Raw genomic sequence first — 72,089 nt, 5'->3', positions numbered from 1 at the left:
CTCTCACTGCAACTCAGATCACTTGTTTGATTTTCTCAGCAAACCACGCCTTAGAAAAATTGAATTGACTAATCAACTTAATGTATCTGCAACTGACCCTCAAGCCTCCTCTTATACTTTTCCTGTTGACGAATCAACGACCGAGATTAAGTCCCTAATCAATGACTAAGATTAAATTAGACTTGATCTTCGTCACTTAGAAGCTTCTCACGCATATTTTCATTAATAACCATTAATATTTTTATTTTCCTAACTTTAGACTTAGGAACACGATTAAAAATATTAATTATTTTAATAAAACACAATTTAGGTGGAATTTCTCCAAACGATTTATGGGTCTTGGAGATCTCATGTGTTCTAGCCCCTCCACAAAATTTCGGAGCTAGAGAACATCTGATGCTACCCAAAATCAACACTCCCTCTTAGCGAGGAATGTGCTCTAGTAATACTTCTCAATCGAAGAATCAAATTGATCTATGGCATCGATCCTTTGTGTTGTTGATGCTTGGCCTATTGCCCTTCATCCACTACACTGCTGCCACCTATACTACTGCCTATGACACTGCCACTGCCACTGCTGCATCTGTACTACAACTCCCTCTCAATATGCTGCATCATGCTTCTCATAGCACTACCACTGCTAACTGCTGCATGGCAACTCAGTTATTGAGAAGTTAGCAACTAAAAAACTACCCAAAAGCTGACATGTTGGTCAATCTAGATACCCTGTGATGCTGAAGCTACCTTTGTTGCTAATCTGTGCTGAACTTCTGATGCTACTACGCTACTATTGTATCTGCTTCGTGCCATTGCTAATATGTGCTGACCCTCTGATGCTACTGCGCTACTGTTGTATTTTCTCCGTGCCTCCCACACTGCTCAACACTCTACTGCAAATCTTCAGACTTTGGCACTCTAGCTCTGCCACTGTTGCTCCATCATCCCTCGCACCAACTGACTCTCGTCATTCTGCTGCTGTCATTAAGGGCTCCCGTAGCCGTATGTGATCCAAGAGTTTGGGAACCTCAAGGATCCTGCCCTCTTGTAGTCCTCTTGACTACAACTCAATATCGCCCCACCTCTTCTCTAGAGGTGCATGAGCACTCATGGTGCAATCCTCATCATCGTCCTCTCTGTCAGCTTTTGCAGGAGCAACCTTTGAGTGAGACTTCTCTTCCTTACCCTTCTTCCAAGGGCACTGAGTGGCCAAATGTTCTAGGTCCCCACATTTGAAGCATCTGACTTTGGTTATGTCTATATTTTTCTACATTTGCTTCCCTTGCTGTCCCGTTGATGCGAGAGATGCATCCTCCTCTTCCTCCTTCTTGACTTTGATTCCTTTGCCACTACTTCCTGCCTTGGTTAACCACCTCCTGTCGAAGAGCTACCCACATCTCCTCCCAACTGGGGAGAGAAGCCTTGCCCAAGATGCTCCAAACAAAGGTATCCCAATCTTTAGTGACTGCATTCAGGGTCGTCCTGACCATGAACTTAGGATCTGGTGTAGACCCCATAGAAGTCAGTTAGTCTCAAATCCCTTGCAACTTGAGAAGGAAGGGATCGATTCTTCTCCCTTCTCCATCTGATATTGTCCCAGCTGGTTCTCAAGCAACATCTTTCGTTGAATGGAAGTTCCCTCATACAAAGTGGTCAAGGCCTCCCACATCTCCCTTACTGTGTCCTTTTCAGCAATATGTGGTACCACATGATCCTTGACCCTATCCAAGTTCATGAACTTCACCTTTTCTTGAGCCTCCTCGTATTTCTTGAGAGGATCAGCATCAACCGGAACAACAACCACCTTCAAGGCATAATAATTGATGCGATTTTTGTCCAAGACTGCCAGGATCATGACCTTCTAGATGAAAAAGTTGGATGCTCCATCCTATCTGCCTTGATCCCTCAGTCCATTAACTGCCATCTCTACTCAAATGAGTGTCGAACATGCTCTCTTCTCCCTCTTTCGTTGATTCCCAACAAAACTCGGATCTGGATTTCTTTGGCACTAGAAATACTCTAAGGAACAAGTTCCCTTTAGACTCCCTCTGAATCCTGATTTCTTTCACGGAAATCATTTTGCCAAATAATTTTGAATCACCCTTCTCTGATCCTCCTTTGATGCTGCTTAGCAACCCAGATCTACATTTCTTTGACAAGAAATATGTTAATGCAGTGACTCCCTCTACCTTGGTTCATTCTCTTCAGATATTGTTCTACACCAGCAACAACAATGTCCCACGAGCACCTCAGATCTAATCTGCACTGCTCCCTCTGCCCCAGCAACTAAAGAATCTGAGCTCCTCAGGATCTGCACAGTCACTGTGTGAGCTATATCAACTCCTCCTGGCCACTACGTCACTCCTTCCTGGCTCAGAAAGATGGCATGGCTGTGCGTGAGCCTGACCTGCCCCTCTCTGCTTCTGCGCTGGCCTAGATAGTTGACATAGTTATTGCGTGGGATCCTCCCAGCTACTGCGTTACACTCACCTAGCTCAAAATGCCGATGCAGGCACTGCGTGAGCCTCTGCGTCACCTCTTCTGCACTGCGTCACTCTCCCTCTGCGTCTCTGGCTCTGGAACAACGCTGTCACTTGGGACAGTTGCCTCTCTGCAGCAGATTTTCTGGATCTCCCGGCTAATGGCTTCAATATCCTATGATCTGCAATCCTCTGATACCATGTGAAATTTTCTGAATATTTACAAACATAAATCCTATTGCAGTCACTAGTTTAGCATCTCCTACTTGTTATTTCATTCAAAAAGTTATTTAATTTATAAATAGTGATGAAAAACACTACTGCAAACTACATTGACATACAAATCATAAACTGAAATGATAAATGAGATAAACACACAAGGGACACCGTTATTTTTTGACAACACGTCCCTAGAAAAACCTAATGCGGGAAAATTGGTGCAACAGACAAAGGGTTTGTATTATTAAGCAAGAAGAATCTGAGTACAACAGGTTGTCTCTCACACTGACTAACCTTTCAGAGAAATCACATTAGCAAGGAATACATACGAGGGTTTACCTTGTTCCCCAAGTCACAACTAATCCAATGAGTGATCTGACCCTCCCGACAAACACTGTGAAGTCCCTGCGCAATCACTGCGTGGGCCAACGTCTTGCCTTTAGAATACTGCATCACCCTTTCTGTTGGATCGATTTACTTGATGAAGACTATTGTTCATCCCTCCTGGCTCAGAACCTTGCTTCTCTAGCAAAGTCTCGGACTACTGACAAATACTATGCACTACCACTACAAGAGCCCCTCTGGACTGTGTCAGCTATGCGTGAGCCCCTCCCAAGCTGCGTAGACCACTACGCTGCCTCTACTGATGCTCAGGTTATGTCTCTGCTACATACTTTTTGGCTTGGAATTTCCTCTCCAATCCAAATCTCTGCTTCTTCCCCTCTCACTGTAACTCAGGTCACTTGTTCGATTTTCTTAGCAAACCATGCCCCAGAAAAATCGAACTGACTGATCAACTTGGTGTATCTCCAACTGACCCTCAAGCCTCCTCTTATACTTTTCCTATTGATGAATCAATGGTTGAGATTAAGTCCCTAATCAACGGCTAAGATTAAATTAGACTTTATCTTAATCACTTAGAAGCTTCTCACCCATATTTTCATTAATACCCATTAATATTTTCATTTTCCTAAGTTTAGACTTAGGAAGCCCATTAAAAATATTAATTATTTTAATAAAACATAATCCAGGCGGAATTTCTCCAAACGATTTATGGGTCTTGGAGATCTCATGTGTTCTAGCCCTTCCACAAAATTTCGGAGCTAGAGCACATCTGATGCTACCTAAAATCAACAAAGAATAGGTAGGAAAATGGAGCTCAATCCTCAGACTCCTCTTATCACAAAGCAAGAGAAAATGAATCACCAGTTGGATCGTCTAACTAAAACAATGGAGTATATATTGATCTTGCTCAATCGACGAAGTGAAATGGTAGCGAAGGAGAAGCATGCACATTTGTCACTATTGGAAAAAAATGTGAATTGTTGCAAAGAAAGATTGAGAAGCTCCAGGAAATAATGGAAGAAAAAATAGCAATATTAGATATGAGTGAAAAGGTTGGAACCATACATCAACCATGGAATAACAAGATCTTGTGTAGGAGTGGAATTCAACCATAATGAGATAGATGAGGACCGAAAAGAAGCAACTGATCAAGCATGTTTGGAGCAGAGTGAAGCATGTCCATCAACAAAGGATACATCTGAAGCCAATCCATCAAGCTTAGGGTAGTCATAATGTTATCTTTGGATTTATGTATTTCAAATATATTTTGATCTAGGTGTTTTTTGGAAGATTTTTAGAAGATATCAATATAGTTTTATATTTAATAGAAAGTATAGATAGAGGAAAATATTTTTTTGGATATGTAAAAATTATGAAGCATATGAAATAGATGAACATGTAAAGGTTTTGGATTAGTAACTAGATTAAATTTTAATGCAAATCCCTACCCATTTCGTTAAAAAAAGAAGAAGAAGAACTAGAATATCATAACATAATACTCAGTTCACTAAGGTGGCAAGTGAGAGAGTTTAATCATTTCACTATAGAAACACATGAGAGGAGATCAATCAATTCACTAAAGACAACAAACTAGAGAAACTCAATTATTAAGGAATTATTGGACATTCTCTTCCTATTTAATGTATTAGTCAATCACAATCCATATCATACTCGATTAAAATAATCTTATCCATGCTTACCTTTTTCTAATGACTATTCATATCATGTAGATTTTTCCCAAGCCACCTTTGTTTTCTCTACATAATCTAATTGTCTTAATTTCTCAACACATTGGGTCAACTAGCCTTTACTAGCCATATTTATAGTACCTTAGATTGGTGGTGTGTAAAAACTCTCATACAAACTACACACTATATGTTATTCTATATGACCTTAAGGGGTACTTTTTTACTATATCGACCTCTATATCTCTCCTTACTCATTACATGTGTAGGTTCTTATTCACATTGATCTCTATTACATATACGTTTACCCCATATATGACCCTATCAATTTTTTAATTAATCATATTCATAAATATTATTCAATTTAAAAACTATTATTTAAACACATAAATTATGATTATGGTTGCACACCTAGCAATGATGCAATCTCCATTGGAAGTAGCAGCATATCATAATACATTGAAGGCAATGGTAGAGACGGTCAATTAAGTTGTTTTCATTTGTTATTTTACTTGGTTTACCTACCTTAGTCATTCAAGGGCATGGTATCCACACTTACTTTACTTATGGATGCTCTTCTCATATTATTTTTTGGCAACGTCAAATAAAACTTTCTATTATCAAAGAAAACATGATTACATTTTTGTGGCAACTTTCCATTTAAGGACTTTGATAGACCATGGATTTGACAGACCCGAAGGAATAAACTACCATGGATTTGATAGACTCAAAAGAATCACTCGAGTTTGGGATGGTGAGCGAATTTTCTTTCCTCCCTTTCTCACAACCTTGGTCCAACCTACAAGAGGCAGATGAACCAAAGTAATTTGCAAATTAGTGTTGACAGCTAAAGGAGTTTCCATGTCAATGTTAGAAGATGTCAATTCATGAACTTAATTCAACATACCCAAAGAGACATCTTTACTTACCAATTTCTTGTTTGCAGGGAGAATTGAGATCCCTGCTGAATCCTCAAAAGGATGATGAGAAGCGACAGTTTTATCTTGATCCCCCATAATCATATCATCTTCAAAACTCCCATCCTCTTGATCAGAGATACAAGAGGTCTCACCCTCTATAAGGGGCAAGTCATAAGGTTTCCAACTTTTAGATTTATAATTTCTGTTGTACTGTTTCTTGTTGGAATTTAACAAAGAACAAGAATTCTGTAGATGACTAATTTGAAGACAAAAACGACACCGAAATGCAATATTATTGTAATCTAGAGATTGGGTCCGATGATAATCACTTATTTTTAAAAAAATTTCATCTGACAACCCTTTGCTAATGTAAATTTCCACACATATTCTTCCGCAGGTGTACATGCCATACTACCCTTGAGAGGCATTTGTGGTAAGATAACAACCCAAGGAATTACCTATGCCCTGAAAACTAAAAATTACCATAGATGGGCAGGAAAATTAAGAAGTCGAACCCATATAGGAAGCTTGGTAATGTCTGTTGTAGAGGGATTGAAATTTGAAAACCAGGGGGTTATGAACATGCTGACGTTACCCCAGAACCAAGGCCCACCAGTTAGGGCCTTGCAGTAATCTTATCGTTCGGCGAATGACACTATGAAGAAACCCTTGAGCAGAAGATGACCTTGCACTTCTTAGTCCAAACTGCATGAATCCACTTATGAAGATCTATTGAATGTGGCCATAAGCCATTAAGCGACAAATACAACCTGACTTAGTGTAGAGCTAAAGGTAGTCCTCCAGGTCTAGGTGCGAAATTTCAACAAAGGTGACTTTCTCAACTTTTTCCACCTGGAATGACCTAGGTGTTGCCTAGGACTATTGAGAGTTGGGTCCTATCTTGAGGGCATTCTTGAAGGATATAGGCTTTGAGGCCGAATATGCCCCATCGCCCCTAGCTCTGCCATTCATGCAAGAAACCTTAGTAATTTAAGTAAACTTGTTGTTTTCGTTTATTTACATTGTAAGCTAGAAAACAATATTGTATCCAACCATCTTCACTACTCCTTACATCAATGGTAAATATTATCCATTATGCAAGCCTTTCTTAGATCTAATAATGCGTAGAGCATTTTATAGTCACAATTCCAACCCACCCATTATAATCATGAACTATTTAAAGTGTGACTCTACAAAATGCTTAATATTTCCACTAATAAAGAGCACTTATTATAAATTAGGGTTACAATCAAACTTAGGACATTCAAAAGAGTTCCAATCAATATTTATGATTACTACATTAATTTCAATGTCAATGCAAAATATTCATTTTCTAATCTAAATAGAGACTCTTAAAGATACATTTGTGAACATTATTTTTTGTTAACTAGACTCATGGAGTTTTGATCCAACAACCTTCACAAAAGGAATGCCTTAACAATACACTCTATCGCCAATTATTCTACGCATTGTGGGAAAAATTGTGAACATTTGCAACATATATAATTACATATCTTGAGCTTTATGAACTTTTCATAATTTGAATCATTTCATTATGGTTTAGAATACTTGGCCTTGATCCCATATGGTTTTTCCTCCTCCACTACTATGTGATGTGGAGCCTTGGTAGGTAAACCTTTAACATAGTAAGATTCTTCTCTTCACAATTAACATGCAAGCATTCAATCTACTATACTCGGCCCATTACTTAAAATTGCATCAAATTCTCGTGAATTTCTTCATAATTTAGGTGACCTTAGAAATTTTTTACGTCTTTATCTTAAGCTTAAAAGAGCTAGCTTCCAAGAGTGGAGATGGGAACCCCTGTTTGCGTATGAAATTCATGAACTAGTAATAAGAGTAGAAAGGGATGTTAGTATCTCCTTTTCAAGCTTTCCCGAGTCGACCCCATAGCCTCATCCCTTTCTTTGCCACATCAAAAGCCTCACTAATACTTATAGATTCGAATTGCAAAGAGATGGGAGTGTAAAGTTCTCTAATAGAACTAGGTCATAATGGAGGCAAGTTGAATATATCTTAAACATGAATTTGCATTAAAGACAAGTTTATCACATCTAGGGTGAATGATTCATTCTACCACCCTTAGGCTGCGTAGGCCACTGCGCTGCCTCTACTGATGCTCAGGTTGCGTCTCTGCTACATACTTTTTGGCTCGGAATTTCCTCTCCAATCCAATTCTCTGCTTCTTCCCCTCTCACTACAACTCAGGTCACTTGTTCGATTTTCTCAGCAAACCACGCCCCAGAAAAATCGAACTGACTGATCAACTTGGTGTATCTCCAACTGACCCTCAAGCCTCCTCTTATACTTTTCCTATTGATGAATCAATGGTCGAGATTAAGTCCCTAATCAATGGCTAAGATTAAATTAGACTTGATCTTCATCACTTAGAAGCTTCTCACCCATATTTTCATTAATACCCATTAATATTTTTATTTTCCTAAGTTTAGACTTAGGAACGCCATTAAAAATATTAATTATTTTAATAAAACATATTCCAGGCGGAATTTCTCCAAACGATTTATGGGTCTTGGAGATCTCATGTGTTCTAGCCCCTCCACAAAATTTCGGAGCTAGAGCACATCTGATGCTACCCAAAATCAACAAAGAATAGGTAGGAAAATGGAGCTCAATCCTCAGACTCCTCTTATCACAAAGCAAGAGAAAATGAATCACTAGTTGGATCGTCTAACTAAAATAATGGAGTATATATTGATCTTGCTCAATCGATGAAGTGAAATGGTAGCGAAGGAGAAGCATGCACATTTGTCACTATTGGACAAAAAATGTGAATTGTTGGAAAGAAAGATTGAGAAGCTCCATGCAATAATGGAAGAAAAAATAGCAATATTAGATATGAGTGAAAAGGTTGGAACCATACATCAACCATGGAATAACAAGATCTTGTGTAGGAATGGAATTCAACCATAATGAGATAGATGAGGATTGAAAAGAAGAAACTGATCAAGCATGTTTGGAGCAGAGTGAAGCATGTCCATCAACAAAGGATACATCTGAAGCCAATCCATCAAGCTTAGGGTAGTCATAATGTTATCTTTGGATTTATGTATTTCAAATATATTTTGATCTAGGTGTTTTTTGGAAGGTTTTTAGAAGATATCAATATAGTTTTATATTTAATAGAAAGTATATATAGAGGAAAATATTTTTTTGGATATGTAAAAATTATGAAGCATATGAAATAGATGAACATGTAAAGGTTTTGGATTAGTAACCAGATTAAATTTTAATGCAAATCCCTACCCAATTCATTAAAAAAAGAAGAAGAAGAACTAGAATATCATAACATAATACTCAGTTCACTAGGGTGGCAAGTGAGAGAGTTTAATCATTTCACTATAGAAACACATGAGAGGAGATCAATCAATTCGCTAAAGACAACAAACTAGAGAAACTCAATTGTTAAGGAATTATTGGACATTCTCTTCCTATTTAATGTATTAGTCAATCACAATCCATATCATACTCAATTAAATTAATCTTATCCATGCTTACCTTTTTCTAATGACTATTCATCTCATGTAGATTTTTCCCAAGCCACCTTTGTTTTCTCTACATAAACGAATTGTCTTAATTTCTCAACACATTGGGTCAACTAGCCTTTACTAGCCATATTTATAGTGCCTTAGATTGGTGGTGTGTAAAAACTCTCATACAAACTACACACTATATGCTATTCTATATGACCTTAAGGGGTACTTTTTTACTATACCGACCTCTATATCTCTCCTTACTCATTACATGTGTAGGTTCTTATTCACATTGATCTCTATTACATATACGTTTACCCCATATATGACCCTATCAATTTTTTAATTAATCATATTCATAAATATTATTCAATTTAAAAACTATTATTTAAACACATAAATTATGATTATGGTTGCACACCTAGCAATGATGCAATCTCCATTGGAAGTAGCAGCATATCATAATACATTGAAGGCAATGGCAGAGACGGTCAATTAAGTTGTTTTAATTTGTTATTTTACTTGGTTTACCTACCTTATTCATTCAAGGGCATGGTATCCACACTTACTTTACTTATGGATGCTCTTCTCATATTATTTTTTGGCAATGTCAAATAAAACTTTCTATTATCAGAGAAAACACGATTACATTTTTGTGGCAACTTTCCATTTAAGGACTTTGATAGGCCATGGATTTGACAGACCTGAAGGAATAAACTACCATGGATTTGATAGACTCAAAAGAATCACTCGACTTTGGGATGGTGAGTGAATTTTCTTTCCTCCCTTTCTCACAACCTTGGTCCAACCTACAAGAGGCAGATGAACCAAAGTAATTTGCAAATTAATGTTGAGAGCTAAAGGAGTTTCCTTGTCAATGTTAGAAGATGTCAATTCATGAGCATAATTCAACATACCCAAAGAGACATCTTTACTTACCAATTTCCTATTTGCAGGGGGAATTGAGATCCTTGCTGAATCCTCAAAAGGATGATGAGAAGTGACAATTTTATCATGATCCCCCATAATCATATCATCTTCAAAACTCCCATCCTCTTGATCAGAGATACAAGAGGTGTCGCCCTCTATAAGGGGCAAGTCACAAGGTTTCCAACTTTTAGATTTATAATTTCTGTTGTACTGTTTCTTTTTGGAATTTAACAAAGAACAAGAATTCTGTAGATGACTAATTTGAAGACAAACACGACACCGAAATGCAATATTATTGTAATCTAAAGATTGGGTCCAATGATAATCACTTATTTAAAAAAAAAGAATTGATCTGACAACCCTTTGCTAATGTAAATTTCCACACATATTCTTCCGCAGGTGTACATGCCATACTACCCTTGAGAGGTATCTGTGGTAAGATAACAACCCAAGGAATTACCTATGCCTCGAAAACTAAAAATTACCATAGATGGGCAGGAAAATTAAGAAGTCGAACCCATATAGGAAGCTTGGTAATGTCTGTTGTAGAGGGATTGAAATTTGAAAACCAGGGGGTTATGAACATACCGAAATTATGTTATGAAACCAGCTCACAAAAAGATAGAAAAGAGAGATCCACGCCTTAGAATTCAGCCTCTTCGAGGGGGCAACCTCCTTTACATTACATAAATGAACAATTCTTGGATGATACAAATGAAAATACCTCCTTTCTATATATAGGAGTCTAAGTGGTCCCAATACAATCAAAGCCTACATAACAATAATATTGTAGGGCACAACAATAACAATAGTGGGCTTCTTTGTGGCACAATAGTAACAATATGGGCACTACATGGGTACATCAATATAAATAAGGGGTATAACTACAATAGTAATGGGGTAATCACTAGTATTATAGGGACCCAACATGCCCCTCTCCTTCAAAAAAGTGTTGTCCTCAACGCTTGAGTAGTTCAGGATACTTCTGCATAAAATTCTCATCCTCCCATGTGGAATCTTCAGCGGATAAGTTCTTCCACTTGATAAGGTACTCTGAAATTGATCGATTTCGTAGCTGTCGAGTTCTTGTTTCTATAACTGCTTCCGGTTCCAATATAATTTTTCCTTCTTCGTCAAGTTCTGGCAATATTGTTTGAACTGGGAGCTTGTCGCCTATAACCTTCTTTAAGCATGAAACATGGAAAACTGGGTGCAATCGAGAAGCTGCAGGAAGCTCCAATTTGTATGCCATAGTACCAATCTTTTGCAACACCTTGTACGGACCATAATACTTTGGTGATAATTTATTATCCTTCTTAGCTTGCTTGAGGGACATTTGCTTATATGGTTGTAGCTGTAGGAATACCCAATCACCTACATCAAAACTTCTTTCACTGCGATGCTGATCTGCCTGTTGTTTCATTCTATTCTGTGCCAACACAAGGTTATCCTTTAAGAGTTGGAGGACTTGTTGTTGATGTTCGATGTGATGTTCCACTACCTGAACCTTAGAATTTTCTCTTAAATATGATGTGATGGATGGTGGTTGATACCCATAAAGTGCCATAAATGGGGTCATTTTTGTTGCTGTATGAAAGGAAGTGTTATACCACCATTCAGCCAGAGGCAACCATTTGACCCATTGTGTCTGTTTATCAGATACAAAGCAACGAAGATATCCTTCCAAACATTTGTTTACTATCTCAGTTTGCCCATCAGATTGAGGATGATAAGATGAGCTATGAGCTAACTGAGTACCAAGACAAGAAAATAATTCTGTCCAAAAATTTCCAGTGAAAATGGGATCTCTGTCACTTACAATAATCTTTGGGTTTCCATGTAGCTTTTGAATTGTTTCCATAAATGCAGTAGAAACTGTACTGGCTTTAAATGGATGTGATAATGCACAAAAATGTGCATACTTGGTAAGTCTGTCAACTACCACCATGATGACACTCTTTCCCTCAGACTTGGGTAAACCTGTGATAAAATCCATTGATACCTCCTCCCAACGTTGGCTTGGAATGGGTAAAGGTTGTAATAGACCCGATGTCTTAATTGTTTCAACTTTATTTTGTTGGCAAACCAAACATTCTGCCACAAACTTTTGAATATCTGATTTAAGGCCATCCCAAAAAATTCCTTCTTAACCCTGTGGTAAGTTTTTAAAAATCCTGAGTGCCCTCCTAAGGGAGAAGTGTGCAATTCCATAAGAATCTTTTGTTTTAGCTGGGAATTCTTACAGAGGTATAAGCGATCTTTGTACCATAACGAATCATTTTTCCAGCTAAATGTATCAGACGTACTGGAATCTTGTTGTAGCTTTCGAATAAGTGCCCACACTTCTTCGTCATTCTTCCATTCCTCCCTTGCTTCATTTATCCAATCTGGTTGGATGATAGAAATAGCGCACAACAATGCTTCCACATCCTCATCCTTCTTGAGAGTGCATCTGCCACCACATTTTGCTTCCCTTTTTTGTAGATGATTTCAAAGTCATAACCCAACATCTTTGTGACCCACTTTTGTTGCTCTTCAGAGGATAATCTTTGTTCTAAAAAATATTTAAGGCTATCATGATCTGTTTTTACCTTGAAGTGTCTTCCCATTAGGTAGGGTCGCCATTTCTTAAGTGCATGGAGTATTGCCAACATTTCCTTCTCATAAATAGCTTTGCTTAGAAACTTTCCCTTGATTGGACGACTTTCAAAAGCAATGGGTCTTTCATCTTGCATTAGAACAGCACCAATTCCATTTCCTGAAGCATCACATTCCACAATAAAGGTTTTTGTGAAGTCCGGTGTAGCTAAGACCGGTGCTTGGCACATTGCCTCTTTAAGATGTTCAAAGGCCTTTGTTGCTTCCGGAGTCCATGAAAATGCATCTTTCTTCAATAATGTCGTTAGAGGTGCTGCTATTCTCCCATAATTCTTAACAAACTTGCGATAATACCCTGTCAACCCAAGAAATCCGCGCAAATGCTTTATGGATGTGGGGATTTTCCATTCCTTAATGGCTTTAATTTTGGTAGGGTCTACCTTAACTCCTTCATGAGATACAATATGACCCAAATATTCCACCTCCTGGACTCCAAAGAAACATTTGGATCTTTTGGCATATAATTGTTTCTCTTCCAATAGTTGTAGCACCCTGTCGACATGTTCAACATGATCCTTCCAAGACTTGTTGTAGATAAGTATATCATCAAAAAATACTAACACAAATTTTCTAAGGAATGGTTTGAAAATTGAATTCATCAAACCTTGAAATGTTGAAGGTGCATTGGTAAGGCCAAAAGGCATGACCAAAAATTCATAATGACCCTCATGAGTTCTAAATGCCGTTTTCGGAATGTCTTCAATCTTCATTCTGATTTGATGATATCCTGAACGAAGATCCAACTTGGTGAAGTAAATTGATCCATGCAATTCATCCAGTAATTCATCAATGACAGGAATGGGGAACTTATCTTTAATAGTGAGCTTGTTGAGCTCCCTATAATCCGGACACATGCGCCATGATCCATCCTTCTTGTGCACCAATACTACTGGAGCAGAGAAAGAACTTTGACTCGGTTGAATTATACCAGCCTCTAGCATTTCTGCAACCATACGTTCAATTTCACTTTTTTGGACATAGGGATATCTGTACGGCCTGATGTTTGGAGGAACACTTCCTGGAATCAGATGAATAGCATGATCATGATCACGCATAGGTGGGAGACCTTTGGGAGTCTCAAATACCTTGGAATGATTGTCCAGGACTTTTTGGAGATCTGGAGAAATAGATGATTCTAATGTGGAAACATCTAGCGAACATAATTGTGCAATTACACCCCTTTGCTCCTTTTTTAGAAGCTTTGTCATACCATTAGAGCTGATTATCTTTCCTGGTTTCCCTGCAATACCCCTTAATTCAACTTCCTTTCCTTCCACAGAAAATTTCATGAAAAGTTCTTGAAAATTAAAAGCTATTGTACCCAAGGATTGTAGCCATTGGACTCCTAGTACAACATCAGCACCTCCCATTGGAATGGAAAGCATTGGGCTAGTCAATACATATTCTCCCATGGATAGCTTGATATTATGGCACTTTCCAGAGCAATTTATTGTTCCTCCATTTGCAATCATCACTTGACACTCTGGTGCTGGATATAGGAAGCAATTCAATTCTTTTGCTACCCTACAATGAATAAAATTGTGGGTGCTTCCTGAATCAATCAACACTATCACCTTTTTCTTCTTGATTTGTCCTTCTATCTTGATGGTTTGAGGAGTGGTAATTCCTGCCAATGCATTACAAGATATGGTTGGATTTATTTGTTCTTCATCTAGGCTTTGTTCCTGGAGTATATCTTCTTCTTTTGACCTTTCTTGCTCCTTTTCTTCTTCCTCTTCACAATCTATGTAGAATAATTTCTTCTCACCACACTTATGACCCTTTGTGTATTTGCTATCACAATTGTAACAAAGCCCTTTTGCTCTTTTTTCTTCCAATTGTTGTGGTGTCAACCTTGTAGGTTGTGGAAGACTATGGGCAACAACACTTCCATCTTTATAGTTGTGAATGGTATGCTTCCTAGTTGCCATAATTTTGCTTTCCATTTTTCTTGCTAACCTGAATGCCTTCTCTAATGAATCAGGTTCCCAAAGGCGAACATCATGTTGGATATTATCCTTTAAAGACCCTATGAACACATCAATCCTATGCTGCTCTGGAATATCTTTTACCCTTATGTTCAATTTTTGGAACTCTTCAATGTGCTCCATTATTGAACCCTTTTGTTTGAGACTTATCAATTGGCTAAAAAAAGTGTTGTTTTTTGTATCCTCATAATGTGCTATCAATTCTTCCGTAAAAATTGCCCAAGTGATAAATTGTTTACGAGAGCAAAGCCATTGATACCATACAAATTGATTTGGTTCCAAATATAAAGTTGCCATACGTACCTTTTGTGTGTTTTGCACATTATTGAGATCAAAGAACTGCTCCATCTGTAATATCCATGTGGCGGGATCCTTCCCATCAAACTTCCTCATATCGATTTTTGGAATATGGTGGGTCTTCGATCCAACATTAGAATCTATGGAATCATGATTAACATTACTTTTGTTCACATCATGAGTTTCCTTTACAACCTTTTCACCATTAGTAAGTATCTCTTGTAGAAAATTTGTCAAATCTATCTTCAAATCTGCCATGTCTGTCTTCAAATCTGTCTTCAAACTTGCCATGTCTTTCTTCAAATCTGTCTTCAAATCAGTCTTCAAATCATCCATCTTAGCTTCCATGCCCTTTATCTTAGCATCTGTTAGCTTTTGTGAGCGTGACATTTGTTGCACTTGTTCTTGTAATTTTGATATATCATGTAGCATTTCTTCCTCTTCTTCTTGAGTCATGCTAGAGCTTTCAGGTTCCTTACTAGGCGTTTGCATTTTCTTTCCTCGGGGCATCAGTTACCGAAATAATGCTTTACTAGGCCCTTTGAATTCCTTCAAACCAAGCTTATGCAAAAATAAAAAATAAAAACTACACACCTTTTTTTTACTTTGTAGAAGCCTGATATTGAATCTGATGTACCTATGTAATTTCGAATCATCCAATTCTGAAATTGTGATCTGTAGTAGCTTTCTGTTTCCTCTTTCCAATGCCACTAGTCTGAACCAAATTGGATTCTCCAAGAAAGAGTTATGCACAATCTCCCACAGTGACCTGATTATAGACTGTTTTAGTAGAGCGAACTTGTATGAAGTGCCACGTGTCACTGTTTCAACCCTTGACTCTGAAAAATATATAAACGAAAACTACAGTTCGTCCTCTTTCTGTAACTTCTTACGAAATTTCAATCCGATGCTCAGAAAGAAAGTTATGATGATTTTCCCTAGGTCACCTGTTTTGAGTGTAATTCAGGAGTCTGCAAGAAGACCAACTTCCGCAGATCATATCTCCGAAAATGTTGCGCAAAAAGATCTGAAATTCGGACCCAAGGTTCAGCGCCAATTCTTCTCAAATGGGTTTTTTTTGCGACTTCTGAAACGTCACAGAAAAAAAGTTATAGCGAAAATTCCACGATGACCGGTTTGGAGCAGCGAAACCCTAGAATCCAAAGCTCTGATACCAAATGTTATGAAACCAGCTCACAAAAAGATAGAAAAGAGAGATCCACGCCTTAGAATTCAGCCTCTTCGAGGGGGAAACCTCCTTTACATTACATAAATGAACAATTCTTGGATGATACAAATGAAAATACCTCCTTTCTATATATAGGAGTCTAAGTGGTCCCAATACAATCAAAGCCTACATAACAATAATATTGTAGGGCACAACAATAACAATAGTGGGCTTCTTTGTGGCACAATAGTAACAATATGGGCACTACATGGGTACATCAATATAAATAAGGGGTATAACTACAATAGTAATGGGGTAATCACTAGTATTATAGGGACCCAACAAATTACCCCAGAACCAAGGCCCACCAGTTAGGGCCTTGTAGTAATCTTATGGTTCAACGAACGACACTATGAAGAAACCCTTGAGCAGAAGATGAACTTTCACTTCTTAGTCCAAACCGCATGAATCCACTTATAAAGATATGTTGAATGTGGCCATAAGCCATTAAGCGACAAATACAACCTGACTCAGTGTAGAGCTAAAGGTAGTCCTCCAAGTCTAGGTGCGAAATTTCAACAAAGGTGACTTCCTCAACTTTTTCCACCTAGAATGACCTAGGTGTTGCCTTGGACTATTGAGAGTTGGATCCTATATTGAGGGCATTCTTGAAGGATATAGGCTTTGAGGCCAAATATGCCCCATCGCCCCTAGCTCTGCCATTCATGCAAGAAACCTTAGTAATTTAAGTAAACTTGTTGTTTTCGTTTATTTACATTGTAAGCTAGAAACCAATATTGTATCCAACCATCTTCACTACTCCTTACATCAATGGTAAATATTATCCATTATGCAAGCCTTTCTTAGATACAATAATGCGTAGAGCATTTTATAGTCACAATTCCAACCCACCCATTATAATCATGAACTATTTAAAGTGTGACTCTACAAAATGCTTAATATTTCCACTAATAAAGAGAACTTATTATAAATTAGGGTTACAATCAAACTTAGGACATTCAAAAGAGTTCCAATCAATATTTATGATTACTACATTAATTTCAATGTCAATGCAAAATATTCATTTTCTAATCTAAATAGAGACTCTTAAAAATACATTTGTGAACATTCTTTTTTGTTAACTAGACTCATGGAGTTTTGATCCAACAACCTTCACAAAAGGAATGCCTAAACAATACACTCTATTGCCAATTTTTCTATGCATTGTGGGAAAAATTGTGAACATTTACAACATATATAATTACATATCTTGAGCTTTATGAACTTTTCATAATTTGAATCATTTCGTTATGGTTTAGAATACTTGGTCTTGATCCCTTATGGCTTTTCCTCCTCCACTACTATGTGATGTGGAGCCTTGGTAGGTAAACCTTTAACATAGTAAGATTCTTCTCTTCACAATAAACATGCAAGCATTCAATCTACTATACTCGGCCCATTACTTAAAATTGCATCAAAGTCTCGTGAATTTCTTCATAATTTAGGTGACCTTAGAAATTTTTTACGTCTTTATCTTAAGCTTAAAAGAGCTAGCTTCCAAGAGTGGAGATGGCAACCCATGTTTGCGTATGAAATTCATGAACTAGTAATAAGAGTAGAAAGGGATGTTAGTATCTCCTTTTCAAGCTTTCCCGGGTCGACCCCATAGCCTCATCCCTTTCTTTGCCACATCAAAAGCCTCACTAATACTTATAGATACGAATTGCAAAGAGATGGGAGTGTAAATTTCTCTAATAGAAGTAGGTCATAATGGAGGCAAGTTGAATATATCTTAAACATGAATTTACATTAAAGACAAGTTTATCACATCTAGGGTGAATGATTCATTCTACCACCCTTAACCATGATGGTTGTATGGTATATATTCTCCCATTTGGAATAATAAGTTAGAGAAAGGACTAACATAATTACATGATGAAGCCCTCTTTAACTTTGTTAATTAGGACTAATGGAATGGTGATGACACTTATCCCAAAGTTTCTAGATAGGAATCCTTTCCATTCCCCCTCTTCCCCTAGGTGGAGTCTTTTAGGTTCTTAGGAAGGGATACTTGGGATGTTTTAATCTAATTAATCAAGCACATTTCCTAAGGCTAGTTTGTACACCATGCCACATACATAGATCCATATTCCTCAACATAAATTAATGTATCTTTGATCCAACAACCTTTATTTGTCACATCTCATGAGGGTTTATGGACAATTCCATTGTGGAAATCACTTAGAACCAAAACTTTGGCTCTCCATTGAAGATGATTTTCTTATATTCATGGTTAAAGGTCTCTGCATATCTATAGTTGAAGCTTCAAATTATACGTGGTTGTTTGTTATTGAATCCAAGGAGCTTAACATCTTAGCCAATATATGACCAATTTACTTTTCGAAAAAACATAATCCCTTGGTGACTTTACTTTTTGAAAAAACCTAATCCCTTGGTGACTTTACTTTTTGAAAAAACCTAATCCCTTAGTGACTTTGAGATTTCTTTTCCTTTAGCCTCAATGAGTTTGAGATTTCCTTTCAATGACCATCAAAATTAAATCCTCTTATTCTTAACATTGTACTTATTTGCAGGTCTTCATACCTACCCTCTATTTATTAATGATGCCAAATGCCACATAAATACAACAAATATCACATCTGATGGGACACTTCTACTTCCCAAGTCTTGCAAATAGAGATTCTAAAAAAACCACTTATTAAATGAAAAATAGTACTTACCAATTATACTTATTAGATTTGATACTTTAAAAAACATGACACACTATTAGAAAATCACACAAAATAAATAAAACACCCCAGAAAAACTCTTCTCCAAAAAAAACACAACACCCCACATGAAAGGGAAAAAAAACAAATAAATTCTACCAAATTTAGTTTAAAAAATAAAATTCAATCTATAATGTCAATATTTTATAAAAAAGTCAATACAACCAAATATTATATTTCCTTTGTCAAAGCTAATATTATTATTAACCAAAGATCCTTCAGTTTCCTTATATTAAGTGCTCTATTATTCCTTCTCCAGCTGCACTCCTTGTCTCGTCTTTGCGTTCATGACAAAGTGTATATATAGATATATTGACAAAGTGTATATATAGATATATTCATGACAAAATGTATATATATTTATTAATATGCATATATACATCCAACAACAAACAAAAAAATGCATTTTCTTCCTCTCATTTTGCAACCACAACCACTAGAATTTCAAGCATCTTGCCACCCCATGTGTGGCCCTTTATGTGTCCTATGCCTTGCAATCCCTGTAGATTAATAGAATGTAAGATGCTTCTCGGTTTGTGTGTTCAATCCAATTATTTATACTACTGTCCTATATAATAGTTTCGACCAACCATGGTAGTTAGTTTCACCAAAGTGGCACTTCTTTGGGCCCTAAACTCTTTTGACTATAATAAAATAACTAAGGATGCTCTCCACTCTTCATTGAATGTGCAGTGTTGACATATAACTTGGAGGCTTTTATATGTAGTTGACACTTAATTTGGAGGCATTTATATGTTTCTAGTGTTTCTCGAATCGCGAGATAAAATATCATTAGTGGTAGCTACCACAACGAAAAATTTTGTAATCCCTCTCGATGAGACCTAGTCTTACATTAACTACATTAGGTTATAAGGGACATTCCCAAACTTCAGTTTGGCCTCTTAGCTTTTAAGATTCATACCATGGTTAATTTTTGTTTTAGTTATTTATTTGTTTACATATATAAGTTATATAAGTTAAATGGTGTGAATAGGTTTAGGATATTAATGTAAATAAGAATGGTAATTATAGCAATAAGATTAGAAGTTTATAAAGAAGTTTTTATGACTATTTTTTTTTATTAATATACAAGTAATTTAATAAATTTAATTATATTTTTTTGTCAAGTTGTTTAAATTTTTTAGAGATTATTTCAGGTTTGCTCGTAGCTTGAGAAACCACGATCCAAAGGCATCTAAGTTTTCAAAATCACCCAGGGATCGAATCTATCCTGAGCCACACCAACCTTTAGCATAAGTCGATTTTTGCCCACAGAGTTTCGAATTGGTAATCTTCACATCACAGTTAAGTCACCCCATTAGTATCTATTCTACACATGGTACACAATCACAATCTTTTATTAAATAATAAAGAAAAATATTCTTTTTTATTATATCTTAAACTTACACATAATATTTCTAATAAAAGAACTCTAAAATCTAACATTTTTTAATATTTAATAAATCTATCCCCACTCCCACATACACACACATATATATATATATATTAAATTTTTTAAAATATTAATTTATTTATACAATTTCATCAAATTAAAAATATTTACTTCCTTTCTCTATTTAAAACACAAAATTTATAATTTTTTTATTAAAAAAATTGTAAATAAATAATAAATATATATATATAATTATAGATTTTTAAAAATATTAATTTATTTGTCCCATTTCATCAAATTTAAAAGATTTACTCGCTTTCTTTATTTGAAGCACAAGATTTATGAATCCTTTTCATTTTAAAAAGGAGTTGCCATGAAAGGATACTAGCATCAAATGGCTTGACTCATGGGTCCACACCCATTACCCTTAGTGGATGCGTTAGATGCGTTAGGTGACATTGAAGCCTTTTCAATGATCCTATCTAAAAATTCAATTGAACTTTGTTTATTAAAATGATTTTTTTAAAGGATATAATTTATTTTTTATGGTTTGTTTGTTTTTTTTTTGTTTTTTTGTTTTTCTTTCCGTTTTATTTTGATCGAATTTGTTAGCGAGGAGAACCATGTAAAAATATAGAAGATATTTCTATTTCTTACATGATTTCGAAAGGCAAAATGACCATATAACCCAAAACACAAACAAAAACCAAACAACAACTTGCAATTTTTATATTAGGGGAGAGGATTCAGAGCTTGGCCACCACTCGGGGCCGCAAGAGGGCCATGCCCTTTGTGAACATGATAGTCAATATTTGTTATTCGCGCCACAATCTCGTCCATTTGCCTGCTTTTACAACATTGACTACGTTGCACAGAAGCAAGACACTTCAAAATTTCTCCCTGACTGTATTGAAGGTAATTGATGTAGGCTATAATCTCATTTCGGTCATCATACCTCTGTTGGCACATGACATCGAGGTTGGTCTAAATATCCCGCAACTGATCTGCTATCAATGCTAAAGACGGAGGATGTTCCACACGACCCAAAGACTAGGCTCAGACATGAGCCACCTCGCCCTCCACATGCACTCCCCTCTTCGCATCCTCGTTCAACACCTTCGCCCGGTTGGCCCGCTCCCCAGGCTGGCCCCAAGGGCCACCACCTCGTCGAGCACACCCATGCTGATGCAACATGTCCACCGCCGACATCGGGAAGTCCAAGCATTAGGACTTCAACACAAGGGGGTCACACCACACGTTCCAAAATTTTCAATTAGCCACCTAGCCCAAATTAACATTGTGCCCAAAGGCAACCCCTTGACAAAGGGGTCAAGTAGGGAAGGCCCACCACTGTTGTCTCCCTGGAGCCCTGGAGCGAAGCCCAGCTTCAGAGAAACACCCCCCCAAGAGAAGAAACAAACCCAAACGACAAAATATTGACATAATTCACAACAGAAAGTACAATTGAAACAAAATGCAGGCCTCTTGCTTATCGAATTATCTTCACAAGCATGACTCCTCTTTGTCCAACCCCTACCAAGGCATGCGCATTGATAAATTGAAACACGAGGCACCTTAAAAACACTAGTACATCGAACACTCTTGGTCGAAAATGATTACCCTCACAACCATGACTAACACCAAATAACCAAAGAAAACCTTCACGCCTAGGTTGCCCCCTAGAGGATCATGGGGTCGAGAATTGTTGCTCACTTTACCCAAGAATCTACACAAACAAAGCACACACAGGAATCGTTGTAATATGTTGGAGTATCTGAATTACTTAAGAGACGACTTTGTCCCCTTCATTGATGCCCACAACGTTACTATCCCTGGGTCTCGAGATTACCTTCTAGTTGGTTGAGCCCAGGTCAAAACCCTGCCTACTTGAAAGAACTAACACCTGTTCACTAGCCGACCTAGAGTCCCAGATAACTATTTAGTCTACTATTGTATGCATAATGACTTCATAGAGCTAGACTATATCCACTATCATTTTTCTCCACCAATCGAAACCCCAACTTGACTCTCCAAAAAAACCCCAAATGAACCCAAAAAAAAAGAAGAAGTAATGGCATCCACAATCCAGATTTTCATCTCCGGATTAAAACATCTGCTGCAAATGCCATGGCCAAAGAAATAATAACCCAGATTATTTCGAAAACCTTCACCTAAGCCGAGGTCTTTCGTACTCTACATGATTTACCATCATTGCCGGGTACGCTACACGATTTACCATCATTGCTGTCGTGTGGCAGGGCGGACATTGCCCGAGCCGACGTTCTTTCCCAATGGATCACCCCCAACAGGGATATTAAAAGGATTTATTGTTTTTGTATTAGTTGTTTCTTTATTTTTTAATTTAAATTCTTTGCTTGTGAATATAATTCACATTCATATATGCTTTTTTTCGAAGTAGAAAAACAATAGGTTCATATTTCAGTAATTGTGTCATAATAATTATGGTTCTTACGCTCTTTCATTATTTTGGATTTAATTAAAATTTACATAAATTTTAGTATGAAATGAATATATATATTTTTTATTTTTATCATATGAAGTGATGATAAGATGTACTATTCCACCACTTTTCATGATGTTATTGGTTCAAATCTTCAAGGTTACTCTGAGTTACCTGAAAGGACAAGTCATGTTGATATGCCTAGAAACTAAATTCTAAATGATGTTATTGGTTCAAATCTTCAAATGACTTTATGGGTTACTTTGAGTTACCTGAAAGGTCAGGTCATGTTGATATACCTAGAAAATATAAATTCTAAATGATGTTATTGGTTCAAATCTTCAACTAGCTTCATGTGTTACATGTGTTACTTGAGAGGTAGTATAATTTTAACTTTAGAATTGATTCTTAGTAATTTTTTTATTTTTATTTTTTATTATTTATAAAATCGTTTATAAATCAAATAATTTTTTAAATTTTTTATAATTGCAATATATATAATGAGTTTTTATTTTAAAGTAAGTTGTTTAAAATGATGAAAAGAAAAAATGAAGTCAAAAATTAAAATAAATTTAATTTAATTAAAAAGTTAATAAGATTAATTAAAAACATGTATAAAAATTAAAAAGAATTTTAAGTTATTTGTATTAAAAAAATAAGAAGATTCCTTACTCATTAGTACAATAATTTCCAAAATCAAAATGTTATATCAGCGAAATAAGAGGAAAGTGATTTGGTAATAAGAGATGAATTCAACTTATAAAGTGAATAGTAATCTATATTTTGCATGAGAAATATGGTGTTATTTTAATAGTAGAAAAAATATAAGGAAATTTAAAATTATAAATAAATTATTTATATATATATGAAATTTAAAATGTAAAAAAAAGTTTTTATATTTATGTAAAGTATTATAAAATATTGAAAAATTGATATTGTAAAATAAATGTTTAAATTTTATAAGATATTTTAATTATATGTTTGGAAATTTTGAATTTAATAATTTTTAATGGTTAAGTAAATATTCACAATAATTTTGTGGTTCTACGTTTTCTGATCTAGGGTTTCAATATAGCGAAGCGTAGATCTCAGCGCTCCAATGGTGAATACAAGGGATTTGCCACTCCCTTCTTTGCCAACTCCTAACATAGAGGCTTAACAATTTGGTAGTCAGTGGTCTGAAATATTAGAAGGCGAAGCCAACCTGTTTCGTAAAAAAAATGGAGGAAATTCAAAATGTTGAAGTTTTTACTCCTTAGGCTAGGATGTAGGCTTTTCATCTTGCGAGAAGAGGTCTAGTGGAGAAATTTATGGGGATCTAGCGCTCCTTGCGCTTAGTCAAGTTTTGGGTAGAAAAAAAATGCAAACCAATGATCAAAGGAGCTATTTCAACCTCTTTCTGTGGCAAGGGTTTATTTACCTTTTTCTTTGAAAAAGGTGGACTGAGACCTGATCTTTCGCAATGGTTCATATTTTACAAGTGAAAAAGGGTTATATTTGGATTGGTGGAGTCTAGATTTTAATCTTGAAAGTGATGTTCGCTTTGCAGTTCTAGTCTTGTTAAATCTCTCATTTCTTCCACTGATTACTAGAATGAGAACATCTTTCGGAGTATTAGGAATGCTCTAGGGAAATACATTGATCACACCAAGCCACAAGATGGGTTATTTTCTTGTGCCCAAATCTCTGTGGAGGTGGATCTTGATAAAGGGTTACTTGCGGTAATCAATCTAAATTTAGACAGTTGGTCTCACATACAAGAAGTGTATTATGCCCAATTTCCTTTCAAATTCAAATATTCCATGAGCATGGTCACTTTGCAAGGAATTGAAAAAAGAAGCAACAAGAGCAACCGTCCAAACTAGCAGAAGAAGGGGATCTTTGGCAATAACAAAAGAGAAGAAGGGCTTCGGCCAAATAGGTTAAAAATTAATCAAGAAAACCGAAACATAAAGATAATTTGGACCAAGGAAAAGGTCTAGCCTCTCCCAGGAAAGGCGGGCCAAACCAAGGTAAAGGCATCAATAAAACCAATGCTAAGAAGTTAGCTAATAACCCTTATGAAGTGTTGAACCAAATAACTGAGGAAGGGGAAATCCCCCCTTCATCAAAAAGGTCGGATCTATTTGCGGATATTGAAATTGTAGATGAAAAGACAAACAAGAAACTTCTGCCTCTAGAAGAGGCCTTGATCCTGATGCAACAAGAGCAGGAATCATCCTCTGAAGAGGAATAATTTCTCTCTCTTGGGAATCTGCGCTTGGGACCTTCCCTAGCGAGCCTTACTGATGATAAATGTAACACCTTCCAGGGTAAATGTGCATATAACCAACATAATAGGAACAAAAATACACTAAATATATCAACCATCAAATCCATAAATACATCAGTACCTTTACACATGAAAATCAAGGGAATGGATTTCTCATTAATGAATGCAATGAACCAACTAGATATGGGACTACCAAGTTCCACCCGACCATAGATTGGATAAGCCAAGTCTCTCTTCAGCCAATCACCCCCGTGCCATATTCGAAGCATGAATGTGGCATCTCAGAGAACACATCAATCAAAACTCATCCAGGGCTTCCAGAGGCCACCCACCTCAACCCATCAAATAGTGATTCAACCTCACGATCAGACATCACCAAAAACCATCATCAGGTTGGTCTCCATCCAAGCCTTCCAGGGCTTCTAGAGCATTTTTCCAACCAAGGCTTCCAAAACTAGTAACTCAACCCACAACTTATACAGGGCTTCCAGAGTGTTTGTCCAAACAAGGCTTCTAGAACTAGTAACTCAGCCCACAACTTACACAAGGCTTCCAGGACTAGTAACTCAACCCACCAAGGGCTTCCAAAGCATTTGTCCAACCAAGGCTTCCAGGACTAGTAACTCAACCCAAGCTGTTACAGGGTTTCTAGAGCGTTTGTCCAACTAGGGCTTCTAAGACTAGTAACTCAACCCAAGTTGTTACAGGGCTTAAAGAGCTTTTGTTCAACCAGGGCTTCTAGGACTAATAACTCAACCAAAGCTAAGGAAACATGAGAACCAACTCAAAACAAAGCAATGAAAGTAAACCCACAATCACCATGGCTATCCAGGAAATGGCAAGGCTAGGCAATCCACTATTGATCTCGACAATCTTCTATTCCAATGACAGATCACAACCAATAAACCACATGCATGTGCCATGCATGCTAAAATAGTGAAGAAATCATACATGCAACTCAATACCTACAAGAAAATCTGATGTAGCTACTGATGCTGACGCTTTCTTGCACTTTCTTGCCCTTCCTTTGCCTTTTTTCTCCAAGAATACAAGTATGCCGCACCCACCAAGAGTGCTCCAAGAAAACTCTAAGTCTCCAAGAGTATGAGAGAAAGAGAGAGAGAATAATGAGAGAGCTCCAAAACTGAACTGACAAAAGGTTCACACTGAAAGGAAGAAGCTTGCCAACTAATCCTCAGAAGCCTTTTTATTAACGAGACCTCCCTTTTCTTCATTTTCCTCCTCACATGTAACCTGTGACCTTTCACCTCCTTTTTCTCCTATTTTCCATTATTTTCATAAATAAATGTGCCAAAATATTTTTTTCATCTTTAATGCTTTAACCATTGCCTTTTCCAGTTTCCTTAACCATAAACAACCAAATGAACACCCACTAGGATGCCCTGCCCACCATTCAACTTGGAATATGTGTCCCATCATTTGTGGTATATATATATATATATTTTACATGGAATTTTCACAAGGGTTGTTACAGAACCCTCCCCCTTAGGGGAACACCGTCCTCGGTGTTCAATGACACCTATAACCAACAAGACTGCTGAAAACAAAATATACAACCCATAGAGCTTTATAACACAACTCGTTGAAATGTTTATAATGAAAGACTTGCTCAAAATCAAAACGTCATGACAACATGATAGCATACCGAATATTGGAGGTTTATAACATAGCTCATTATGGAATTTCCAATAACCACATATACACATATGCACATTTTCTCAACCAACAAATAAAGGAATATGATGCCTTTATCTGTAACAAGAAAATCCAGAGGCTTACACCTCCATACTAAAAGTAATATCAGGATTCACCTCCTTCCTAGGAAGTCTAGAATCCACTACAAAGTCAAATCTTCATCCAATGTCCAACACTATAATCTCGTGCCACTTGTCCTCTCAATGAACAATTACCAGCTCATTTTTCCAGGGCACACTCCCAATGTGCATTTGGTATCCATCTGGCAATGTTAATGACCAAAACAAATCTATCTGTGACCTTCCCTTCTCTGCTACACAGTCCCTTGGGAATCCGATCACCCCTTATGTGTAGTCACTTAGCTTCCAAGTTCTGCTGGCACCCCCATCCTGGGTAGTCCATCCTTTAGAAAGGCTTCCTCGCATCGGAAGATACAAAAACCAAGGCATATCCCTGCCTTAAAACCATCATACCAATCATAGCATGCTCATGGAAATCAATGGACACAATTGGGTACCAATGTCCCGCAATTAGGTACCAATGTCCCACAATGGCCTTGATTATGAAGTGATCTACTAGAAAACTATTGCATTTCTAGTTTCTTTCATTGTTGTTGCTAATTCTTGCAGTCGATTTCAACCACCCAACTGGGCATGTTCATGCTTCCTGTACTAAGAACATAAACTCCATTAGATTCAAAATAAATTGAAATAACTTCAAATCATACCTCATTGGTAGTTCGTCAATAAGGTACACTTGGAATCCTGTTTGCTTCTTGTCACAAGAAGTCAAACTAGCATCTTTGACCAAATCAACATGTATAAAAATATCACATTAGGCTCAAAACACAACCATCATAGATCAAAATCATAAATCACATGTAACCATCATAAACTAGAATCATAGATCATAAATCAGAATCATAGATCATAAATCAGAATCATAGATCATAAACCAGAATCATAATTCACATGTAATCATCATATACCAGAATCATAAGTCACATGCATAATAAAACTAAAATATAATACCAATACCTATCCTTCATTGATCCTTACTTCTACCTTTGTTCTTTTATATAGACACCGGATCGATTGCCACACCCAGTAAACACCCAGTGCCTTCTCCTCTACTAGGTGCACATACGCATAGTGTGCATCACACACATACAACCACACCTGATGCACAACACCATGCAATACATGCACCTACACTTGATGTACAAGGCATACACATATAGCCAGTGTACAACACAGTGCATCCATCTATACCTGATGTGAAATACCACCCAATACATGTACCTACACAGAGTACAACTCGTGGCTTGGGTGTAGGCAATATAGACAACCTCTCAAATCTGGCTCCAATTTCTTCAATATCTGGCTGAATTCTTCTTTCTCTTTCTACAAGTGTATCAGTCATCTATTATTAGCCTGACTGCTTCATGGGTTTTCCCTCTGATCACCCCAACCCTGGTTATTGTCCACAATTAACAAACCGAGCCTCTGTTCCTATCGGAACTGTAAATCCATAGGATTTACACAACACACTATTGGCGGGCTTTTAAAATGGGATTAATGCAATACACTATCGGCGCGTTTAAACATGAGAAAATTGCATTTTCCCGCAAAATACACAACTAGCGGAGATTTCGTTCCAAAGGAACAAAATACACTATCAGCGCTTTTCAACACTGTCGCAGCTTCCAAATGGTCTTGGTGTAATTCCAAAGAAATTACACTATTGGCGCTTAATTTCCAATACTGTGCATTAATCGAAAATAACACTATCGACGCTTTAATAATCAGCCCTTTCAACACCCTTTCTCTCGATGGGATAGTTGGCAATCACTATAAGTGATTCTACAATTCCAAAGGCCTAGCTCCTCCTGCTCCAACTTTGCGATGCGATAACAAACGCAGATCCGACAACTTATCCACTCCAATTTATGGCATTTCGGGTTCGAGTTATTGGAGTTCGGACTTTGGTGATTCCAATGGTCTTCCACTCCACTTGTGGTTCTACGACGCGATATTGGTATGGACCTGATATGGGTATGAACGAAATCTAATAAATTTTCAGGTCCAGAATTATGCTCTGGCTAAGGAAATTTCGCGATTTCTCTGTGTAAATAGAGTTTGGCCACGAAACTCTATAAAATGATTTAAGAATCCTGCGCTCGCCGATATGAAGGGAAACTCCCCAACAGGTCTAATATTAAGAGTTAATTGAAAAACAAAGGCTGAATCACCATTTATAAACTCAGAAAATAACAGAACCGCACTGATGTATGCATAAAATACCAATTTACATGGAACCGTAAAACTAGATGAACAAAGAGAGGTTTTTACATATGATAATGCTTCTGGGCTCTACCCTCTGAGAGTCCCACTATTTCTTATTTATAAATAATAGATAAGCCCTCTCGGTCCTTATCCATACAAAAGCATGCCTTTTACATAGAGTGATTTAAATCCATAAAGCTACTACAACTTATCATAAAGCGACTATTACAACATGGTTTTATTTTTAATTCTATCTTTATCTTAAACTATAAAAGCATGAAACTTGCTGGCTAAAGGACCCCACTCCCTTGCTTGTAGATTTTTTTTGGATTTTTGGAATATGTTTGAAGATTTTTTTTCCCTCTAAGTCACATGCTCCTGCATCAACAACACAACAAGTACACACATCGCAATACCACGACTAAATGATTCACATACATAATACCACATGCCCTCAACATAGCATGTATGACATGCAAACAATACCACACGTGCACCAATACCATATGTACAACATGTACACAGTACCACCAGTATACCGCACCACCTGCACAACGTGTGCACAACATCACATGTACACGGCGCCACCTACACAACATGTACACAACACCACATGTACACTACACCACTTGTACAATGTGTACACAATACCACATGTACGCAGTACCACACACATGACATGTAAGCAACACCACATGTACACAACACCACATGCAAGACATGTACACAACACCACATGCACACAACACCACTCGTACAATCATGCACACCACACCATATGTACATAGTGATATCACTCTGATAATTCTTTTGAAGTAAAAAGAAAGAAAAACCAAAGGTAACCACAAACCGCTTTTGGAGTTCAAGACCTAGCCTTCCTGATGCTCAGAGAGGGCTCTCTCTTTAAAATTTAACTTTGTTTTAGTTAAGATGTTTTTAGGCTAATTATGATTGTTCAAAGGGGTTTTTGATTTTTTTTTGAGATTGGGTGGTGGGATATGCTTAGATAGATGGATAAAATGATGTCTTTAGACCATTGGGCTATGGAGCCAAACAATAAGTGAGCGAAACTGGATTAACTCACTAAAGGGAATGTTCCAAGGGTAAGATAGCAGAGTGTTTTTCAAATACTTGAGATAGAGGGGTGAAAGGGTTTCACTTCGGGTGAGAGAGCAGTTAAGGGTTCTCAGACTCAGATAATGAATGAGGAATGAAGGGGTAATCAAGATCAAAGGGAAATTAAGAATCCTTTAACCTGGATATTCAAGAAAATCAATCTAAACCAAAGAGAAATTAAGAATTCTTTAATTTAGATATTAGCAGAAAACATTTAAATGTATAACTACTAAGACAGAGTGTAATAAAACAAGTTCTGAAGTATTATTCCAATTATAACATTTAGATTGATAAACACATTAAATATTATGAATAACTTTGAGAAAAATAATAATAACACATAAAAATAATTGTCTAAAATTAGCTCAACACATGAATCCTTGGAAATATCTAATCTTTATTTATCAATCCAGCTTGTTGGCTCAGCAAATGATACAATAACCTTCTGGGTCTTCTGATAAAAAAGTTTATAGTAATGTCTAATAGAATCCTCCCTACATGCTTCGAATTTTGAAGTATTTATACGAATGGATTTACAAAATATCTGAAACTGTATTTAGAACTAATCTAGGAAAAAAGAAATATCTTCATGTAAGAAGATAGAGACAACTATTGAACTGTTTCATGTTGTCCCTTTTATTTTGGTTCTGCTGGCTTTGATCTTTTGCCCTTTAATCTGCTTTGTTGTTTGATCTTTCACGCTAGATGCTTCATTTACTTTAGCCTTTCATCTGATACACTTTGACTTTGTTGATCTGTCAACATCCTTTTACCATGTTGTTTTACTTTTACTGTACATTAACCTTTTTACTGCATATTTCTATAGTAAATCAGTTAATTTCTCCCATGTTTCAACATCAGGTAATTGGATTTTTAGCATCTTTCTATATGTTTCATCTGCCTCTGTGTATTTGGAAAAAGTAGGCTTATTGATAAACAAGTGTTTTACCTCATGCTGGAGGTAAAACAAGTTTTCAAATGTTTGGTAGAGTACTTTGCATGTTGGCAATGCCTTCATGGATGATGCATTTACCTGATATTTTGCTACCTCTTTGATTTTCTTGTTGTAATCCTCCTATGTCATCAACTTATCATTTACCACTAAGGGATTGGGTAATCCATTTTCTATCAAAATCTAGAACTTAGAAATAACTCTGTCAATGGCTAGCTGCATATTTTGACACTTATCCTCCAAGTTTTGCATCAAGTTCCTCTTGGGAAGGACCTTTTTGACCTCCAAAATTATATCTGTTCTGTCCTCTATTTCCAATTCTTGTAGCTCATACTTATTCTTGGTGTTAAGGATTTGGATAATTCTAGCAGCCTCTTCTGGCATTTGTCCTAATTCTGCTTTTACTTTTTGGATGGCCTTTGTAGCCAGCTTTATCAAATCTATTTGCTCGAAAATCACCTGAATAGATGGCCAAATATCATTGATAGAGTCAATGATATTGGACCATAGCTGTTCCTTAGCCTGCCCAAGGGGTTCTTTTAGTGTTAAGTCCTTTTCTAGGGCTTTCAATCTTTCACTCATCCTGGTAACCTTTTGCACTTCTTCTTTGTGCATGATTTTGGCAAGCTTGTAATCAGTTTCCAAGCTTGTCACTTTCTCTTTGAGCTTATTCATCTTTGTGGTTTGTATGGACATTTCTTCCATAGCTTTAACCAATTTTCCTGCTTCTTCACCTGATGTACCTGTTGCTGATGTAGATGTTGTAAAAAATAGTAGTGCTGTGGCCGTTGGAGCGGTGGGAGCCAATGAGGCTGCCAATGTGGAAGGAACAACCATGGTAATTGTTGGGATGAAATTTACCGAGGTAGTGCCAAGATCAATTTGTTTTAATTGGATTAAGCTGTCCAATTCCTTTTCTATCTCCCTCAACTGATCATTGAGTTTAAGGACTATGTCCATCAACTCTTCATGCTTAGTTTGGCTTTCCAAGACTTCCTATGTTTGGGGGTTGTGCAGTTGAGGTATCTTTAACTGTTTCTTGAGGGTTTTAATGTCATCATTCTTACTTTTGATTAATTTTTTAGTAGCCTTAATGTCTTTGGGATCATGTCCCAATTCAATTACCAAGTCTTCCAAAGACTTGATTTTGGTGTCTTTGGCCTGTGAGGAGGCCTTTTCCAACTGATATTGGGCCGAAATGTTATTCAGTGAATTCTGCAACTTACGTGCAGCCATGGCTTTTCCTGTAAGGGTGGAGTAAATCATTTCTCCAACCTTCTTATGAAATTCAATCTGGTCAATGAGATGAATATCCCTTGCCAATACTTCAAAGTCTATCTTCTTGAAATCTGTTGATGTTCTTGGTTTTTGTATAGTTGGCTTCATGAAGGACATTTGCATCTTTCATTCCTTGATGTCAAAAGATGACATCAACCTACTTTGATTAGGCAGTGTAAGTTTGAAATACTGTGCATAGGATTCCGCCTTCAGTTTCTCGTTTCTCATTTTAATCTCCTTGAACCTGTCCTTAATGTCCCTATCTCTATCAACGGGCTTATTGAATGAGGAGACTTCTACACTGAGCCACCTTTCTAAAATTTGATTTTTTGATGTAGATGGCTCCTGTGTTTCTCTAGATGGAGCTGTGCCTGTGCTCATGTCTAACTCAGTATCAATTATTTCTACTAAGCCTTCTGTGTCTTCCTGTTATGAAACAGGATTGAGCCTAGGCCTTTTTCTCTGGCTAGCTTCATACTGTACATTGGAAGTGTCCATACTTGAGCTAGAGGCTTCCTCTCTGTTCCTTTTGGGATTCTTTTCCCCATTCTGAGGAGTCTGCAAAACAAGAGGGGTACTCATGGTTCCTTCTTGCTCTGGTACCTGCAGGAATGAGATTTCATCAAGCTGTTTCTCTAAATCAAACAAGGTATTTTCAACATCTACCTTTGTACTATCCCTGTCTATGAGAGTGTTTTCCAACCACTCAGATTGGTTGGCATATCTCTCTATTTCTGGTATTGGGTGATGAATATAAGGTCCCAATTTTACCTTTTGTCTTAGTTTGGTTATAAACCCTTGAGGGTCATACCTCCACATGAAACTATTCTTAAACTTCATTTGTTGCAAAATTTGATCTGCTTCCTCTCTTGCCTCTCTAGTATTGCAAATAAAAGGGCCTAACTAGTTTTTGATCTTGAACTGAGTCTTTTTCTTGGCTGAGACAAAGTTGATATCATCAGAGTTCATTATCTGCCTATAATATTCCAGAGCAAATAACCTCATAGGGAGGTATTTGGATAGTTTGTACAGGGCAAGCTGGCAACCATATATTCTTATTTCGGTGTGATTTTGGTAAAGGTACCAATCTCCCACCTTAATTTGTTTGGACAACTGGAGCACTCTTTTGATTTCTTGGCTTATTCTGGGTGGAGGGCTTCCTGTCAACATGGTCATGATTGGATGCACAAAAGTGTCAATGAAGTTTGTGTAGGTGTATGATGATGAATACCTATGGAATAGTGGTGTCCAAAATATAACAGACCTGAGCTGGCCTTTAGTATCTAGCTTCTAGATGGTGAAGGGAAATCTGACTGACTGATAATACAAAACATGTGGTAAAGTACAGATGAGTACTTGAATACTCTCTCATTGTGCATTCTGGTAAATTGTTCATGCATCCTTTCAACTATGAACTTGGCATAATTGTACAAAGTGGCAGGAGGCTTTCATTGGGTGAAAATGGACATGAAGGCCAGGATGAGCTCATTAATGTATTCATATGTGGTATAGCCTAGAATACATGATATCATGGGTACAATTTGTTTTCCCCTTTCAGAGAAAATGACAGAAACATATGGAGGGGAATTTGTAGGAATGTGCTGCTCCTCTACAAAAAAGTTTGGAATAGACGAGCTTAATTTTGTATACTGGTCTAACAAAACCCCAATGGAGAGTGGGGTCAGGTTTGGACATGGTTGGACTTGCAACATTTCATTGATTGACTCAGTTGTAATAGTGAACAAGGCATTTTTGTGCGGGGACAATATAGCTCTCTCACTGGGAATGTAATAAGCATGGCACAAGTGCACAATCTCAGGAAAAACATGTGCTTGTGGAAACTAGTATTTGGGAAAATTGGACTCCCAAAGGCCAATGTCATCAGTATGGTTTAGATATCTGTCCTTACTCCAACAAGGAATTTTGAGGAGTGTATAGGCAACCATGTATTTGATTTGAAAATCCCTATCTGCCAGGGGAAGGTGGTCAAGGTCCAAACGGGGGGTTGACACTGGTTTGACATCCATGGCGACTGGGGCAACCATAATTTAGTTCTTGTGGATTTGAATTTGACTTTTGCGAGTTTATATCAGAGGTTTGAAGGTAATTTGGAAGCTTTCAGAAGGGTTTTGGGTATTTAAGTCAGACACACTCTTTAATTTTAAAGTAATTTCAATTAATTTTACTCAATTAAAACACTTTAAAGACTGAACGTTTTCAAATTAAAAGGGTGCCTAGTAATTTCTCTTCAAATACCTGGAATTTGGGTGAAACAAATTCAAATTGGTCTTCTCGGCAACTGTAGAAGGTTGAAAGGGATTTGGTACAGACTGAGAGCTTGATTGGGGTCTCTGAAACTTCTTTAGGAGTGAAATTGAGGTCAACTAGTAATTTCAGGTTTTGAATGTGTCGCAATGGCTTGCAATGGTTTACAAAGAAATTGATCGAAAAAGGTGAAATAGGGCTTCTTGGCATTTTTTATTGAACAATGGTCATTTTTTGGTGGGCGAATTACGAATTAATAGTGGGCAATTTTTCGGGTTGGGCGGGGAGGTGGTTTCCCAAGCCATTGCACCACTTTATTGAGGAGGCGTAATTTTGGCGAGGTCACCCAATCTACCTTAATGCTTGAAACGTAAAAGACGGAGGTCCAGGAAATACCAATTTATCGAGTGGGTAAAGGTCGGATATGGGGTGAACCGATACGACTGTGAATTGTTAGATTTGGGTGCTGATGATCAGATGACAGTCGGGTGACAGATTAGCACAGATGAAATGGGCAAAGGTTTTGGGGGGGGGCTCCAGGCTTTAATTAATGGTGGCTTGTGATTATTCTGGAGTTAAACACGAGATTATATGATCGAATGGGGTTAATGGAGGGATTATCTTAACTTTACGAAGAATTGGTGAGTTAAGAGGGTTTTGTCGGGGGGATAGGGTAAAAATATAGTTTCTAGTTAAACTATGGGTAGGGGTAATATATACGGGGATTTATTTATATACGAGGAAAAAGGGTATATCGGGAGCTATATTATTAAGTTAGAAATTAATATGAAATGAAATGAGCGGAATGAAAATAATACCAAGTATAATGTAATATTTGCGCTTTTCCATTACATACACTTATACTTAGGATAAAATCTTTTTGTGGGTATTTTGAGTGAAATGGAATTTAACATGGGGTTTTTTACTTTTCATAGGCAAATGGAGTTTAACCTTAGGAAAAGGGGTTTTATTAGGGTAATGAAGGGAAATGACTTTTATGAAGGGAATTCTAACACTTGATGTCCATAAGTCATTAAACTGAGGGTTCAGTCCCACCAAAAGTTAGAGAAATGCTTTGAGCCTTTATGACTTGAAGGATTTTTAGTACTAGAACATATTTGTGGATGGGGAAATTAGTAAGTATAGGGATGAAATGAATGAGGGGGAGTCAATTAAATCAACTTGCAAACCTTTGTTTTTGCTTTCTTAATTGATCATGCACATTGAAACATATGATTAAGCATGATAAATGTGCTTTTGTCCAGTCAACTTTATACTTAAGCAACCTTTCTTCTACTTACCCATTATTTACCCTAACATTTTTTCTTCATTTTGGTGGGTGCACTTAAGCTAGAAAACCATTTTGTTTCCTTTTGTTTTATGAAACAAACCATTTACTTCTAACCTTATATCTTCCAAGGGCTCAAATTAATCTAATGAGCCCCTTTTATTTTCTCTACCTATCTAATGATCTACCAAGATTAGGCTGTTTGGTCAGATTTTACTCTCTAACTATAAACATAAAATTCAAAGCATGAAATAATCAAGATTAAGCAGTTTGACTACCATGGGTTGTGGCATGTATGAAAAGTTGCACACAACCATTATTTGCAGAAGAAGTAAAATAGTAGTGGAATTTAGACTTGCACACTTTCATGATCTGTTTTTTTGTTTGTGGTTCATATATTTTCATTTTTTGATCTTTTCTTATTCTTTTTGTCCTTTGATATTTCTTTTAGGACACACCCTCTTTACATTTTTTAATTTTTAATATGGAAAACATTTTCAGAAAGCAAAGGTATGTACAATATTACAAGAGTTACTCTCAGCCAATTCAAAATTGTGAATCCTATCACTATAGGACTCTAACAGTGGCTCCACATGGGGATGGCGTTTCTTAGTGAAATGTCAAGAACTCTAAAGATCAGTAGTCCTTGAATTGTAGCTGAAGTTGCCTTGCAAAGTGTCCTTTTGTGAATCTTCATTATTGATACTTATGACAGTAAATCTTTCAAAGCTCTGGGCCTTCTCTCCGGGCTTAAAATTTGTAGGATTAGTCTCCTATCCAATCTACACTCTACAATGTTATGTACAATGATGCAAAGTAAAGTGAACTATTGTAAGTTAGTGGAAAAGTAATTCTTAAGCATCCTACCATTAACAGGTCCTCCTGATAGATCTGATCCATCTATTTTTCTCAAGAAAAAGGCATTGTTGCCTCTGTAGCCATAAATGACATAAGGCCCTTGCCACAGAAAATCAAATTTTCCATGCTTGCCTTTGTCTTCTCTGCTTGAATCCCACTTAAGGACTTTGTCTCCTATGTGAAAATCATCTGCTTTAGTCTTTTTATCAAATACTTTCTTAATATTTTCCTGGATTATCTGTGATTTTACATATACTTCTTCTCTAGCCTGCTGCAGGTTTATGGTTCGATTTATTCTTCTCCCAATATCATTTGGTTCCACCTGTAATTCCTAGAGGATCTTCATGAATGGCACCCCCAAGGATGATGGGAAAACTGCATCCATCCGATAAACCAACTAATAGGGAGTTGTGCCTGTGCTCATGTCTAACTCAGTATCAGTTATTTCTACTAAGCCTTCTATGTCTTCCTGTTATGAAATAGGATTGAGCCTAGGCCTTTTTCTCTGGCTAGCTTCATACTGTACATTGGAAGTGTCCATACTTGAGCTAGAGGTTTCCTCTCTGTTCCTTTTGGGATTCTTTTCCCCATTCTGAGGAGTCTGCAAAACAAGAGGGGTACTCATGGTTACTTCTTGCTCTGGTAACTGCAGGAATGAGATTTCATCAAGATGTTTCTCTAAATCAAACAAGGTATTTTCAACATCGACCTTTGTACTATCCCTGTCTATGAGAGTGTTTTCCAACCACTCAGATTGGTTGGCATATCTCTCTATTTCTGGTATAGGGTGATGAATGTAAGGTCCCAATTTTACCTTGGTTATAAAACCTTGAGGGTCATACCTCCACATGAAACTATTCTTAAACTTCATTTGTTGCAAAATTTGATCTGCTTCCTCTCTTGCCTCTCTAGTATTGCAAATAAAAGGGCCTAACTAGTTTTTGATCTCGAACTGAGTCTTTTTCTTGGCTGAGACAAAGTTGATATCATCAGAGTTCATTATCCGCCTATAATATTCCAGAGCAAATAACCTCATAGGGAGGTATTTGGATAGTTTGTACAAGGCAAGCTGGCAACCATAGATTCTTATTTCGGTGTGATTTTGGTAAAGGTACCAATCTCCCACCTTAATTTGTTTGGACAACTGGAGCACTCTTTTGTTTTCTTGGCTTATTCTGGGTGGAGGGCTTCCTGTCAGCATGGTCATGATTGGATGGACAAAAGAGTCAATGAAGTTTGTGTAGGTGTATGATGATGAATACCTATGGAATAGTGGTGTCCAAAATATAACAGACCTGAGTTGGCCTTTAGTATCTAGCTTCTAGATGGTGAAGGGAAATCTGACTGACTGATAATACAAAACATGTGGTAAAGTACATATGAGTACTTTAATACTCTCTCATTGTGCATTCTGGTAAATTGTTCATGCATCCTTTCAACTATGAACTGGGCATAATTGTACAAAGTGGCAGGAGGCTTTCATTGGGTGAAAATGAACATGAAGGCCAGGATGAGCTCATTAATGTATTCATATGTGGTATAGCCCAGAATACATGATATCATGGGTACAATTTGTTTTCCCCTTTCAAAGAAAATGGCAGAAATATATGGAGGGGAATTTGTAGGAATGTGCTGCTCCTCTACAAAAAAGTTTGGAATAGACGAGCTCAATTTTGTATACTGGTCTAACAAAACCCCAATGGAGAGTGGGGTCAGGTTTGGACATGGTTGGACTTGCAACATTTCATTGATTGACTCAGTTGTAATAGTGAACAAGACATTTTCGTGCGGGGACAATATAGCTCTCTCACTGGGAATGTAATAAGCATGGCACAAGTGCACAATCTCAGGAAAAACATGTGCTTGTGGAAACTAGTATTTGGGCAAATTGGACTCCCAAAGTCCAATGTCATTAGTATGGTTTAGATATCTGTCTTTACTCCAACAAGGAATTTTGAGAAGGAGTGTATAGGCAACCATGTCTTTGATTTGAAAATCCCTATCTGCCAGGGGAAGGTGGTCAAGGTCCAAATGGGGGGTTGACACTGGTTTGACATCCATGGCGACTCGGGCAACCATAATTTAGTTCTTGTGGATTTGAATTTGACTTTTGCTAGTTTATATCAGAGGTTTGAAGGTAATTTGGAAGCTTTCAGAAGGGTTTTGGGTATTTAAGTCAGACACACTCTTTAAAACACTTTAAAGATTGAACGTTTTCAAATTAAAAGGGTGTCTGGTAATTTCTCTTCAAATACCTGGAATTTGGGTGAAACAACTTCAAATTGGTCTTCTCGGCAACTGTAGAAGGTTGAAAGGGATTTGGTACAGACTGAGAGCTTGATTGGGGTCTCTAAAACTTCTTCAGGAGTGAAATTGAGGTCAACTAGTAATTTCAGGTTTTGAATGTGTCGCAATGGCTTGCAGTGGTTTACAAAGAAATTGATTGAAAAAGGCGAAATAGGGCTTCTTGGCCTTTTTTATTGAACAATGGTCATTTTTTGGTGGGCGAATTACGAATGAATAGTGGGCAGTTTTTTGGGTTGGGTGGGGAGGTGGTTTCCCAAGCCATTGCACCACTTTATCGAGGAGGCGTAATTTTGGCGAGGTCACCCGATCTACCTTAATGCTTGACACATAAAAGACGAAGGTCTAGGAAATACCAATTTATCGGGTGGGTAAAGGTCGGATATGGGGTGAACCGATACGGCTGTGAATTGTTAGAATTGGGTGCTGATGATCAGACGACAGTCGGGTGACAAATTAGCACGGATGAAATGGGCAAAGGTTTTGGGGGGGGGGGCTCCAGGCTTTAATTAATGGTGGCTTGCGATTATTTTGGAGTTAAACACGGGATTATATGATCGAACGAGGTTGCTGGAGGGATTACCTTAACTTTACGGAGAATTGGTGAGTTAAGAGGGTTTTGTCGGGGGGATAGGGTAAAAATATAGTTTATAGTTAAACTAAGGGTAGGGGTAATATATACGGGGATTTATTTATATACGAGGAAAAAGGGTATATCGGGAGCTATATTATTAAGTTAGAAATTAATATGAACTGAAATGAGCGGAATGAAAATAATACTAAGTATAATGTAATATTTGCGCTTTTCCTTTACATACACTTATACTTAGGATAAAATCTTTTTGTGGGTATTTTGAGTGAAATGGAATTTAACATGGGGTTTTTTACTTTTCATAGGCAAATGGAGTTTAACCTTAGGAAAAGGGGTTTTATTAGGGTAATGAAGGGAAATGACTTTTATGAAGGGAATTCTAACACTTGATGTCCATAAGTCATTAAGCCGAGGGTTCGGTCCCACCAAAAGTCAGAGAAATGCTCTGAGCCTTTATGACTTGAAGGATTTTTAGTACTAGAACATACTTGTGGATGGGGAAATTAGTAAGTATAGGGATGAAATGAATGAGGGGGAGTCAATTAAATCAACTTGCAAACCTCTGTTTTTGCTTTCTTAATTGATCATGCACATTGAAACATATGATTAAGCATGATAAATGTGCTTTTGTCCAGTCAACTTTATACTTCAGCAACCTTTCTTCTACTTACCCATTATTTACCCTAACATTTTTTCTTCATTTTGGTGGGTGCACTTAAGCTAGAAAACCATTTTGATTCCTTTTGTTTTATAAAACAAACTATCTACTTCTAACCTTATATCTTCCAAGGGCTCAAATTAAGCTAATGAGCCCCTTTTATTTTCTCTACCTATCTAATGATCTGCCAAGATTAAGCTGTTTTGTCAGATTTTATTCTCTAACTATAAACATAAAATTCAAAGCATGAAATAATCAAGATTAAGCAGTTTGACTACCATGGGTTGTGGCATGTATGACAAGTTGCACACAACCATTATTTGCAGAAGAAGTAAAATAGTAGTGGCATTTAGACTTGCACACTTTCATGATCTGTTTTTGTGTTTGAGGTTCATATATTTTCATTTTTTGATCTTTTCTTATTCTTTTTGTCCTTTGATATTTCTTTTAGGACACACCCTCTTTACATTTTTTAATTTTTAATATGGAAAACATTTGCAGAAAGCAAAGGTATGTACAATATTACAAGAGTTACTCTCAGCCAATTCAAAATTATAAATCCTATCACTATAGGACTCTAAAAGTGGCTCCACATGGGGATGGCATTTCTTAGTGAAATGTCAAGAACTATAAAGATCAGTAGCCTTTGAATTGTGGCTGAAGTTACCTTCCAAATTGTCCTTTTGTGAATCTGCATTATTGATACTTATGACAGTAAATCTTTCAAAGCTTAGGGCCTTATCTCTGAGCTTCAATTTTATAGGATTACTCTCCTATCCAATCTACACTCTGCAATGTTATGTACAATGATTCAAAGTAAAGTGAACTATTGTAAGTCAGTGGAAAAGTAATGCTTCAACATCCTACCATTAACAGGTCCTCCTGATAGATCTGATCCATCTATCTTTCTCAAGAAAAAGGCATTGTTGCCTCTGTAGCCATAAATGACATAAGGCCCTTGCCACAGAAAATCAAATTTTCCATGCTTGCCTTTGTCTTCTATGCTTGAATCCCACTTAAGGACTTTGTCTCCTATGTAAAAATCATTTGCTTTAGTCTTTTTATCGAAGACTTTCTTAATATTTTCCTGGATTATCTGTGATTTTACATATACTTCTTCTCTAGCCTGCTGCAGGTTTATGGTTCGATTTATTCTTCTCTCAATATCATTTGGTTCCACCTGTAATTTGTATAGGATCTTCATGAATGGCACTCCCAAGGATGATGGGAAAACTACATCCATCCCATAAACCAACTAATAGGGTGATGTTCCAATATACTTCATAGTAGTCAGTCTATCTGCCCATAAGGCGTTGACTAACTTCTTGTTCCATGTGTTTTTATTGTCCTCCAGTAAATTTTTGATACTATTGACCAGATTTTTGTTGGATGAATTTGCTAGTCCATTACCTTGAGGGTAATAGGTTGTGGAATGGCCAAGGGTGATGTGGTATTTGTTACAGAAATATATCATTCTTTTGGATTTAAAGGCTGCTGCATTATCAGTAATGAGCTTCTAGGGACATCCAAATCTTGAAAGGATATTACTCTCTATGAAGGTGATTATGACATGTTTGTGGCTTGCCTAGAAGGTATGGCCTCTATCCATTTGGTAAAATTGTGTGCGGCTGTCAAAATCCACTTGTGCTGAGCTGAGGATGCAGTGTGTATTTCTCCAATGAAGTCTAACCCCCATTGTTGAAATGGCATCTCAATGGAAATTGTTTAAGAGGCAAGGGTAAAAGTTTTATCTTTCCCTCAAAAATCTGGCATTTATGACAGGAGATCACATGTTTTTTAACATCTGCAAACAAAGTAGGCCAATAAAAGCCAACCCTCAGAATCTTGTCAGCGGTACTCTTCCAGTACAAGTGTCCTCCACAATCCCCTTCATGAAACTCTGGTAAAATCTTGTTAGCTTCATCTTTTAATAAACATGTTAAAAGAATACCACTATTGTCTTTCCAAAACAATGCATTATCTATAACACAATATCTCAATGACTTCATTTTTAAGAATGTAGCTTTAATTCTTGTCAATCCTGGAGGAGCTTGTAAGTTTAGTAAAACAAATGTAATATCTGCATACCATGGTGAATCAATAAAAGGTTCACTGATCTATGGAGTCACCATCTCCTCCTGATCATCAAGGGCACTAATGAAGTTGATATCAAGGGCCTGACAGTTCGATTCAGCGATTAGTTTGGCTAAACCTTGGCATTTAATGAGCTTGGTGGGTTTTATCTCTATGTCATATTCCAATATTGTGGCAATCCATTTGCCTCTTTTTCCTTCAGGCCCATTTTGAGTCAAAATGTCCTTAACTACAGAGTTTGGAACATAAGCAATAATGTGAGAGTACAAAATGTATACTTTGAAATCTTTGATAGCCTTAACCAAAGCTAAAGCATGTTTTTCCATGATATTGTATTTTAGTGTGGCATCTCTCAAAGATTTACTAAAGAATGTTATTGGTTGTTCATATCCTTGATTGTTCTTTTGCAGCAAGACTGCTACAATGGTGTGTTTTGAAGCAAAAGAAAAAATGATAAAATCTTTGTTAAAGTCAAGACTATTCATGATTGGAGTCTTGGTTAATGATTCCTTAATAGCTTCAAAGGATTGTTTGGCCTCTAATGTCCATTTAATTGTTGAGTCCTTTCTTAGCATGTGATTTAATCCCTAATTAATTCTGCTAGATTTGAGATGAATCTCCTAAGAAAATTAATCTTTCCTATAAAGGATTGTAGCTCTTTAATGTTTTGGGGATGGGAAATGGTCAAAATGGCTTCTATTCTAGCAGGGTCTATCCTAATCCCATCTTTAGATATGATGTGTCCTAAAAACTTTCCCTCTTCTAGACCGAAAAGTGTCTTTTTAGGATTTAAAGAAATCCAAAATTTCCTGCATTTGATAAATACTCTTCTGAGGTGGTCTAAGTGTTCATTGTCGGATTTAGAGAAGACTGTGATGTCATCCTGGTATAATAATAAGAAATCATGGATTTCCTTGGAAAAATCTATATCCATAGCTCTTTGAAATGTAGCACCTACATTCATTAATCCAAAGGGCATCTTCAAGTACATGAAGGTACCCTAAGGAGTAGTAAATGCAGTTTTGGCTTGGTCCTCAAGTTGGAATAAGATTTGGTTATAACCAAAGAATCCATCTAACAGTGAAATCCTAGATGACCCCACTACCCTTTGCAATATATGGTCCTTTTTTGGTAAGGGGTAGTTGTCTTTTAAAGAGACCTTGTTTAAGTTTCTAAAATCTACACAAAGTCTAATTTCACCTATATTTTTCCTAGTTGTAACTAAGTTTGAAATCGAGTCTGAGTATCTAATGGGAGCTTTGGGCATCAAACATTCTTTTAACTTCTTTCTCTATCGATGGCATAATAACTGGGTTTATCCTCCTAAGTTTCTTTTTGAAAGGTTTATGATCTTCTTTTAGAGGTATTTTGTGTTGGGTTAAGCTGGTGTCATAAGATTTTAAGTCTTCATAACTCCAGGCAAATACATCCTGGAACTCCTTAAAAGATTTGTATATTTGACCTTTTTAACTTCTTTCTCTATCGATGGCATAATAACTGGGTTTATCCTCCTAAGTTTCTTTTTGAAAGGTTTATGATCTTCTTTTAGAGGTATTTTGTGTTGGGTTAAGCTGGTGTCATAAGATTTTAAGTCTTCATAACTCCAGGCAAATACATCCTGGAACTCCTTAAACAGATTTGTATATTTGACCTTTTCCTATAGGGGTAAGGCTTTAGATATCTTAATGAGTTTTAGATTATCTTTAGTTCCTATATTAACCTCTTCTATGTCAGCTCTTAGCGGTTCCGTTTTGGGTATCCTAGCTACATCATTAGAGTCAAAAAAATCCTCTAAAGGTACTAATCCTTTAGGAAAAAAATATTTTTCGAATTAAGAATCTCAGGATCATCATCAATTATTTCATTTATGTCTACCTTTTCTAAACGATCTATTTCTAGTTTAATAAATTTAGTTGGTTTATGTACATTAAAAATATTTACATCTAAGTTTCTTTCTATATTATTGTCTATTGTACAGTCAGTATCTATCTTACAATTCTGAAACTCACCTTTATTGTTCATGAAATAGTAGATCTGAGAACCCTAGGAGAAAATCTGCCAATACTTGAGGTTGTCAGGTATAACAGGCCTATGTTTGACTTTTGCAGTGTATTGGTGGTTTGGTTGAAATGGAAATTTATAAGTACTAGCAAAGGTAGTCAGACTGTGGGCCTGCATGTTTTGTTTTCTAGAAATGGCAGCAAAGTTTGATTCTAGGAGGTCTTTGATCAAGTCTAAAACAATATCCCTATATTGACCAAGCCTAGGGTTGTTGACAGAGTATTCACCACTAATCTATTTAATAATCAGCTCTGAGTCTCCCATGATGGAAACTCTTTTGGCTCCCAATTTCCTAACCAATTGTAACCCTAGAATCAGGGCTTCATATTCGGCCATGTTATTGGTACATTTGAAATTCAATCTGAAAGCATGTCCCTCAGCATGATTATTCTCCATATTATGGATCCTGCACCAGCCCCTAACCTATTTATAGACCCATCAAAGTCTAAATGCCAAAGTGACTTATGAAATATGTTCTCACTTTCAGCTGTTCTGTATTTAAGGTCTTTGGCTGTGATTTCCTTTTTATCATTTTCTGCATTGTATAAGATGAAAGAGTCCAAATATGAATGCATGGAGTATATGGGGAAGTTTTGTGGCTTTTCCTCACTACTGACCATGTACTTCATCAAGGTCTCCCTATATAATTTTCTTGGTTGGCCAGAAACGGATATGGTAGCATAAGACATATCCAACTGCAAAGATCCTTGTAGTTTTTCTTCCCATGAGCAAGATAGTAGAATTCCATATTTTGGTGGGATGTCTGCAACTACAATGTCCATTAGAATGCTCTTTGCAAGTCACTGGACAAAAGTCACACATAAGTCTTTGATTAGACCAAGGAATTTAACCTGGTTGTGTCAAAAGAAAATAAATCCTTATAAGGCCTGGTAATGTCTAGGTTCAGTCTTTCCATTATTGCTTTTGGCATCAGATTATGGGATGCTCCTGAGTCCAACATAGCGTTATGAAAATTTTTGTCATGAATTTTCAGGCTGATGTAAAAAGGAGGAACTCCTCCTTGCTAATGAATTCCATGTTGGCATTATGATGCATGTGTTGTACTTGATGGCAAACAACTCATAGAAGATCAACTCACTTATATATATCTAGATGAATCTACGGAAGAGATATCAGATGACAATTCTCAGTATGACAAGTCCAAAGGGGGAGATTGTTGGCATTATGAGACAAGTGTTGTCCTTGATGGCAAATCACACAAATGATAAATTATAGTGCAGCAAATTTATTTGATAAATTATAGTGCAACAAAGTTTCCTTCATTTAGAGAAAAGTTCACGCACTTTTATGCAAAGAAAATTTTATTCCATGTAGAGAAAAGTTCACGCACTTTTATGCAGAGAAAAGTTTATTCCATGTAGAGAAAAGTTCACACACTTTTATGCAGAGAAAAGTTTATTCCATGTAGAGAAAAGTTCACGCACTTTTATGCAGAGAAAAGTTTATTTCATGTAGAGAAAAGTTCACGCACTTTTATGCAGAGAAAAGTTTATTTCATGCAGAGAAAAGTTTATTTCATGTAGAGAAAAGTTCACGCACTTTTATGCAGAGAAAAGTTTATTTCATGTAGAGAAAAAGTTCACGCACTTTCATGCAGAGAAAAGTTCCTTTCATGAAGAGAAAATTTCACACACTTTCATGGTTGGCTCATGGTATTAGTCCGACAATTTTTGATCCTATGGTTTTGGTCCGTGGTATTGCATCCAAAAGTGTTGATCTCACACACTTTCATGGTTGGTTCATGGTATTAGTCCGACAGTTTTTGATCCTATGGTTTTGGCCCATGGTATTGCATCCAAAAGTGTTGATCTCACGCACTTTCATGGTTGTTTCATGGTATTAGTCCGACATTTTTTGATCCTATGGTTTTGGTCCGTGGTATTGCATCCAAAAGTGTTGATCTCACGCACTTTCATGGTTGGTTCATGGTATTAGTCCAACAGTTTTTTGATCCTATGGTTTTGGACCGTGGTATTGAGAAAGGACTAAGGCTATAAAAGAGGAAGGAGATCATTTGGCAAAGTATCATCTGAATTATCTGAATATCTGATAAAGTGCTAGATCTGGAATACTGTGATTGGGTTATGGTGCAGATCTGGATCTGAGCTAAAGAGGGATCTCACCGGTTGATGGAGAACAAGATCTAAGGATAGATCGAGATCAAATGGTTTAAAATGAACTATCTCTATATATTTGATTATGCTTATTCTAGATCTGTATATTGAAAAATGATCTGAATTGGGTATAACTTAAGTTTGAAATCGTTGCAAGTCATGTTTGAATATTTATAGATCTGTACGTGGGTTGGCTTTGGTGTAAGCGCGTATATACGCAGGTTTCAGGTTGTTGAAGTAGCGTATATCTTTAAATTATGATCTAGCTGCCTCTGTCTATTGCTGCAGTATTCTGGGTTCAAAATTTGGTGTGTGGTTACTGTTACTGTGTTCTGGGTATAGCTGTCAGAGAAGTGTTTACTTGATTCAGTGCTAATTGGGAAAAGGAGATTGTTTGATGCAGATATACTTGATGATTGATTGATGTTCATGGATCCAGTCTGAAAATTTATGAAACGTGGTCCCTGGAAGAAAGAGAAGGTTGTAGCCTTCAGTAGGCCAACACCTACGTACTAGTATCTTGGCTAGTACAAGAGCTAAGGGGGTTGTAGCTCCCTTCCAGGAGAAGTTGGAGAACGAGAGAGGGTTGTAGCTCTCTGTAGGTTGTAGCCTGCGTACTGGTAAAGGACTGCACCAGTACAAAATCATTGTAAAAGGAGTTTCTAATTGAAAGAAGATAGAGACATATTGCAGCAGGTGGTTTTCTCCCACATTGGGTTTCCACCTTATATCATGGTGTTCATGTGTGTGACTTATGTGTGATGATTTGTTCTATTTTACTGCACCTGTTTACTGTTAATATGGTTGATAATGTTCTAATGCACTCATTAAGGCTCAACTAACTGAATCATAAGAAGTTGTGGAAGTAGCATATATGAATATGAATATGGAAATGAAAAAGTTTTATTGATGTGATAATACTGATTCACCCCCCCCCTCTCAGTATTATTTCCAACATTCCATTGTCCTCAGGGCCAAATAATAAATCAGGCTAGTCATTATTCAAATTAACAGAATCGTCTCCCTCTCCTATGTTCAAAGTCTCAGTTATCTGTGACTTATAAGATTGATTCTTTACCAGTTCGGTCCAAGGAACTGATATCTTTAATTTAGCTATTTCATTTCTAATGTTGAAAGGGAGCTGAGGTTTGTTTGTTTGATTTAGATCTTCCTTAATGTATGTAGTTTGAGTATCTTTATTTTGTTTCTCAGTGGTAGGAATTTCAGTTTGTGTTTCTATTGTCTTGCCTTAATTTCTTTTATTTTTATTGTTTTCAGGGATTGTCTTTGTTTGGGTTTCAGTGGAGGTTCTATCTACAATCCTAGGGGTTGAAGTTTCAGTTGTTCCCCTAGGGAGAATTTGCAACACTTTGTTAACTGGAGCTTCTTTTATTATCTTAGTCTGGGTTTAGACGGATCTTTTAATGGGAGTCTCATTATTCTTATTACTTCTCAAGCTATATGGTTTATGTACCTCGTATATAGCTGACTCATATCCTGGTTTAAAATAAAAAGATTCACCAACTTCTAGTTGCAATCGCTGAAGCATATATAACTCTTGTTCTTCTTGAGTAAGAAAAATAGTGTCTTCTTCTGTGGTTTCTAGTAAGTTAATCTAGGTATCTTCCTTTGCTTCTTGGTTCTCTGAATCCTCAACATAATTTTCTTGGAAGGGGGGCCCAATCTATTGGTCTAGTGTAGCATTTTTTTTTTTTAGTATTAGGGTTCTTCCTAAAATTTGGGTTTATTATTGGGGGTTGTTGTTGTTGATTCTCCCATTAATTTTTCCTCTCCATGTTCTCTAACCTATCCATGATTCTTTCTAAACTTTTAGCTAAAACATCTACTTTTCCATCTGAAGTTGAAGCTTATTCTTTAAATACAACTTTCTTTTCATTCCTCATTCATGCTTTCTTAGCTAACAAATTGGCCTCTACACTAACAACATTGCTTTGCATTTGTTCAAGTGTTACAACGTTTCTTTCCCTTAACTGGTATGACATGTCAGCATCAAAACCATAAGGGAACTTAATTAATGCTAGGTCAGGTGGAGGCTTAATGTTGGCTGGAATTGCATTACAGATATTATTAAACCTAGTGCAATAGTCCTGAACTGAATCAATGGGAGGTCTCCTAATATTGTCATATTCAGAAAGTATTTGCAAGGGGTTTTTATTTCTCTCCTATCTATCAATGAATAACCTTTTAATATTGGCTAAGTCCACAATATGGTTGGCAGGAAAGGCTTTGAACCACTTCTTGACATCCCCAGTTAAATTTTGGGCAAATAATCTCATTTTGACATCTGCTTCATTTATTTCATGCAATTCAAAAAAGTCAGACATCTTGTTTACATGCTGCTGGGTAGTGTAATGACCAGTATCATCAAACAAGAAAATCTTACTCTGATAATATGCAGGCATGGGATAGAGTTGGGTAGGTAAAACAAGAGGAGCATATCGGTTTTCCATTGCTGTAATTTTGGTTTGAATAGGGGGTAAATTTGTGCTGGTTGAAGAAGGGCTTGAAACTGATGAGGTGAACTAGATGATGATGAAGATGATTGACTAATAAGTGGTTTAGGTGATTGTTATAGACATATTTGGGCACTGCAACCCCAATCTTATATGTCGATAAACTAAGGGCTCTTTAACCCCTAAAAGTGTTGTTTCATACCCTAAAGGACCATGGTCAACTAATTACATCATTCCCCAAAAGTTCCACCTGAAAAACTATTCAGAATTGGCCAAACTGGACCATACTGATTGCTCCACTATCAGGGTGCGCGGCATACTGACTGCTACACTAGCTAGGTGCAATGCATATTGATGAGGATTTCTGTAGGGTGCGATGAGCGAGGATGGAAAATTGTCCAAGGCAATTTTCTAAGTGGATGCTCAAGGAATCTTCTAGAAACTTCTCTTATGACACTTGCCTCTCTGAATTCGCCCAAGGATGAGTAAGAGATCCAAGAAATCTCTAAGTGGAACCAAGAACAACAAGTGGAATGACACTAATAAAAAACCCAGAGATGACTCACACCCTTGCACACATCTATAAATGGATCCCTCATCTGAGAGCTCTGGAGGTTGGAATTTTGTAATTTGCAAGGAAGTGCTGATAGTTTGTCTTTGAGAAGGAGCATTATATTGTTGGGTGATCTTGCTTTTCATGAGGTGAAGAGGGCTTTGATGCTGGGAGGATGATGCTGGATCAGATAGCTGGGTTGTAATTCTCCCTTCATATTTAATAAAGTTCTTTGAGTTTTCCTTCGTACAATTGTGTATTTGTGAATTCCATTGTATGTTCATTGTACTTCTGATTCTGTAATGTTTATGATATAATAGATCAAGATGATTTTATGGTGTTTTGTTACTTTGTTTCTACTGGTATTCTCTAAGCAGGATAAATAGGAGAGGAGTTGCAAGCTCTATCAAGGGGAAGAGAGATCAAGCAAGGAGTCAAGTGGAAGATCGAGGTTGGTTCCTTTTCCTCTCTCTTATCTATCATACATAAAGGAAATCCCAAATTGATTTGATTGTTTGTTTCTAGGATAGCTGCCAATCCTAGAGGGCCAGTAGATCGAAAAGACACTAGTTTTCCCGGAAACAAAATGGAGACTCCGCTGGGAATCGAATAGGTGATTTTTTGTTATTATTGTTTGCTTTATAAACTATAGATGGAGCCTGAAGTTAGCCAGATAGCCTTTGAAATTCTCTTGCTCTGCAAGTGCATAGTAGATGAATGCTGCTTCAGTCAATCTCCGGTTTAGTTTATGAACTGAACATCTGACTTAGAAGCATTCTGGATGCCCTTGTGGTAGCTCAGTAACCTCCCAAGATCATTCCTCTGTACTTTTCTTTTTACTTTCCATCATAACTCAGCTTAAATCACTGAAATCAGCTGCAAATTTGAGTCAAAACCCACCTTAGTTGTGCTCCCTAGCCCATCGCACTGTCTGTCACTGTCAACCAGTATGCATCGCACCTCCCAAGCCTAAAAAGTGTGATTCATCCATGTTTCTATGAAGCCCAGGTGCGATGACTAACTGAGCCTATTTCCCTCCTTGAAATTTGGGTTTTTGTCCTTGTTTTCAGCTCTGTTAAGTTGATTTGTTGCTTATGAACAATACCTCATTACTGAAGCCTGCTTGCATTACATAGATTAGCCTCCATCGATTAGGATTAGTAAATATTATTATTATTATTATTATTTTTTTTTATGTATTTTTCCATCATTTACAATCCTTTGTCGAAAAGTTGCTTAAATCTATCTGTCATTTTGGTACAAAAGTGTTCGAACTGTCGTTTTGTGTCAAAAAGAGAAGTGTCGTCGAGTCTCCCTTCTCTGAATAGTCGATTTAACTTTTTGTCATGTATTTGATTTGACTTGTTGTTATTCAAAGTGTCAAAAGCATTTTCTATTCGAAATTGAAAAGTGTCGTTCAGTCTTCCTTTCTATTTTGAAAAAGAAATTGTCGAAATGTCGCTTTGAGTAAAATATTTCAGATCTATACTTGGTTTTCCTTTTTGGCATTTCTCACATTAAGGGAACGAAAAAACAAATACATGCATTTTGCATTTGCATTTAGCTTGTGTGCGAAAAATGATTTAGGAAAGTGCATTTAGAGTGTGCTCTTTGCTCTTTGTTTGAAAGAATCGTAATTTTCTTTCCTTAGTAGCTAGGATTTTAATTGATCAAAATAAACAACGATTGCTTATCATTGTAGATTGCATTTTTAGGAATTTCAAATCAACATCACGCGGTGAACCTTTGAAAGACAAAATTTTAAACAAGATCAACTCTAAAATAAATCTCAATGAACCTAATAACGCTTTGGAACCTAACGCATTACATCTAGAGGTCTAGGCTAGAGACGTGTTCTAGCGTCGTAAAATCTAGTAACTATCATCAGGGAAAATTTTAAGAACCCCCCCTAAATTTATAAATATAATAAATGGGCAAATCTCCATGGTATATAGGAAAAATGAAAGGTGATTTTATCAATAATATAATATGTATATATAATTTTTTGGCGAATCTTTCACCAGGCATGGCGAATATTTTACTCAATTATAAAATCTTGTAAGATCTTGGCGAGTTTTTCACTAAATAATAAAACTTTGTAAAGTCCTAGTGAATCTTAGCATAGGCTACATGCTGGTTTAATTCCCCCATTTACATAGGCTACATTCCAGGTGAATACCATGGGTCAATACCATGTGCCATTTTGGTGAATACCATGGGTCAATACCATGTGCCATTTTTATTTTTATTAATTCTAATATTAGGGTTAATAATGGTTTTTTGCATGGTATTAATAACAATCTAGTCCATGGTATTTGTCCCATAGTATTTTGGCCATAGGTTTCACCTAAATATAACCCATTTTTTGAGTGTTCGTAAATATAAGGTGACTTATGGAGTAAATATAAAAAAATGTTTTATTTGTTTACCATACCTCTCGTTTATTTATATTTTTATTAATTTACCATACCTCTTTTACAAATATGGTATTTGGCCCATATGATTCACTTAAATAAAACCTCTTTCTTGAGCCTTCATAAATAGAACTAGGGTTATGGACTAAATATAAAAAGAGGTTTTATTTATTTACGATACGTCTAGTTTATATATATTTATATTTATTTACCATACCTTTTGAGTAAGTATAAAAAGACGTTTTATTTATTTACCATACATCCACTTTACTTATATTTTTATGTGTTTACACCCTTACATGTATATAAGGTGACTTATGGAGTAAATATAAAAAATGTTTTATTTATTTACCATACATCTCATTTATTTATATTTTTATTAATTTACCATACCTCTTTTATAAATATGGTATTTGGCCCATAGGATTAACTTAAATAAAACCTATTCTTGAAAATGGGCGAATGGAACTTAAATAAAACCTATTCTTGAAAATGGGCGAATGGAAGGTTGTAAGTCCTAATTTCAAGGGCTAAATTTACCTTTTTTACCCTCTCCCTTAAAATAAGGTGGGCTATTTGAGGTGATTTGTAAAAAAGTACTATGATACAAAATATTCGCCCACTAAAAATTTAAAACCCCTTAATTTAGCCAAAGGGCGAACATTCACCCCTAAAATTATCCTTGACTATCATTTTCATCGAAGGTTGGGTGATTCCTCCTCTTTGATACGACAAGTGCTAGCACGGACTTGTGCTCCCCGTACGTCGAGTATATATTTGGAGACCACAATAGGCTTACATCCTTTATCCATAGGAACCCGTGTCTGCCGCCCTATCGATCGCAATGCACTAAATACAACATTCAGGAAGATTGACTACCGTACAGAAGTCCTTGGTGATTTCTCTTTAATTTATCACCAAGGTGTATATTGCAGTTTTGTGATTGGTTTGGTAATCCCTCTGTCTAGATTTCCAGAGTAGTCACTTCCGTTCCTTTTCGACTCCTTAAAAGAAAAGGTTTATCTGAGCCCTTATCACTTCAGGCTCATTAAAAATCGAAGGGGAATAGAGTCATCTTTAGCTTTTTCTCGACTCTTAAAAATTGAAAAAGCAAAGTTGTGTCAAAGCGTCATTAAAATTTATTAAATTCGGAATAACATCCCTATACCTTCGTTGATCTTAGGTTGAGATAATGGAGTCCACCAATCAAGGAATCCCTGTCGAAGGGAATCCTAGTTCATTTTCTTCTTGGGGAAATATTGGTGCTCCGTATATGGCTACATTGTCCCTTCCAGGAATCACAATTGGCCTGCCAATATGGCTATTCTCAACCTTTGTCATTCAAAATACCATGATTCCTCAGCAATCGAATCAACAACCAGTTGATACTGAAGTTGACCTTTCACCTTCTTCTTCGTTTGTTTCTTCCTCCCCTTCTTCCTCTTCGCTTGGTGAAAATAGTGATACTAGTAACTAGGTGACTGAGAAGAAAAAGAAAGGGAAGGAGAAGAAGAAGAAGTTAGTTAAGAAAGGGGGCAACCATGCAGCATCCAGTGAAAATCTGCACACTAAGCTTTTCAAACCCAAAGATCCATGCATAATTTGTAGAGGAGACCATCTTCACCGAGAATTTCTGTGCATTCCTCGGATCTTGAGGGAATGGTCCCCCCGTTCGCACCAAACGACGTCATCAACCTTTGGTGATCACGTTGACAACACACCATCAACTAGTAATAATAGGCAGAAAAGAAAGGTCAAAATTCCATGCAAGTTATGTGAATAACCATCCTGCTTCACCGTAGCAACTTCCACTTGGACACGAGAATCTCTCCCCAAATCATTTACTAGTTGAAAATCCAACTGACATAACTCAACCATCGGTCGAAACACCTATCATTGAAAGTGAATATTCTGAGTCCATACCGGACCAAAGTCAACAAGTCAAAATGGCAGTCGACCCAATTTTACCTTCAGAAGATCCACCTTCAGATGATACCATTCCCAAAGAGAATGAGAATGATACTGTTAAAATTCTTTTTGTTAATTCAGAGTCCGATGAACTTGGGGGCAATCTGCCCATTCTTTCACAATAGGAAGAGAATCCCCCGGTTCCCGCTACTCAAGAGGTTAATTCAATCGTTTATTCGGTTCCAACTCCAAGCAGTATAGTCACTTCCTTTGATTGGAATCAACTAGCAAAATCCCGCCTTCCTTCTAATGTACCATTTCGAATCATAGTACAAGTTTACAAAATGATCGTGTCTAGCACTATCATAGATGAAGGGGCATCAGTGAGTATCCTTTCCTCAACTGCGTGGAAATCACTTGGTTCACCATCGCTTATGTCTGTCATGCACAATTTGTCAGGCTTTAACAAAGGAACCAGTCAACTGTTAGAGATCCTTCTTAAATTACCCATAACTTTGAGAAGGAAAACCATTCACTTGAACGTGCTGGTAGTCCAAGGACCGTTAGATTACAAGCTACTCCTTGGATGTGACTATGTTTATAACATGGAAGCTATTATTTCAACACTCTTTCGAGTGATGTGTTTCCCGCATGAAGGCAAAATTGTCACTGTTGACCAGATTTCATTCCCCAGTTCAAGCATAGCTCCAAGTTGATCATCATCCCTAAATGGTCCTTTTGCGTTGAGAATGTCTCTTCAACCTTCATTCCATCCACCTGATTGCCGGGCGTAGTCCAGTGAATGTAACGAAGCTTAGGGGGAATGCACCCTTGTCTATTTTGAGACAAACCCAGCTGAAAAGATAAGTTTCCTTGTAGGTTATGTGATTAGAAGTGCCATCCCACACCATTCACCTTTGTCCACTATGTGGACGAAGCCATGGAAGTGTTTTGTTACTATGTTTTCCAAGGAAGTGTTTTGTCTAATAGCTGACAAAAACCATCCTACTTTACCACTATGATTTCCATATGGTTACTAAGAGACTCTCCTTTTCATCATGCTGGGGGCATGCAACTTTTTCAATTTCATTTTCTAGCCTTTTAGCTTTTTATCTTTTTATCTTTTTAGTTTTTTAGTTTTTTAGCATTTTTAACTTCTTAGGTTAGGTGACTGGTCTAACACACCATTCACCTTTGTCTGCTCTGCGGACGAAGCAAAGGAAGTGTTTTGTCTAAACGTCGATGAAACTATCCTACCTAACCTCAGTAGTTCCTTAGCTTTTTAGTTTTCTTCTAGCTTTGTCTTTTCTAGTTTTGTCGTTTTTAGCTTACATGGAAAGAAAAACTAAAAACTGAGCATGTTGTTGCATGGTTTAAACTCGTTAAAAAATAAACCTACCACTGAGAATGTTGTCGCATGGTTTAAGCTCGTTAAAAAATCAACCTACCACTGAGCATATGTTACCACAAGGTTCAAGCTTGTTAAAAAATAAATCCGCCTTCGGTGAATAACCTTTGTGATTGCCATTCTATCAGCCTTTTGAGCCTTGGTTGTGTTCTGCCATCACCTCCATCCTTTTGGTTGATCAAACGCTTCCACTTGATTGTTTACCCTTTTGAGGAACAGCTACAATGAGTGATCCTGTTAGCCAAACTCTTCACATCACCATGTTTTGAGAAGTTCCAAGCTTACCCGGAACCAGTTGCTACCCTAAACGCCACTCATCTCTAAAAAATGAGTCTCCTTTAAACTCTTTTCAAACTCGTTAAATATGAAAAGATTGTCGAGCTATTGGATTTTCCAGCTCGTTAAAGTAATCAAAATGCCATCCCTCCTGTATATTTTAATCTTTTTCAGACCTAAGGGATTATCTCATGAAAAAGTTCAAGCGCTTGTCTTTTTTGGCTCGCTAAAGTGATCGAAAAGTCATCCCTTTTGTATTATTTTATCTTTTTTCGGACTTAAGGGATTATGCTACAAAAAAGAACTGTTGGAGTTTCCTTTTCGTCCCTTTTCAAACTATCTAAACATGAAAAGGACCGAGTTGTCTTTGTCGTTAAACTCGTTAAAACAATAGCGACGAACTTGTCCACCTAGGAAAGAACGAGTTTCACTATCGCTAGACTCGCTAAAATGTAGCGACAGGTTTGCCCAAAGGGAAGATTATAAAACAAGCATATGTTATCCTCCTCAATCTTGAAAAAAATAAAGAGGTACTAGCCAGCAATGACTGGGGAAAAAAGGGGAAGAAAACTTGAAGAATTTTGTGGTAGAAGGTTGCTCTTGAACATGACACTTTCACTCCATCACCATGATTAAGTCAGGTTGGGTTATTCCGTTCATCGGTCATTTCACCATTGGTCATCCACACCATCCATCTGTTGGGGTTAATGCTAGCAATCCATCTCAGTGTCGCCGATATGTTCAAGAGAAGTCATTCAATTGAGAAACCACCACCCTTTTAATGTCTCATCCACTGCAATACCTTCACCATCCATTTTTTTAATGACCGTCATTCCTGAACCTTGTGTTATCAGATCGTTTTCACCTCCAGAAAATCATTTGCTTCGTTTCGTATTGTAGATGTGGGATACATTAAGGCCCTCCTACGACGGGTCACTTCTTATCGACATTATCTCATTATCCAGGAAGTTGACCTAGAAACAACCCTTTCAGTACTTTGAAGCTTGCATGCCTCAATGGAAAGTTTCTCACTTCTAGCGACAGGTTGACATCACTGGCCTTCGACCGAAATATTTTGCGTGGTGTTCAACATCGAATCATATATTCACACCACGTGACTTGTACTGTAGTACCTTGATGGTCATTATCATTATCGGTGATTCCTCTCGCATCTGTTAACAACTCACATTATTGGTTGGTAATCAAGCGATGTCTTTCCATGTTTTACCTCAGAACATCTCTTCACATGGATCGACTTGTACTTCGAGAAAAGATCGAATGAGATTGAAGACCTCGGATCTAGTTTCATCCATCCGGGCTGCGATATATTCAGGAATATAAAGACATCAAATGTACACAGAAGCTGCATAGATGGTCATCCAAGCTAGGAATGATGACTCTACATATAAAAAATCATCAGTCTGCATATGTAGACGACTATCTTTTCTATGTACATGAAATGAATTTATAAAGTTGAGCATGGGAATGCTCGCCTCAACTAGATCATGAAAATTATATTGTGATGATGTATTGTATTGTATCTTATACAGGTCACCTTCCAGTTTTGAAAACCTCAGATCCTCATGATAAAGCATTTCACCCAACATCAAAGATTTACGACTTCATGCTTTAGGGGGCAGTTGTTATAGACATATTTGGGCACTGCAACCCTAATCTTATATGTCGATAAATTAAGGGCTCTTTAACCCCTAAAAGTGTTGTTTCATACCCTAAAGGATGATGGTCAACTGATTACATCATTCCCCAAAAGTTCCACTTGAAAAACCATTCAAAACTGGCCAAAATTGGACCATACTGACTGCTCCACTATCAGGGTGCAATGCATACTGACTGCCACACTAGCCAGGTGTGATGCATATTGATGAGGCCTTCTGTAGGTTGTGATGAGTGAGGATGGACAAATGTCCAAGACAGTTTTCTAAGTGGATTCTCATGGAATCTTCTAGAAACTTCTCTTATGACACTTGCCTCTATGAATTTGCCTAGGGATGAGTAAGAGATCCAAGAAATCTCCAAGTGGAACCAAGAACAACAAGTGGAATGACACTAATCAAAAACCCAGAGATGACTCACACCCTTGCACACATCTATAAATGGATCCCTCATCTGAGAGATCTGGAGGCTGGAATTTTGTAATTTGCAAGGAAGTGCTGATAGTTTGTCTTTGAGAAGGAGCATTGTATTGTTGGGTGATCTTGCTTTTCATGAGGTGAAGAGGGCTTTGATGCTGGGAGGATGATGCTGGATCAGACAACTGGGTTGTAATTCTCCCTTCATATTTAATAAAGTTCTTTGAGTTTTCCTCCATACAATTGTGTATTTGTGAATTCCATTGTATGTTCATTGTACTTCTGATTCTACAATGTTTATGATATAATAGATCAAGATTCTTTGATGGTGTTTTGTTACTTTGTTTCTACAGGTATTATCTAAGCAGGATAAGTAGGAGAGGAGTTGCAAGCTCTATCAAGGGGAAGCGAGATCAAGCAAGGAGTCAAGCAGAAGATTTAGGTTGGTTCCTTTGCCTCTCTCTTATCTATCATACATAAAGGAAATCCCAAATTGCTTTGATTGTTTGTTTCTAGGATAGCTGCCAATCCTAGAGGGCTAGTAGATCGAAAAGACACTAGTTTTCCTGGAAACAATGATTGGATTGTGGTAGATACAATTGTTGAAGTTGTGGTAAAGGAAGGGGTACTTACAGTGAGTGAAGAATGTGTAGAAATTTGAGAGGCAACAACAATAAGGGCAGCTAGCTCAACAAATTGCTGAATATAATCACTATCTATATTGCTAATCAACGTAGAGGTCAAGGCTTCTAACTTGTAAAAAGCGTCTAAGACAAATTTATCTAAATCTGGATGAATAATCCTTTTTGATTCGATGAGTTGAGTAAACTCAGGGTATAAAACTGTTTCATGGATATCTTTCCTAGATTTGGTTCTAAATAGTGAAAGGTCAAATGACAAATCAAAAAGGGACTTCCTCTAAAGTTGACAACTCCTCAGGGAGTGAATTAGCTACGTCTAGCTGGCTACTACTTGCCTGAGTTTCTTCGTTTTTTGGTTTCCTTAGAATTCTGTCTGGGTCATCCACTATAGTTGCAAGGTTTGGATTTGGGTGGGCCCTAGTATAGTGAATCTTCTTAGGAGCCAAAATTTTAAGTTTATTAAACTATTTTTATGAATTTTTTTGAAAATTTAGTTTGGTTAATGACCTTAAGGGGCTCAAGATTTAATTTAAGGTTTCCTTAAAGTTTTATGAGATTGAGGATCGAAGTCCCCAGTATGGTCGCCAGAAATGTTATCCCTCTGATAATTCTTTTGAAGTAAAAAGAAAGAAAAACCAAAGATAACCACAAACTGCTTTTGGATATCAAGACCTACCCTTCCTAATGCTGAGAGAGGGCTCTCTCTTTAAAATTTAACTTTGTTTTAGTTAAGATGTTTTTAGGCTGATTATGATTGTTCAAAGGGGTTTTTGATTTGTTTTTGAGATTGGGTGGTGGGATCTGCTTAGACAGATGGATAAAATGATGTCTTTAGGCCATTGGGCCTTGGAGTCAAACAATAAGGGAGCGAAACTGGATTAACTCACTAAAGGGAATGTTCCAAGGGCAAGATACCAGAGTATTTTTTCAGATATTTGAGATAGAGGGGTGAAAGGGTTTCACTTGGGGTGAGAGAGCAGCTAAGGGTTCTCAAACTCGGATAATGAATGAGGAATGAAGGGGTAATCACGATCAAAGGGAAATTAAGAATCCTTTAACCTGGATATTCAAGAAAATCAATCTAAACCAAAGAGCAATTAATAATTCTTTAATTTAGATATCAACAGAAAACATTTAAATGTATAACTGTTAAGACAAAGTGTAATGAAACAAGTTTTGAAGTATTATTCCAGTTATAACATTTAGATTGAGAAACTCATTAAAGATTATGAATAACTTTGAGAAAAATAACAATAACACATGAAAATACTTGTCTAAAATTCGCTCAACACATGAATCCTTGGAAATATCTGATCTTTATTTATCAATCCAACTTGCTGGCTCAGCAAATGATACAATAAGCTTCTGGGTCTTCTGATAAAAAAGTTTATAGTAATGTCTAATAGAATCCACCCTACATACTTCAAATGTTGAAGTATTAATACAAATGAATTTACAAAATATCTGAAACTGTATTCAGAACTAATCTAGGAAAAAATAAATATCTTCATGCAAGAAGATAGAGACAACTATTGAACTATTTCATGTTGTCCCTTTTGTTTTGGTTCTACTGGATTTGATCTTTTGCCCTTTAATCTACTTTGTTTTTTGATCTTTCACGCTGGATGTTTCATTTACTTTAGCCTTTCATCTGATACACTTTCATCTAATACACTTTGACTTTGTTGATCTATCAACATCCTTTTAGCATTCTGTTTTACTTTTACTGTACATTAACCTTTTTATTACATATTTCTATAGTAAATCAATTAATTTCTCCCATGTTTTAACATTAGGTAATTGGATTTTTAGCATCTTTCTATATGTTTCATCTACTTCTGTGTATTTGGCAAAAGTAGGCTTATTGATAAACAAGTGTTTTACCTCATGTTGGAGGTAAAACAAGTTTTCAAATGTTTGGTAGAGTACTTTGCCTGTTGGTAGTGCCTTCATTGATGATGTATTTACCTGATCTTTTGCTACCTCTCTGATTTTATTGTTGTAATCTTCCTATGTCATCAATTTATCATTTATCACTAAGGGATTGGGTAATCCCATTTCTATCAAAATTTGGAACTTAGCCATAAATATGTCAATAGCTAGTTGCATGTTCTGACATTTGTCCTAATTTTTCTTTTACTTTCTGGATGGCCTCTGTAGCCAGCTTTATCAAATCTATTTGCTCGAAAATCACCTGAATAGATGGCCAAATATCATTGACAGAGTCAATGATATTGGACCATAAATGTTCCTTAGCTTGCCCAAGGGGTTCTTTCAGTGTTAAGTCCTTTTCCAGGGCTTTCAATCTTCCACTCATCCTAGTAGCCTTTTGCAATTCTTCTTTGTGCATGATTTTGGCAAGCTTGTAATCAATTTCCAATATTGTGACTTTCTCTTTGAGCTTATTCATCTTTGTGGTTTGTATGGACATTTCTTCCATAGCGTTAACCAATTTTCCTACTTCTTCACGTGATGTACCTGTTGCTGATGTAGATGATGTAGAAAGCAGTAGTGTTGTGGCCATTGGAGATGTGGGAGCCAATGAGGCTGCCAACGTGGAAGGAACAATCGTGGTAATTGCTGGGATGAAATTTACCGAGGTAGTGCCAAGATCAGTTTGTTTTAATTGGATTAAGCTATCCAATTCGTTTTCTGTCTCCCTCAACTGATCATTGAGTTTAAGGACTAAGTTCATCAACTCTTCATGCTTAGTTTGGCTTTCCAAGACTTCCTGTGTCTTGGGGTGCTGCATTTGAGGTATATTTAACTGTTTCTTGAGGGCTGCAATGTCATCATTCTTCTTTTTGATTAATTGTTTAGTAGCGTTGATGTCTTTGGGATCATGTCCCAATTCAATTATCAAGTCTTCCAAAGAATTGATTCTGGTGTCTTTGGCCTGTGAGGAAGCCTTTTCCAACTGATACTGGGCCGAAATGTTATTTAGTGAATTCTGCAACTGATGTGCAGCCATGGCCTTTCCTGTAAGGGTGGAGTAATTAATTTCTCCAACCTACTTGTGGAATTCAATCTGGTCGACGGGATGAATATCCCTTGCAAATACTTCAAAGTCTATCTTCTTGAAATCTGCTGATGTTCTTGGTTGTTGTATAGTTGGCTTCATGAAGGACATTTGCATCTTGCCTTTCTTGATGTCAAAAGATGACATCAACCTACTTTGATTAGGTGGTGTAAGCTTGAAACACTGTGCATAGGATTCCATTTTCAGTTTCTCATTTCTCGTTTTAATCTCCTCGAGCTTGTCCTTAATTCCCCTATCTCTATCAAGAAGCTTATTGAATGAGGAGACTTCTACACTGAGCCGCCTTTCTAAAATTTGAGTTTTTGATTTAGATGGTTCCTCTGTTTCTCCAGATGGAGCTGTGCCTTTGCTCATGTCTACCTCAGTATCAATTATTTCTACTAAGCCTTCTGTGTCTTCTTGTTTTGAAATAGGATTGAGCCTAGGCATTTTGCTCTGGCTAGCTTCATATTGTACATTAGAAGTGTCCATACCTAAGTTGGAGGCTTCCTCTATGTTCCTTTTGGGATTCTTTTCCTCATTCTGAGGAGTCTGCAAAATAGGAGGGGTTCTCATGGTTCCTTCTTGCTCCAATACCTGTAGGAATGAGCTTTCATCAAGTTGTTTCTCTAAATCAGACAAGGTATTTTCAACATCTACCTTTATACTATTCCTGTCTATGAGAGCGTTTTCCAACCACTTAGATTGGTTGGTATATCTCTCTATTTCTGGTATAGGGTGATGAATGTAAGGTCCCAATTTGACCTTTTGTCTTAGTTTGGTTATAAACCCTTGAGGGTCATACCTCCACATGAAACTGTTCTTAAACTTCATTTGTTGCAGAATTTGATCTGCTTCCTCTCTTGCCTCTCTAGTATTGCAAATAAAAGGGCCTAACTAGTTTTTGATCTTGAACTGAGTCTTTTTCTTGGCTGAGACAAAGTTGATATCATCAGAGTTCATTATCTGCCTATAATATTCTAGAGAAAATAACCTCATGGGGAGGTATTTGGATAGTTTGTACGGCGCAAGCTGGCAACCATAGATTCTTATTTCGGTGTGATTTTGGTAAAGGTACCAATCTCCCACCTTACTTTGTTTGGACAACTGGAGCACTCTTTTGATTTCTTGGCTTATTCTAGGTGGAGGGCTTCCTGTCAGCATGGTCATGACTAGATGGACAAAAGAATCAATGAAGTCTGTGTAGGTGTATGATGATGAATACATGCGGAATAGTGGTGTCCAAAATATAACAGACCTGGGCTGGCCTTTAGTATCCAGCTTCTATATGGTGAAGGGAAATATGTTTGAATGATAATACAAAAACATGCGGTAAAGTACAGATGAGTACTCTCTCATTGTGCACTTTGGTAAATTTTTCATGCATCCTTTCAGCTATGAACTGGGCATAATTTTACAAAGTAGCAGGAGGCTTTACAGGGGTGAAAATGGACATGAAGGCCAGGATGAGCTCATCAATGTATTCATATGTGGTATAGCCCAAAATACATGATATCATGGTTACAATTTGTTTTCCCCTTTCAGAGAAAATGGCAGAAACATATAGAGGGGAATCTGTAGGAATGTGTTGCTCCTCTACAATGAAAGTTTGGAATATTTGGGCCAGTCTAGACGAGCTCAATTTTGTATACTGGTCTGAAAAATCCCCAACGGAGAGTGGGGTCAGGTTTGGGCTTGGTTGGAATTGCAACATTTCATTGATTGACTCAGCTGTAATAATGAACAAGACCTTTTGGTCTGGGGACATTATAACTCTCTCACTGGGAATGTAACAAGCATGGAACAAGTGCACAATCTCAGGAAAAACATGTACTTGTGGAAACTGGTATTTGAGCAAATTGGACTCCCAAAGGCCAATGTCATCAGTATGGTTTAGATATCTATCCTTACTCCAACAATGAATTTTGAGCAGGAGTGTATAGGCAACTGTGTCTTTGATTTGAAAATCCTTGTCTGCTAGGGGAAGGTGGTCAAGGTACAAATGGGGGGTTGACACTAGTATGACATCCATGGCTATGGGGGCAGCCATAATTTAGTTCTTGTGGATTTGAATTTTACTTTTGCAGGTTTATATCAGAGGTTTGAAGGTAATTTGGAAGCTTTCAGAAGGGTTTTGGGTATTTAAGTCAGACACACTCTTTAATTTTAAAGTAATTTCAATTAATTTTACTCAATTAAAACACTTTAAAGACTAAACGTTTTCAAATTGAAAGGGTGTCTTGTAATTTCTCTTCAAATACTTGGAATTTGGGTGAAATAACTTCAAATTGGTGTTCTCAACAACTGCAGAAGGTTGAAAGGTCTCTGGTATAGACTGAGAGCTTGATTGGGGTCTCTGCAACTTCTTCAGGAGTGTGTTAGGCCCTTATACTACTAGTGTAACTCCTTATTGTTATTAGTACAACCCCCTTATTATATTGTTGTACCCATGTAGTCCCCATATTGTTACTATTGTGCCCCATAGAAGCCCACTATTGTTGTTATTATGCCCTGACATTATTATTGTTATGTCGGCTCTGATTATATTATGACCCCTTAGACTCCTATATATAGAAAGGAGGTATTTTCATTTGTATCATCCAAGAATTGTTCATTTGTGTAATGTAAATGAGGTTGCCCCCTCGAAGAGGCTGAATTCTAAGGTGTTCATCTATCTTTTCTATCTTTTTGTGAGCTGGTTTCATAACATTTGGTATCAGAGCTATGGATTCTAGGGTTTCACTACTCCAAACAGGTCATCGTGGGATTTTCGCTATAACTATTTCACTAAGAAGTTTCAGAAGCTAAGAGAAAAACCCATTTGAGACATAATCGTTCTGAACCTTGGCTCCAAATTTCTGATCCTGTCTCGCTACATTTTCAGAGATATAGTCTGAGGAAGTTAGGGTTTTTCAAGACTCCAGAATTACATTCCAAATAGGTGCCCTAGGGAAAATCGTCATAACTTTCTCTCTGAACATCGGATTGAAATTTCGTAAGAAGTCACAGAAAGAGGATGCAATTTAGTTTCTTATGTACAATTTTTAGATCCATAGGTCGAAACAGTGACACGTGACATGTCGTACAAGTTCGCTCTACTGAACTAGTCTATAATCAGGTCACTATGGGAGATTTGGCATAACTCTTCCTTGGAGAATCCAATCTGGATCAGACTAGTGGAATTGGAAAGAGGATGAAAATGGCTACTGCAGGTATCGATTTTAGAACTGGAAGATCTGAAATTACAGAGTTACAGTCATTTCAAGATCAAGCTCCTAAAATCAAGAAAAAGCGAGATGAGGAAGTTTGATGGCAAGGATTTGGTAAATTGGATACTACAGATGGAGAAATATTTTGATATACATGGTGTACCACTGTTACAAAAGGTATGTATTGCATCTAATTATTTAGAACTGAATCAATTTTTATGGTATAAAGGGCTTTGTTCTCGTAAACCACTTGTCACATGGTCAATTTTCATGGAGGAAATGATAGCACATTATGAGGATACAAAGAGAAACTCCTTCTTTAGCCAATTGATAAATCTCAAACAAAAGGGTTCAATGGAAGAGAACATTGAAGACTTTCAAAAATTGAATAGAAGGGTAAATTATATTCCAGAGAAGCAAAGGATTGATGTCTTCATAGGGTCTTTAAAGGGTAACATTCAACGAGGTTTGTTTTTGGGAACCTATTTCATTGGAGGAGGCATTTGAGTTGGTAAGAAAAATTGAAAGCGAAATTATGAAAACAAGGAATCCCACCACTCATGACTATAATTATGGAAGTGTTTCTTCTCCTAGCCTTCCACAACCTACAAGGCTTACACCACAACAATTGAAAGAAAAAAGAGAAAAAGGGTTTTGTTACAATTGTGATAGAAAATGCACTAAAGGTCATAAGTGTGCTGAGAAGAAATTATTTTACATAGAGTATGAAGAGGAGGAAGAAAAGGATCAAGAAACATCAAAAGAAGAGGATATATGCCAGGACCCAACCCCACAGAAAGAAGAAGTGAATCCAACCATATCTTGTAAAGCATTGGTAAGAATTACCACTCAAACTCTCATGATAGAAGGACATATGAGAAGGAAAAGGTTCAAGAAGTGAAACATCACATCGAGAAAGAAGAAATGAATCCAACCATATCTTGTAATGCATTGACCAGAATTACTACTCCTCAAACTATCAAGATAGAAGGACATATCAAGAAGAAAAATGTTCAAGAAGTGAAATATCACATTGAGCATCAAGAGATGAATCTGACCATATATTTTAAAGCATTGGAAGAAATTACCACTCCTCAAACTCTCAAGATAGAAGGAAATATCAAGAAGAAAAAGGTTCAAGCAGTGAAAGATCACATCGAGCATCAACAACAAGTTCTCCAACTTTTAAAGGATAACGCCACTTTAGTGCAGAATCGAATGAAAAAATAGGTAGATCAACATCGTAGTGAAAAATGTTTTTATGTAGGTGATTGGGTATTTTTACGGTTACATCTCAAGCAAACTATTTATGAGAAGGAAATGTTGGCAATACTACATGCACTTAAGAAATGGCGACCTTACCCAATGGGAAGACACTTCAAGGTAAAAATGGATCATGATAGTATTAAATACATTTTAGAACAAATATTATCATTAGAAGAACATAAAAAATGGGTCACAAATATGTTGGGTTATGACTTTGACATCATCTACAGAAAAGGGAAGAAATTTTTTGTTGCAGATGCACTCTCAAGAAGGGATGAGGATGTGGAAGCATTGTTTTGTGCTATTTATATTATCCAACCAAATTGGATAAACGAAGCAAGGGATGAATGGAAGAAGGACAAAGAAGTGTGGCCACTCATTCACAAGTTGCATAATATCCCAATTGAAACAATATTGCCAGAACTTGAAGAGGAAGGAAAAATCATATTGGAACCTGGAGCAGTCATAGAAAAAAGAACCTGACAGCTAGGAAATCCATCAATTTGAGAGTATCTCATCAAGTGGAAGAACTTACCCGCTGAAGATTCCACATGGGAGGACAAAATTTTTATACAGAAGCATCAAAAACTACTCAAGTGTTGAGGACAACACTTTTTGAAGGAGAGGGGCATGTTAGGCCCCTACACTACTAGTGTAACCCCTTATTGTTATTAGTACAACCCCCTTATTATATTGTTGTACCCATGTAGTCCCCATATTGTTACTATTGTGCCCCATAGAAGCCCACTATTGTTATTATTGTGCCCTTACATTATTATTGTTATGTCGCTCTGATTATATTATGACCCCTTAGACTCTTATATATAGAAAGGAGGTATTTTCATTTGTATCATCCAAGAATTTTTCATTTGTGTAATGTAAAGGAGGTTTCCCCCTCGAAGAGGCTGAATTCTAAGGTGTTCATATATCTTTTCTATTTTTTTGTGAGCTGGTTTCATAACAGAGTGAAATTGAGGTCAACTGGTAATTTCAGGGTTTGAAGGTGTCGTAATGGCTTGTAGAGGTTTACAAAGGAATTGGTCAAATAAGGCCAAATAGAGCTTCTTAACCTTTTTTTATTGAACAACAGTCATTTTTCAGCGGGCGAATTACGAATGAATAGTGGGTGGTTTTTGGGGTTGGGTGGGGAGGTGCTTTCCCAAGCCATCGCATTGCTTTATCGAGGAGGCGTATTTTGGCGAGGTCACCCGATCTACCTTAATGCTTGACACATAACAGACGAGGGTCCGGGTAATATCACTTTATCAGGTTGGTAGAGGTCAGATATGGGGTGAACCTGATATGGATGTGAATTGTTAGATTCGGGTGTTGACGATCGGATGACAGTCGGGTGACATATTAGCATGGATGAAATGGGCAAAGGTTTTTTTTTTTGGGGGGGGGGGTGCTCGGGGCTTTAAATAATGGTGGTTTTTGATTATTCTGGAGATAAACACGGAATTATATGATCGGACAGGGTTAATGGAGGGATTATCTTAACTTTATGGAGAATTGGTGAGTTAAGAGGGTTTTATCGGGGGGATAGGGTAAAATATAGTTTATAGTTAACCTATGGGTAGGGGTAATATATACGGGGATTTATTTATATGTGAAGGAAAAGTATATATCAGGAGCTATATTATTAAGTTAGAAACTAATATGAACTGAAATGAGCGAAATGAAAATAATACTAAGTATAATGTAATATTTGCACTTTTCCTTTACATACACTTATACTTAGGATAAAATATTTTTGTGAGTATTTTGAGTGAAATGGAATTTAACATGGGGTTTTTTACTTTTCATAGGAAAATGGATTTTAACCTTACGAAAAGGGGTTTTATTAGGGTAATGAAGGGAAATGACTTTTATGAAGGGAATTCTAACACTTGATGTTCATAAGTCATTAAGCCGAGGGTCTGGTCCCACCAAAAGTCAGAGAAATGCTCTGAGCCTTTATGACTTGAAGGATTTTTAGTACTAGAACATACTTGTGGATGGGGAAATTAGTAAGTGTAGAGATGAAATAAATGAGGTGGAGTCAATTAAATCAACTTGTAAACCTATGTTTTTGCTTTCTTAATTGCTCATGCACATTGAAACATATGATTAAGCATGATAAATGTGCTTTTGTCCAATCAACTTTATACTTCAACAACCTTTCTTCTACTTACCCATTACTTACCCTAACATTTTTTCTTCATTTTGGTGGGTGCACTTAAGCTAGCAAACCCTTTTGTTTCCTTTTATTTTATAAAACAAACTATCTACTTCTAACCTTATATCTTCCAAGGGCTCAGATTAAGCTGATGAGCCCCTTTTATTTTCTCTACCTATCTAATGATCTGCTAAGATTAAGTTGTTTGGTCAGATTTTATCCTCTAACTATAAACATAAAATTCAAAGCACGAAATAGTCAAGATTAAGCAGTTTGACTACCATGGGTTGTGGCATATATGACAAGCTGCATACAATCATTATTTGCAGAAGAAGTAAAATAGTAGTGGCATTTAGACTTGCACACTTTCATGATTTGTTTTTGTGTTTGGGGTTCATATATTTTCATTTTTTGATCTTTTCTTATTCTTTTTGTCCTTTGATATTTCTTTTAGGACACGCCCTCTTTACATTTTTTAATTTTTAATATGGAAACATTTGCAGAAAGCAAAGGTATGTACAATATTACAAGAGTTACTCTCAGCCAATTCAAAATTATGAATCCTATCATTATAGGACTCTAACACATAGCACCACATGTACAACATGCACGCAACACCACTTGTACATAATATTGCATTCCCAACATGTACATAGCATTATCTGTACACAACACTGCATATCCAACATGCAGAGAGCACAATATCCACACACGCCGCATATACGTCATGAAGATAGTACAATATGTATACAACACCCCATATGCAATATTCACATAACCCTATTTGTACCATCTTGTACATAACATTGCATAAATAACATGTACATATGCTATGTATACACAACACCACAAGTGCACACATCATAGATGCAACATGTACAACATATATAACATATGTATAACAATAGTACCACACATCTAGAATCACATTGACTCTACCCAACAACCCTACTTCCGGTGTCTTATCCATGCTTGTCTTAGCATGCCGCGGACCACACTGCTTTCATTCTGTTGGTGTATCCTTTGGTATAACATGTCCACAACATAGTCATAATATAATCACATAATATCAACTCATAACCACATGATACTGACCTCGTATATTTGTCATGACTACTCTTCCCACTTGATTCCTCATGAACCAGGAACCTCTTCATGCCATTCAATTGCGTAAGCAATTATTCCTTCACAAGAATGATCCCTGTAAATCCTTGTCAAACATTGACATAGATACATACATATATAACTGTTAGCATAAAACAATCATCACCTTGTTAGACAAAGACATACACACATTCATGTATACATATACAAACATCAACATAATCATGATCATAACATAATTACCAGATAACATAAGGTCTAGGTTAAGAGAAATTCCTTTATTCATGAAACACATGCGCAACATTGAGAACAATAGTTCCCAATATAGCTAAGGCATATGACGCCTCAAATCCATTTAATTTACCTTTTCATGTTACCTTTCTTATGACTATACTGCTACTGTCCATTTACCACAATGGACCCAACCAATCCAACCGACTGTCATAGCCTTACCTTCCGTTGCACTTACTCATGCACCGAGCTTCATATGAATTTTACATTACCTTTCGGGTACCACATAGCTGTCCTCAAGATCCATCAACTTTCCTCTTTCCCAACCAATTCCCAATACTCAAAATAATAAAAGAGAAGACAAGAAAAAACTAAGAAGAAGACCACCAAAACCCATAACAATATGACACTACAACAAAGTGGCAAGGCCTTGCACCAAACATAAACAAAACGAAAATCAAGCTCAAAAGACCAAAATCACAAGACTGACACCATGACTCAATCCCCATGGTTCCCAAGGAAAGATCAACCTGAGCCATCTTCAGGATTTCATGGAAACCCGTCTTGCCATGCAACTCCCTGCATCATGCTTCCATAAACACATAACTGTAAATGTATAATTAAGAAAAATAATACAACAGTTACCTCATCTAATTTTGCCAAGCATGCTGCTTGCAATTGAACACATCCATGCCATCTCTCAAGGGAGTCCAATCCTTTAACATATCCACCTATAGTTAAAGACTAGCTAATATATCTGTCAAGTGCATGCTCATGAATATAGCACATATCGACATAATGTTAGATAAAATCAAGGTTAAGAAGACTTCCTATGTGCAAAGAACTCATTTGTTTGAAATTAGGGTTTCCAAACATAGCCAAAGGAATTATTTCCCAATTCATTTCTTTTACCTTTTTACCTTGTTGGAATTGAGTCTTACTATATGTTGTCACACCACCAAACTGTTAGTTCTATAGACACATCAACTATTACCTTGTCATGCTAATACCAAGCATGTTACTTTGCAATTTCTCACACATGTCAACCACATGTTCCAAATATCAAGACAATCATATCTATTAATTTGAAATCAACTGTTACCAATACTAACAATCATGTCATAATCCATAGTCAACTCATAGTCATAAGTCATAATACTACAACTATCACCTACTATACTCAAGTACATATCAATTGTCTCAACACATATATTTTAGTACAATCATCTTAAAACAATATTATTTGAACACATACTCATATTACGCAATTCATCAAACATTCATACCATGTTAAATAAATCAACTAGATGACATAATCAATAGCGAAGCACCAAATATATGACATAAGCAACTGATACCTTAATGTATCTCAGGGGAGGTGATTGTGTCTGCACAATCAATCTAGTTAGCACAATATAACTTTACAACACATCAATTCAAGTACTCATAAGATCATGATATCAATACAAATATCTAACTAACATGTTCACATCGTAAACTCATACACATATGCAAAGTCAATCTAGATCAGTATGACACCATCTCACAAATACACCAATTCATACTTGAATATCGCAACCATAACCATTTGCATAGGTCAAACCAGGTTAACACAATACATATAACATCAAGATCTTTAAGGCAATGAACATAACCATCATGCATTTGACCAATCCAAATTATAACATCAATATCTCAATGAAATGACCCTAATCATCAAGTTAATAGCATATGACAACAATAGGCTATATATCATACTCATCAACAACATACAACATAATCATCAGGTGATATAATATAAAACAACAATAGCAATGCATACAACTACATGTTACTATCATTCTTGACTATCTGACACATGTGAATATGACCACACTAATCATCTAACATCTATCATGAATATAACCATAACATCAAATACAAGTTCATAAACCTAATGTATATAACCCTAATGCATATATTAGTCCTTGACTTACATACCTGCATGCCAAACATATACTACATGTATGGCGATCTTCTCTTATCCCAAAGTCTAATGTTGCAACCTCATTACGATGATCTACATCCCTTGCTCTATCTTAGCTATATCATTAGCATCATGACAACTAATAGCATCATGATGACCTAAATTGCATACAATGACTTCACAAGGCATGCTTGACCTACTATGCATGCATAATCATAGCCACGACCATACATGCACAACAACAACCATTACTCCATTGTACACATTGCCACATGCAACCAACAATATGCATAAGCAATGCCAAATTGACTAAACCTACACATAAACACATGTAGTCGAACATATGTGATCAATTCTTGTAATGAACCTATAAGACTAATACATGTAATCAAAATATTAAAAAATGTAACCTAACGTACAAGGATGTAAGTAGGTATCATGAAATCAACATGTAGGTGACATATAATTCATACAGTTAGTCACATGTTCAAAAGATCACGACATCATGTCTATTAATTTGAAATCAACATTCACCAATACTAACAACCTACAAGAGTACCCCCTTACTATCCATTGTCGACGCTAAGGTAAAAGGAGGAAGCTACTATAATGGCCCAATCTCCAAGGTCCAATTATGGAAATGGGATCTCCAAATC

This window comes from Pinus tabuliformis, chromosome 5_1 (assembly GCF_031772625.1).
Source record: "Pinus tabuliformis cultivar Carrire ecotype Pingquan chromosome 5_1, CPIR1, whole genome shotgun sequence".
Lineage (NCBI taxonomy): Eukaryota > Viridiplantae > Streptophyta > Pinopsida > Pinales > Pinaceae > Pinus > Pinus tabuliformis.
This window is presented reverse-complemented; position numbering follows the sequence as displayed.